This window comes from Urocampus carinirostris, chromosome 1 (assembly GCF_059441175.1).
Source record: "Urocampus carinirostris isolate Australia breed hairy pipefish chromosome 1, RoL_Ucar_1.0, whole genome shotgun sequence".
In the NCBI taxonomy this organism is placed as follows: domain Eukaryota; kingdom Metazoa; phylum Chordata; class Actinopteri; order Syngnathiformes; family Syngnathidae; genus Urocampus; species Urocampus carinirostris.
This window is the reverse complement of record NC_142349.1, coordinates 6,935,706-7,007,794: the sequence shown is the minus strand read 5'-3', so window position 1 is coordinate 7,007,794 and position 72,089 is coordinate 6,935,706. Positions and strand designations below refer to the sequence as shown.

Below are 72,089 nucleotides of genomic sequence, written 5' to 3'. Positions count from 1 at the left end.
GACTCCCACAGTGTAGCTCCGGCTCCCCCCTCCGGGTGGGTGCAGACGAGTCTTCTTTATGGCTGCGTCCTAGGCCCGCCGCTCGCAGATTTTATGGTATCTGCAGCCATTTGGAGCACAGCCACGGGGGGGATCTGCCTGCACCTCCATACCAGCAGGTTTCTGGAGGTCCAGATGGCGTCCTTGATGGCAGCGAGAGTGAGCCAGTCCCTGGCAAAGTCGTTCCGATGCCTCCTCGACTGACTCACCCCGTAAAGCACGTACTGTGCATCAGGGACCTCTCCTGCTGGCAAGTCCGGGAACTTTCCTAGTTGTTCGGCCATTGTCCACAAGACCTTGGCAGCGCTGCACTCACAAAAAAGGTGCCTCACCGACTCCTGGGCGCCACAGCCAGGTCGAGGGCACGTCGAAGTCGCTGACATTCCTCGGTGGTGCATTACAGCTCTGACTGGGAGAACTTCATGAGCCACCATCCATGACAAGTCTCGTAGTCTGTTTGGGAGGGCAGGATGATTGACGTTGCTCCAAACCGTTGTGGATTCGCCAAACGCAAGCCCCCGCACAGGGCTTACTGTAGCTCGCTCTTGCACAATAGCAATAAGGGCCCTGTGGTTTTGTAAAGTGTGACATTCTTGTGTTTCCAAATCAAACTTCTTCAAAAAATCCCGGATAAAGAGATGTGTTGGTGGCAAGTTAAACGAAACTGGAATCAAACGATTGTCTGGTACAAGCTTTAGCTTCCGCAAATATGAGCCCATCCAAAAACGGGTCATTGCTTGACTTTTCGGGTTGTTGGGTGGGCCCACAGCGTTTTGGAAGTGGAGAGAGACATATTTGCTTCCCAGGAAAAGCTGGAGGTCAGGCACTCCTTTCCCCCCTTTTTCCTTTTTCTTTTTCATTGTATCTCTTTTTATCCTTTCCCACTTTGAGCCCCAGACAAAGCGAAAGATGGCTCGGTCCATTTGTAACAGCACGTTTCTTTTAGGCATAAAAATTAAACTGATTGACAAAAGCATTGGGAGGATGATCGCTTTGATGATTAGGACCTTCCCCTCTATTGTCAGTTTTCTTAGTGACCAAAAAACAAGTTTTTGCTTAACTTTCCTTGTCACGTCATCCCAGTTGGTCTCGCCTCCTCCATCCGCATTGAATTTTATCCCTAGGATTTTCTGGTCTGTCTTTAACACTGTCAGCGGGAGTCCTGCCTTTTCTGTCTCTTTCCACATTCCATAAAACTTCACTTGTGATTTTTCTCTATTTAGCCTTGACCCAGACGCCCTCCCAAACAGGTCAGTCAAGTCAAGGGCTCTTTCAACAGATGCGCGGTCAGTACACAAAATATTAAAATCATCCATGTACAAAACACACTTGGTAATTTGTCCCCCACTTCCTGGGATATTGATGCCTTCGACAAATCTATCTTTTCTTAACATTTGTGCCAAAGGTTCAATGCAAAGAACATAGAGAAGGGGAGACATAGGGCAACCTTGACGTACACCGCAGTTGATCTCGATTGCTTCCGATAAATTCCCGTTAATCATGAATTTGCTGTAGATGTCTCGGTATGGCAGTCCTACCCAATTGATGTATTTTTGGGGAAAACCACATTTTTGCAATACCCTGAAGAGGTATTGGTGTGAGACTCGATCAAAGGCTTTTTCAAAGTCTAGGTTTAGGACCGCTAGTCGCATGTTTCTGTCTCTTGCATAACAAATGGTGTCACGGATCAGCATGAGACTGTCGCTGATCTTCCTTCCCACAATGGCACAGGTTTGGTCTGGATCAACCAAGTCTCCCAAGACAACAGACATTCGTGTTGCTAGAAGCTTGCTGAAAATTTTACAGTCCACGTTTAAAAGCGTTATGGGTCCCCAGTTTTTTAAGTCAATTTTGTCTCCTTTTTTGTGCAATAGAGTAACTATCCCGATTCTGAAACTGACTGGCATATGGTCTCGACTGGAAAATTCGTTAAAAACAGTTAACAGATCTGGTGCTAAAATATCCCAAAAAGTCCGGTAAAATTCGAGGTTGAGTCCGTCCTCCCCGGGTGATTTGCCTTTTTTCATAGTCTTTATGCAATCATTCAGTTGGTCTTGGGTAAAGTCCGATGTTAAAAAGGGGTCTTGACGCACTGATCTTGAAATATGATCTAATACATGCCCCATTTCATTCTCATATGTTTCTTTCTTTTCAAATAATTTTTTGTAGTAGTCTTCGACCAATCTGGTTATTTCACTACTTTCCTTTGTTATTTGCCCGTTTTCGTTTTGAAGTTTAAAAATCCCCTCATTTTTGCCCATAATTTTTTTAAAAAAGTAGCGTGTACATTTTTCCCCTTCTTCTATTTCTCTTTCTCTGCTTCTTATTATGATGCCTTTGCTCTTTATTTCCGCCAAAGCGTTTAGTTCTTGTTTGGTCTCTTTGATTTCATCATTAAAGTCCATCCCCTTTTCTGTTAGGATGAAATAGCCTTGGAGTCTTCTTTGTAGTCCCGACATGCGTTTCATCTCTTTGAGTTTCTTGTTTTTCCCTGCATTTTTAAAAAAGGTCTGTGTTCGTTTCTTTGTCATTTCCCACCATTGTGCTCGTGAATCATACGAGTCTTGAAGGGTCTGCCAGTCTTTGTACAGCTCCCTGTATTGTGCGGCTAGAGCCTCATCCTCCAGCAGGGAGCAGTTTAACTTCCACAAACCCTTCCCAACAGTCATACCTGAAGGAAATGAGAAAGAGCAGGACAGTAGCAAGTGATCCGAAAAAAAAACTGGAATTAATCTTGCATCACTCTGTGCTAAACCCCTCGTAAATATGTAGTCTATTCGAGAGGCTCTGGCATTGTCACTACTGAACCAGGTGAAGCCCTCCTCTCCTGGATGTATGGATTTGAAACAGTCCACCAGTTTAAATGTCCGGCACATGTCTTGTAATAAAGTTGATGTTTTATCTACTTTAAACTCCTCATCGTTCCTCTTTCTATCCTTCCTACTTAGGATGCAATTAAAATCTCCTCCCACGATTAGTGGTTGATGGCCTAGCATATGCGACTGGATGTCCTCTAAAAGTTCGTACCTGAGTTGTCTGTCGGCATGGCCGTATATGTTAATGAGGTTAAAATCATTCCCTATATAAGAAAGTCTTGCTAAGATTGCGCGTCCGTCTCTCATCACAGTACTCCCCTTTATGATGAGTTGAGGGTTGTTTATTAAAATGGCTACCCCGTCGTTACGGTTTTCATTCGAGCCACTCCATAATGACGGATATGGCCAAATCTCTTCCCACTGTTTATAATTTTTTAGAAAGGGGATGCAGCATTCCTGTAGTAAAAACACATCTGTTCTGATAGTTTTTAAGAACGATAAAACACTGTGAGCCTTAACCTTTGATCTCACACTTCTCACATTGATAGTAGAGAATGTAATGTTCATAATAGTTGTTAAAGTATTTAAACTAGTTAGACAAAACCGGGGTATCTGAGTCCATTCTTTGGTGATCATCGAGATCATCGAGAGTGTCACCTGTGTCAGACACATCACTTAAGAGTAGTACCTCATTTTGAGACTCACCGGGGAAAACTCTGGGACCCTCTGACTCTCTGTCTGTGGTTCCAGGTCTTCCCCTTTTTTCTGGGTTAGAGGGTGAGCCAGAGGACCTATCAAGGGGTCTCTTACTTCCTTGCCCACTAAGGGTCAGATTTTTTCCCTCCCCGACTTCCTCCGTCTCAACTTCATACAGTTCCCTTGTGGGCTTATTCACCGGGAATCGGCTTTCTTCTAAATCTCTTATCTTTGTTTCTGTTTTTTTCACCACTCCCAATTTTGTCTTACTTTTACTCCTCTTTCCAGTGCCCGTATGGGTTTTTGGAGAGTCATTCGCCTTTTCGATTTGTTTGTCTTCTCCAAATCCCGGCAATGGCGTAGCAAACAAATTTGCTCATTTGAACTCTCTTCCAGGCCCTTCCTGATTAATATGTGTTTTCGGAGTGGCAGTTGCTTTTTCTATTCGTTTGTCATGTCCAAATTCAGGTATTTTATGAGAAATCGAATTAGAATTTCCAGGTTCTTCCTGTTTCAATTTTGATTCTCTGGTCTCTGCTCCAGGGGTTTTGGTAGGTACATCTGTTTTTTCAATTTGTTTGTCTTGTCCAATTTCTTTGTGCATTTCTTGATCAATTTCATTGGGTATTTCCATAACTTTATTCATTTCCTGTTCATCTTCATTGGGTATTTCTATAACTTCATTAATTTCTTGTTCATTTTCATTTTGTATTTCCATGACTTTATTAATTTCATTGTCTTTGTTATCTTTATTCACTTCATTGTCTTTGTGACATTTATTCATTTCATTATCTATGTTGTCTGACATCATTTCATTGTCTTTGTTGTCTTTGTTAACTGCCTTCCTAGCTTTCAATTTGTTAGCAAACGAATTCGGGCAGTTTCTAAAGAGGTGATTCGTTTCTCCACAGAGATTGCATTTTCTGCTATTGCTACATTCCTCAAAGGAATGTCCAATTGTTCTGCACTTTCCACAAAAAATTCGATCACATACCTCAGCCAGATGCCCATGCTCACCACATTTGCAACAGAGTTTCGGTTGCCCTTGATAGTGGATAAAGCCACGGTTTTCCCCCAGGAATATAGTCGACGGAATTTGTTTCAGTCCCTGAAAGCCCTGAGGATCTTGCCGTAGTTGGACTGGTACCCTCCAGGCACCATTCCAATAGCCTTTCTCACACCTCACCTTCATAGCCTGGCCTTTTACTGAGCAGTATCTACTCAACCAATAACAGACGTCATCAGCACTGATCATTTCACTAAACATTCTAACGACGACAATCTTGTTAGCATTATCAGTCAGCTTCTCCACTGTAAATCCTGAAAACTGGGACCTCACTCCCTCAAAGCGATTCCAAAACTCTTGATAAAGAGCTGCCGTTTCAAAACTCACATCAAAGCCTTTGCCAGAAGTCATTTTTATGACAGCATGTACCTCCTCCTTTTTAAACTTCAGAATCTTTTCAACAAACTTGTTAATAAAATCCGTCCTTGACATTCCCTCCGAAATTGCCACAACATCTTTGAGCAAGAATCTCACGCAGTTACGTCTCCGCCCGCCGGTATAATGCCCGGCCATGGCAGGACTCGGCTGCTTTACTTCTAACTATGTTAAAATGGTTAGAATTGTAAAATTAAAAATTAACAATACTCTTAAAACCGACGCCAATGACAGTATAAACGCATAGAACGAGCAGTGCTAACCTGATGCGTCCACCATCAACCTCAAAGCAGTATCTAAAAGAAAAAAGAACACTCATGATTTGACTTATGATACTCTCTCTGGTCGCTAGAGGGATGTGTTTGCACAGTGTGAATTGGTTCAGGTGTAAAACTGGTTTCACTAAACTGTTAAAATAAACCAGTTAACAAATTTAATGCCAAACATGAAAATCTTTGTTACCCATTATTTGCATGGGCTTGCTCTCTCATATCTTTCAGATTTAGATTTCCCCCCTATGCTCCGGTCCGGAGCCTTCGCTCTGAAAATGCTGGTCTACTTGTGGAATGCTCTGCCCCCCTGAGATTTTATCTGCAACCGCAGTGGAACTGTTTAAATCGAGGCTTAAAACACACTTCTATTCTATAACATATGAATAACCTATATTTTATGTTGACAATATCTGTGTATTATTTGTTATCGCAACATCCATTGCAGCCTGGTCATCCTGGAAGGGGGAATACCTCATGTGCGGCCCTACTCAAAGTTTCTTCATTTACCTCATGTTGAGGTTTCGAGTTTTTCCCAGCCCTCATGTAGGTTTTGAATCAGATCTGTGCAGCCCTTTGAGACTCCTTGTGATTAAGGGCTATACAAATAAACAGGACTTGACTTGACTACATTTTGATCCCGCGCTATTTTTACGTGCGAAACACAATCCGTCTCCAGAAATTTTAAACTAAAAAACATGTGCTTGTTCAAACCCAAATGAGACAAAGTTTTACCAAATGGATGAATGACGCATAGAGAATGTTTGAGGTGTTTAAAATTGGAAAAGAAGGTAGTGTAGCGAGCAGAGACGGGAGTCGTAGGCGGAGTGTCAAACAAAGGTGCCAACGAAAGCTGCTTTAATGATATTTAAACTTGCAATAACAAAACAAACACGAGAGTGGCTCGAGCCGGTCGAATTAAGAGTCCCCCTAGGAACTCGCTAACTAAACAATGGTTCCGTGGGTGAATTATGTAAAACCCACTACAGTATATATATTTTTTTTTTTAGAAAACCGATAAGTGTTTTTAAGGGGCGACAAGCGGTAGTCTAATGCGTAAAGCTGAAGTTGTTGGCAAGTATGTAAATGTGTTATGTTTAGAAAAGATCCCTTATCATCTGTTATTATAATACATAGGGTGGGTTACTTATGTTGACTGAATAATAAGGCAAAATACTGAAAAACAAAGCTGAAGATTTGGAGTTGACATTCATAAACGTATCCGGTCTGAGACCAGAAAATCTGGTGCCAGCCCTAGAGCAAAACTGAATATGGCATCCCTGTGCAAGATGAATCTAATGATTCAACAGCTTGTTGGGTCCAAAGCATTGACAGCTGGGAATGAGTGATCAACAGTGTATAAAAATGTCCAATTAATATTATCTTTATGATCATACACCGAGATACAAACTCTGTGTCTCACGTAAATAAGTAATCTTTCAGATGTAATTCAAAGCTGCAATTTTAAAACGACTTTGTCGACAAAATCTTGTCTTGACTGGCACTTGCATCTAGAACCCCCCGAGACCTACGTGTTAGCGACCTCTAGCGACATTTTGGATGTAAAACCTGTTTTTTTTATTAAAAGTCAAGTCATGTTTACTCTATTTGTATAGCCCTTTATTACAAGGAGTCTCAAAGGGCTTCACAGACCACAGATTATTGCGAACTACAGACTATTATGATACCACCCCCTGATCTAAAACCGACATGAGGGCAAGCAAAAACTTAAAAACCTCAACATGAGGAAAACGAAGAAACCACCTCACATGAGGTAACCCCCCTTCCAGGATGACCATTGCAACGGAGGTTGCAATAACAAATAATACAAAGATATTGTCAATGTGAAATATAGGTCATTCATGAGCTATAGAATAGAAGTGTGTTTCAAGCCTAGTTTTAAACAGTTCCAGATCGAATCTCAGTGGGCAGAGCATTCCTAATACGACTTTTTATTTTATTTTACACATCTCATTTTGTCATCCATCCATCCATTGTCATATCGGGCAAGAAACGAGTACAATACATTTTAAGGCAGCAAACTAAATGGAGGGAAATGTGGCTCAGATGACCGGTTCATATTAACAATTGATTAGTTCACACACAAGTTAAACTTAAGAAGCATTGACTTTGCTTTGCTTGCACTCGCCTTAAATACAGCAGATTTCTATTTTGGTGGGATCAAGTATAATAATTATAACAAGATTTAATCATTGTGATTTAGGGCTATTCAAATGAACATGACTTGACTTTTATTAATTATTAACATTATAATCATGTATTATCATTAAATATATATTTCATAAATAATACAGAACTTGTATTGTTAATAGTGTCATTATTATTGTTATAATAATTGTTATTATCCTAAAAGATATAAAAACTAGCATCAGTAGAAGACAACTTACAGTCTATAGTAGGCATTGGTAGGAAATACGTTTACCCCGACACTTATCCTAATTATTCCTGTATTCGGCATTCGGCATTCAAGTAAGTGTAAACCAGATTGCCACGATAATTTACCAGATTTGAAATAGCTAACACAGACATGGCTAATGATGCCCTCAGTACGGTCAGTTATTTTAGATAGATAGATACATAGATACTTTATTCATCAAAATAAAACAATAATAAGTAAAAGGAATATAATACATACATACATACCCAATGTAACATGTTGATATAGAGTATTTAAATAGTGCTACATAAAATACACACTGTAATGAAAATAGGGTAATATGCAATGTGGGGGTGTGGTATAATGTGGGCTTTCACTCCCCCGGGTGGAGTTAAAGAGCCTCATGGCATGAGGAAGAAATTATCTCCTCAGTCTGTCCGTGGAACATGACTGTGACAGCAGTCTGTCGCTGAATCTGCTCTTCTGTTTGGAGATGATGCTGTGTAGTGGATGTGATGAATTGTCCATGATTGACCGCAACTTTTTCAGTGCTCTCAGCTACAGTTGTCAGGCTGTCCAGCTCTGTGCCCACAACAGAGCCCGCTTTCCTCACCAGTTTATTAAGACGAGAGGCATCCTTCTTCTTGGCTCTGCTTCCCCAGCACGCTGCCACATAGAAGAGGGCGCCTGCCACAACAGTTTCATAGAACATTTGTAAGAGCTTCTTGCAGATGTTTAAGGACGCCAGCCTTCTGAGGAAGTACATTCGGCTTTGACCTTTCCTGCATAGAGCTTCTGTGTTGGCAGTCCAGTCCAGTTTATTGTCCAGCTGCACACCCAGGTATTTTTTAGGTCTGGACAAATTCTACACATTCTCCTTTGATAGTTACAGGAACTGGGTGAGTTCTAGTTCTTCTGAAGTCCACCACCATCTCCCTGGTCTTGGTGGTGTTCAGGTGCAGGTGGTTAGCGTCGCTCCATTGGACAAAGTCCTGAATCAATTTCCTGTACTCCTCCTCGTGCCCACTTCTGATACATCCCACGATAACAGTGTCATCAGCAAACTTCTGCACGTGGCAAGACTCAGAGTTGTAATGAAAGTCCAACGTATACAAGGTGAATAGGAACGGAGAGAGCACGGTCCCCTGCGGCAATCCTGTGCTGCTGACCACAGTGTCCGATGTACAGCGCCCCTGTTTCACATACTGGGGTCTGCCTGTAATCCATGCTACAAGGTGTGATCTTAATCCCATCTCTGTCAGTTTACCACTAAGTAGCAGAGGCTGTATGGTGTTGAAGGCACTGGAGAAGTCCAAAAATGTAATCCTCACAGCACTCTTGCCCCTGTCCAGGTGAGAGAAGGATCGGCGTAGCATGTAGACTATAGCATCCTCCACTGCCACCTTTTTCTCCAACGTCCTCCTGTACTGCTCCTTTGCTTCCTGGAGCTGGATTTTGAGCTCCCTCTGTACTCGTTTTAGCTCCTGCTCCTGATCTTCTTTTGTTTCAGAAGGCACGCGATGTCGCTCGTGATCCAGGGCTTGTTGTTGGCATAGCAGCGTGCAGTTCTTACAGGAACAACATTGTCCATACAGAAGTTAATGTAGTCAGTAGTGCAATTTGCCACCTCCTCAATGTACCCACTGCTGGACCCTAGCAGGACATCCCAGTCCGAACATCCAAAGCAGTCTCTCGGAGCCTGCTTTGCCTCAGCAGACCATTTCCTGAATGAGCGTGTGGTTGTTGGTAGCCTCCTCACTTTTGGTGTGTAATGAGGTTCAAGCAGAATGAGGTTGTGGTTTCCTTTCCTGAGGGCAGGCAGTGGCGTAGCACTGTATGCGTCTTTAATGTTTGCATACAGTAAGTCAATAGTCTTATCACCCCTGGTTTTGGAGTCCACATACTGGAAGAAAGAGGGCAGTGTTGTATCTAGAGTCACATGATTGAAGTCCCCAGAGATTAACATGACAGCCTAGGGGTGCTGTGTTTGTAGTTTGGCAACAGCGGAGCGGATGACATCACACTCTACTTCCGCATCAGCGCGCGGTGGGATGTAAACAATAACAGCAATGGCGTGTCCAAACTCTCTGGGCAAGTAATAGGGACGCAGACTTATGCCCAAAAGTTCGTTTAATGGATTTTAACCACAGGCTCCTCCAATACTTTGGAAAAAGCCTGATTCCTTCAGGAATTGCAAACAGATTGCGTTCCTTAAAATTGAGATTCGTGCACATGTTCGCACAACAGCTGGGAATGTTGTTCTTGTTATTTGAAATTTTAAAAATACAACTTACCCTACAAATCTTCTCTTGGTCCATTCAAACTCGTACTGGTACAGACTCAATTTGATGTTGTCCACGTTAGTTTTGTCGATGTTCAAAAAACAAGTGGAATGGTAAAGTGTTGATTTTTTTTGTGACGTTACAGTTTATATCCAAGTACTTATTAACTCATTGAACTGATACATTGCCATTGACGAATGTAGAAGTCCATCCATCCATCCATTATCTGCACATCTTGTCCTCAGTTGGGTGGTGGGGGTGCTGGAGCCCATGCTGGCTATCTTCTGGCAGTGGGCAGGGGACACCCTGAACTGGTTGCCAGCCAGTTGCAGGGTACACAGAGAAAGACACATGCTCATTCTCACCTAGGGACGATTTGAACCGGCCAATTAACCTGGACATGCATGTTTTTGGAATGTGGAAGAAAACGGGAGTCCCTGGGGTGAACATGCAATCTCTGTACAGAAAGGCTTGTAGCTGGAATCAAGCCCATGACCTCAGAACTGTGCCGCGGACGCGCTAACCACTCAGCTGCCGTGCCGCCCCGAATGTAGAAGTCAACGGCGGTTAATGAGTTTGAATTTGTAGCGCGGATGGACCAGGGGCTCATGGGTTTCCTATTAAGTCCTTTTTTGTGTACCTAATGTATGTTTGTATTTGGACTCTATCCACACATACAGTACATCAGCAATACATCACCACTCCCAAAAGGAGCTTATGGACATCGGCTACCGACATTGATGCAACATCATCGACGAATTGGCGCAACCACCGGATGCTCCCTATATTGTTATCAGGTCCGGGCTTACTTTTGTGGCTATGCTATAACTCTCACAAGCTGACCCTGTCGAGCCTGTAGCCTCACCAACGCCAGATCCTTTACCCATGAAACGAATGACCTGAGATACACCTCGTGGAAAACTGCGACATTTTTAACTGTTGTATTTTAATCTTCACTAAGACCTGGTTCGATCTAAGGATCGCCGAATGTAGCATGTAGTGTGCAGCTAGCCGGCATTTCTCTACATTGGTACTTGTACCGAATGGGGAATCCCTCCCATTTTGTTGTACTAATGTATGATGACAATTAAGATAATTCATTCATTCGTTTATACTGTTACGTGGTGAGTGAAGGCCAGAGCAAGATGGCGGCGCATGGATACATGCTTGCGGCTCGTTGTCCAGCTAATCTTCTATTTATTGCCGTTCTCTTGTCTTTTTTGCTTTCACTTTTGGACACATGTGTGGCCAAAAACACTTACAGTAGGGACGAACTTATTCGGTTGGGTGGGCGTCTAAATTTCGACTTTTCGGGCACTTTTTATAACGCCTATGATATACCGAGCGAACTTCAAAGAGACCCGGCATCCTTGTGGACAGCTATTCCTCTTAATAAACGACGGCGGCGGCGCCGTAAAGAAAGGAAACAGAAGCGTGGTTGCCGTGCAGGTAGATGTGTGAAGCGTGTGAAGTCCAAGCAGCAAGATGGACGCGAGGATGGACGCGAGGATGTAACTAATTCCACCATTCATTCCTCGCCGGACAACCGACGCTTTAAACTCAGCGCTCACGAACGGCCACAACGCCGGGAGCTTTTGAAGATCTCGACAAAGACTACAAAGAGTTCAGCTAAGTCAAATGATTCAGCAAAGCTGAAATTTGGTCTGTTAAATATTAGATCGCTTGCTCCAAAAGCTTTACTTGTTGATAACATTATTCGTGATTATAAACTTAACTGTATGGGTCTTTGTGAAACGTGGTTACGCCCGGATGAGCACTTAGCGCTAAATTATGCCTCTCCCCCAGACTACGAGAGTAGTCATATAGCACGCACGCTGAAAAGGGGTGGTGGTGTTGCGCTAATCTCTGAAAAATCGCTCAAATTTAATACACGTACCTCTAATAATTACAAAACGTTTGAGGCTCTTGTGATGCGGTCCCCTCAATTGTCAATTGATGTACTAACTATCTATCGTGCACCTGGGCCATACACAACTTTCTTAGACGAATTTGCTGAACTTTTGTCTGAACTAGTAACCTATGCAGACAAAATTATAATTATGGGAGACTTTAACATTCATATGAACTCCCCACACAGTTCACTTACTATTGCGTTTAGTTCTCTAATTGATGCATTTGGTTTTACTCAACTGGTTGACTTGCCAACCCATAAAAATGGGAACACGCTAGACTTGATTCTGACTCGAGGAGTTTTAACCTCAAACATTATGGTGCTACCGTGTACTACTGTTATCTCTGATCATTATTTAGTGACATTTGAGGTGCTAACTAAATGTAGAGTTAATAAAGCTGAGGGATTTAGCGGACGCAATATAAGCACTGGCACAGTTTCTGAGCTCTTTGAACTCCTTCCTGGAGCAGTTGCGTCCTTTCCTAAATACAATGGCTCGATTGACTCACTCATGAATGAGTTCAATACCACCCTGACTAGTGTGCTGGATTCAATAGCGCCCATAAAACTAAAATCACGTCCTAAAAGACGCACACCTTGGTTTACTGATGAAACTAGAACCCTTAAAAAAGAATGCAGGAAATGGGAGAGAAAATGGCGCGCTACCAAGCTTGAGGTTTTCCATCAAACCTGGTGTGACAGCTTGTTAAAGTATAAAGCGGCCCTTGCCTCTGCAAAATCGGCCTACCTTTCGAAGGTGATTGCGTCTCAAAAGAACAACCCCAAAGCCCTTTTTGACACTGTAGCATCGCTTACAAGGCAACAGCCTATCGCAGACAGTTCGACACACTCTGCTCAGGAGTTAATGGTCTTCTTCACTAAGAAGATTCAATGCATACAGGATGAAATTGCAAAAGATATTGTTAGTACCACACGTATTAAAGGACTGAAATTTACAGATGCACGACAGGGTGGCTGCCCTGGGAAAATGGCCGGTTTTAGTGAACTGTCACTTGATGATCTCAAACAAGTGGTGAATGCGGCCAAACCGACAACTTGCCAGTTCGACCCGCTCCCAGGTTCACTTATTAAAAGTCTTTTTAGCGTCCTTGGGCCTTCAGTTCTAAATATTATAAATACATCACTCTCCTCAGGTGTAGTTCCAGCAGCTTTTAAGTCCGCCGTTATTAAACCCACACTGAAACGACCCAACCTTGATCCAGAAATATTAAGTAATTACAGACCTGTGTCAAACCTACCTTTCCTCTCTAAAGTACTCGAAAGAGTAGTGGCACAGCAGCTGAATGCTTTCATATCGGAGAATAACCTTTTTGAATCCATGCAATCAGGATTCAGGGCTAAACACTCTACTGAGACAGCTCTGATCAAGGTAACAAATGATCTCCTAATGTCAATGGATTCTGGCGCTTCATCACTTTTGCTGCTGCTGGATCTTAGTGCTGCTTTTGACACAGTGCGCCACAATATCCTACTAGAACGGTTGGAAAAATGGATTGGTCTCTCAGGAGCCGTCCTCTCGTGGTTCAAATCCTACCTCTCAGATAGGACGGACTGTGTTAAATATGGTGAAGCGACATCTGAGCCCTTTAATGTTACCTGCGGTGTTCCGCAGGGTTCAGTGCTCGGCCCCCTACTTTTCAACATTTACATGCTTCCATTAGGTGATATTATTCGCAAGTACAATATCAGCTTCCATTGCTACGCAGACGACACTCAACTATATCTTCCGTTGGAGGAATCTTCCACACTAAACTGTGGAAATTTGGAGGCCTGTCTCACTGAGATAAAAGAGTGGATGTCACTCAATTTCTTGCGTCTTAACTCTGAAAAGACCGAAATGTTAGTCATTGGTCCTTCTAAATGCCGGGACTTATTCTCAAAAACTGCTGTGAACATTGACAAATGTCACATCACACAGAGTGACTCAGTTAAAAATTTAGGTGTCATATTTGACCCTGATCTATCCTTTGAGATGCATGTAAAGCAAATTACTAGAACTGCCTTCTTCCATCTTCGCAACATTGCTAAAATCCGTTCAATACTGTCTCAGTCTGATGCGGAAACAATAATTCATGCATTTGTTACCTCCCGTCTCGATTACTGCAATGCACTACTCTCCGGTCTCCCGAAGTCCAGAATCAAGTCTCTTCAGCTAGTACAAAATGCCGCAGCGAGGCTTTTAACCAGGACAAAAAAGTACGATCACATAACACCGATTTTGGCTAACCTGCATTGGCTCCCAGTTAGCCAAAGATGTGACTTCAAAGTTCTCTTAGTATTGTACAAAATCATACATGGACTTGCTCCCTCTTATCTTTCAGATCTGATCTGCCACTATGTCCCGGTCCGAAGCCTACGATCTGAGAGTGCTGGTCTTCTGATGATCCCGAGAGCAAAGAAGTCTTCTGCTGGTTCGAGAGCGTTCTCCATCCGGGCACCGGTGCTGTGGAATGCTCTTCCCCCTGAGATTCGATCTGCAACCTCAGTGGAAATGTTTAAATCTAAACTTAAAACTCACTTCTACTCCATTGCATACGAATAACCTACTCCTCTTGTCGGTTGAAAATAGTTTGTGTAATATAGTGTAACAATCTGTGAAGCCCTTTGAGACTCTTCGTGATTTAGGGCTATACAAATAAAAATGACTTGACTTGACTTTGGAGAAAGTGGCTGCGCATCATAAACCCCAAGCCAAAATATTGTGCCTTCTTGTGACTTAAATGAGCTCCAAAGAAAGCCTGGCCACAACGAGTGCACCCTTATCCGGTGAGTGGCGTGCAGAGATAGGCTCCGAATTAAAACAATGCAACCCCGGGAATGACTGGGCACTCTAAAACGCCTTGCTGATCATAGTGCACCGTTCATTGGCAGAAATGAGTCCCAGATATAGCTTTATTTGAACCCTGTCCCCAACACCAAAAACTTTTCTATAGCATGTATGCCTGGTTTGTACATCGGTGAACGTTTTTTGACATATCTTAGCCAAACTAGAGCTTTAAATGTCATATCTTGAATGTCAACCACAATATTAAAGAGGTGAACTTACATTACACCAAAATAGGTCACTGAGTATGTTGACAATTTCACATGAGTTTTCCAGCTTTGCACGTTTTATTCTTTAATCGTCACATCATTACTTTGATAATCATGTCATTCATTTTAGTTGTTGTAGATGAACATCATATTTATTTACATATTTTAGTGAAGTGTTCACTTGCTGAATTTATTCTTTCATATCAGTGTACTTTTACAGCAATGATCTTGTCATACAACCTTGAAAACTCAGCAATGTGCAGTACTAATTTTGTACACGGAGTTCCCGTTTTTTTGCATTGCAATGTGAGGTCTGAATCTGAGTGTCGGTGCTGCATGTTCCATTTTTGCAAACAATCCTGACTATAAGACAGGGGCAGAAACATTCTCAAATGCCTTTTTTGGAGAACGCGTCTCTATCGATTGGTCCGTAGTGCACTTGTATTTTATCTCTGATTTTGAAACTTTCTAATGAATGTCCTCAACTGCATTGCTTCTGTCCAGCTCTATTTTTTTCAAAGTTCGAATAAATCGAAATGTCCTTTGCCTTCACTCTCCAACCTTTTTCAACCTGAGTGCTACTTTTTATTACTAATTAGTGCAAAGAGCACTCACTTTCATATGTGTTTCTAAAATAACAGCTAATTATATTATTTCTAAGTTGTTAATATGTTATTACCAGGTTAATCATTGGGAGTAGGGTTAAATAGACTCAGTCAATGACTAGAAAAAATCAATATACCAGAAAATCACAATTTTCAGAAGAGGTCCACACACAGCTGCCTTCAGAGGGTAACTTGTTGCCCATGAGCAATACGTTGCAGACCCCAGCTGTACACCCAATTGAGCATGGCCGCCACTACTTGGTTTGTCCGATGTTGTCACGTGATTAGGAACTATCAATTATGTTTCCAATTTTTACTGTACGTCCTATTAGTTCATATTCTGGCCCAGACTACATCCTCAATTTCAGGTGCATGTGCAAGCAATCCTTGTGCAATTCGAGTCAATAAGGAGGTAACCACGGTCAATGACTGTTACCCAGAGGACCGTCTGGCGGCAGAGGTCATTAATTATATCAGACGGACGGATAGAGAGAGAGACAGACAGATAGACAGACAGATGGGCGGACTGTACCGCAAAGTGCGCAGACAGCCGTGAGACGTTCAAAGACAAACAAGAAAAAAAACCTTCTCCACTTCCGTTGATCCAGTCATGTGTGACGCGTCAGCGCAGCACAAAGAGAATTTGTTGTTTATGTGTCAGTATTTTCTTAATGGTGAACATGGCATATAAATGAAGTGGAAATGCGGATGTCCTACTGCGCATCACTGGTAGTGAATAGGGAAATAATAGTGCACCAGTGTCCCGTCTAAGAGAGGACGTCGATCGTCCGGGCTCCGGAGTCTCGCCTCGTTTTTATTATTCTGCATCCAAAATCATCATTTTGCGGTAAGTTATTGTTTTGTTCTTACGGGAAAGATGCGGTTTCACCTAGTGTGGCCTATAGGGGGGTGGGGTGCACATCCGGGATATTATTCCTCCCCCCCCTTTCGGTTATAATATTTTATGAATCATAACTTGTTATGATGTGGGGGGCGCGCGCGGTGTGCAACAGGTGCTCATACAGTAGCGGGAGCGCGCATTTCGCTGCCATACATATTTGTGTGCGCGCGCGAGTGAGTTTATAGCGAACAATACACGCCTGACGCTGCGTCGTCACGGACGGGCGAGCTGGCACAACGGGATCTTGCTGGAGTCGAATTGGCTTTTTGACAAATGGATTCTCAAACACGCATTTATGTCACACTTTAGCGATCGTTTAAGTAGCTTTTTGTAATCTCGCTTGCAGAGACGAGTTCGACGATTGTTGTGAATAAAAATAAAAATCAATTGCGCATCCGTTGAGGAACGTTCTAGCATTAATGAGCTAATTTGTAGGTTATTTTCACTCTTTATTGTGTGTTTTTGCACCTCTTGCATGTGCTAATCTTGTTGGCGGAGGGTGAAAGGGGATCATTGTGCCTTCCCTGGCATCATGTGTTGGAGGACAAGACGATGCTCATTCAGCTGTGCCCTCCGAACGCCATTGTTGCGAATTCCACCTCGCCTTTCTGAACGCCTTGTTTACCAGGTTCCCCCCACACTGGATAATGAATTCAATGAATAGTGTGAATAGCTCGATTGCTTTCCATTTGCCTGCATAAGACATTGTGCTTCAATTATTTACTAGGATTTTACCCTGACAAGCAATCGTCTTCTGCAAATAAATTAACACATATGGGACTAGAATTTAAAATCCAGCTGTTTTTGTGCAACCTTTACATACTTGTCAACCTTAGCAATTGCTCGCCTTATTAAAGATTGCATTTCTCCCTTTAAAGCTATATTAAACGTTACAAACACAACGCAGAACCCTTTTTACTCCCAGCATGACAGACCATGCAAGATAAAGACAAAGCTAATACGTGTAAACAACTTTATTTACCAAGTAAACAACACAAACAAGCATCTGTATTAGTTTTTTCCCCACTTGGAGTCCATCTCCGGGCAGTGGGCAGGGGGACACCCTGAACTATATATATATATATATATATATATATATATATATATATATATATATATATATATATATATATATATATATATATATATATAGTTATATATATAGTTATATATATGTATAATTATATTGAAATGATCAGAAACTTATGAAATACAGAGGAAACATAAATTGACAGTAATGCCTTTTGGAACAAACACACACACTTTGTCGCTATGGGTGCCTATAAGTCAGAAAATAAATTATAACTATAATGAAATAAATGTGAACTAAATAAACCTCTCTGGGTTATTCACAAAAATAAGAAAGTAAATAATAAGAATTTTTTTGAAATGAATTATAAACTAATTATCCTGTGGGTTATTTATAGGAAAAAAAGTCCCTCAAACATAAACTTTCTGTTTTAACAGATTGGGGTTTTTAAGGGTTATTGTTCTATCTTCGTTATTCATTATCCGTTATCGGTCAGTTCATAATACGCTGCAAAGCCTAGGAGCCGGGACACTTACTCTCAGCCAAAAGGCCAAGCTAAGGTCCTCAAAAAGCCTTGCTGCGATCATTGCGAATGCCATTGCATCATTCCCGGTGGTACTAGCACTGGACCACCAATGGTAGAGGTGACTTGGAAAAAGGCTTTTATCTCATTATCACCCTAATTTTACTCTTGGTATCAGATTTAATTGTTAAATTTGCTTTGCGTTTTACATGTTACATTTTATTCTATTCTAAGTATTGTGACTAATTTAATGTCATTGTAACATGTTAAATGCACAACAAAATGAACAATCATCTATGGTACCGTGACTAAAGATGTTGTGATAATGAGATCAAATCCAAGGCCTTTTAATATGACATAATAGTCCAGTACTGTAGTCCAGTGGCAAACTTTGGCGCTCTCTGCCGCTCGTCGGATTCAAAGCCTGTTACAACCAAAAACGTGCACCAAGACTTGGAGTTAAATTTTATGTTGAAAAATAAGTGTGTCAAAATGCTTGCTGATATTGTGCAGGAGGCCAAAACGTGGGCTGCATCTGGCCCGCGGGCATTAGTTTGGGGATCACTGCTTTAATGGGTAGGCATATCCAAATGCTTTCCCTATAATGATATGTGGTATAGGCCACGACTAGTTTAACTACTGGATTTTGATTATTGTTTTGTTTTTGTGTAATGTAAAAGTTAAAAAGAAGAAAAAACCCTGTTTTTTTTATCTTTTATGCTGGCCATTTTAGTATTTTGTGTCGAGAAATTATTACATTTATCAGCTAACAACCAATCAAATATCCCCACAGATGGATAAGAACATGTGGATAATGCTTCTGAACTCATTCTACAAACACAAAATGCCATATTAAGACTTTGCGCTTTTACTAGTAAACTCCTATTGAAAATGCTATTGTTAGGGAGCCATTTGAGTTGACTCCCGCTTTAAAAGTGTTGAGTCTTGACTCGCCATTTGAATGCCAAGTAGCAGATGAACAAATAAGACGTGTGTGTGTGTGTGTGTGTGTGTATTTTTTTGGGGAGGAGGAGGCATAGTGGCCTGACCTCAATAAGCTTCTAGATACACTTGACAAATATATATACAGATAGCAAAGTAAGACCTACAGGTACAGTAACTCACAAAAGTTGTAATATTTTTGGGGGTGTCAATTTTATGTTTCCTTCAACTTGCCCTACTTTTTTACAACTCTTAAGACTGGAAGTAACCATTACATGTTTTAACATAAATTGAGAAGTGGTTACACACACAATTATTTTTTGACCTCTGATTATCCGTGTCTCAAGCCAGAAACGGAGACAGGACCCAATTGCGTTTGTTAAACTCAGTTTTATTGAAATAGAGAGCTAAAGATAAATAAAGAAGGAAAAATACCAGAAAATAATTGTATAAATACTTCAAAGTAAGCATGGACAGCTTCAAATGTATTGTCAGGTTGTGGGGATGTTGTACTTGTAATTTTACCTGACATCTAAGGAATTCTTTCTGGATATTGAAGCAAAGGCGGTGTGTTTCTGACTGACAAGCGAACTGCGCTTTACTACGAAACGTTACCGTCATGAAAGAGTGATAAAAACTATATAAACCATGAAGAAATGCCTATATTATATGATGTCATTTTCGCTTCCTGCCCAAAAATATAGTTACCATTACTATATATGTCCCCAAATTGTAGCTTCAGTGGTAACATAAGCACAACGTGCTACTCATTACTTCTTGCATGCAAAGTGCTTTTTGCATCTGTGTTGACTCTTGATGTGACCATGTGTTTTCACATCTGTCCCATGGTAAGTAAAAGTGAGTCATTCGTCTGTTGTTGTTGTTCTCAATGCATGTCCCATCATTTTTATGGGGCTTTCTGTTTGTCTTATAACCATACAGATGTTTGTTGTAAGGTAATATGACACAACATTCTAAAATATGTAAACAAGCCTACTTACTACAGACCAATATATGCCCCATTTTAACTCGAAGGACAAAGTAAAGAAAGACGTCTGTGTCTTTTCACGTTTATTTTCTATGTTAACTATGTTAACAGTTTTATATCTTTTAATTACTCTTAAATCTTTTCTGTTTTGATAGGTGACATCGGAAGTGATAAATATTCCACCCAATTGTCCCTTGTACTTGTCAACTTTTCTCAGAAGAACTTTCAGCTGAATCACATTACCCCCTCGCTTTTCACTGACTTCCAGACAGATGCACACAAATGTTTAGAGGATTCAAACAATTCAATCTCGCCGAATCAATCCCAATACCTGCTCTTCTTCCTTACACTTAACAAGCAATATTTAGACCCGCCTTTCAAGTCTACACCCGACTTAGACTTTTGGTTTGTAAGTCGCCTGCAAGTGGCCCACTAGGTCTATCGGGCGAATTAATGGCGTCACCCAAATTGGGCCTGTCAGCGACGACTACCTCATCATCTTCACCTTCCTCTGCATCCATGTGTCCTCCACATCCTGGTAGCCCCAGCCGTGTGCCTGAGGGTCCCCCAAGTCCTGTCACTCCGACACCCAGCCCAGGAGTTGCGTCTGCCTCAGTCGCTCCCACCCGAGCCCAGTTGAGCCTGGCTCTGATATTAGAGGAGCTGCGGGTGCTTCAGCAACGGCAGATTAACCAAATGCAAATAACAGAGGAGATCTGCAGACATGTATTACGCCTGGGTGGGGCATCTTATTCGATTGATGCACCATCTCAGCACTTTCTCCAACCCTTACCTCAACTCTTTCTGGAAAACAAAAGAGCTAGTAGCCCGAATAACCATACCCCAGCAACCCAGACTTCTACAACTGTTGCCCCTCTCCTGGCTTGTTTTTCAACATTACTTCCCTCTCAGGTGGCCAACAAACCTTCAAAAACAAATAATGCCTTGTCACAAATCTTGCAAACGTGCAAGCCCCACATGGAAAGCACAGGTGCCAATCCAGGAGTGAATAGCTGTGTGAAAGTGACAACTCAATCTTCAGACCCCTCCACATCTTCAACTCCTGCCACTTATCCACTTGCTCTATCTTTGGCTTTACCCAACCACTATTTCAATGAGAAATCTTCTCATGATATCTCAATGAGTGAGCACTTTGGAAAGTCTTACCTCAATGCGGCCCTTTCTTCGGCATCCCCAAATTTCCAGTATGCTTTGCAACCTCACTCTGGGGAGGTAAACCCAACTACCTCTTCCTCTAGCTCTTCTAGCCGGCTCCAGCATGCTTGCCGTTTTTGTGGCAAGAGCTTTAGTGGGGATTCAGCCCTGCAGATACATCTGCGCTCACATACTGGGGAGCGACCATATCAGTGTCCAGTGTGCCTCAGTCGCTTCACAACCAGGGGCAATCTCAAAGTTCATTTCTTACGTCATAGAGAGCAAAACCCAGAGCTCTCTCTTTCACTCCTTCCACCATCTCTGTTCGGGGTGGCTTTGCGAGCCACTGGCCCAAGTGATATGAGCCAGACTAATAGCAGTGGTTGCAGCACAATTGCTTTGAAAATGTCAGAAAAGAAGACAAAAAGCAGGCCTGAGGATGGGGTTTATGGAAATGAAATGGAGGTGAGTGGTACCAATAGTGTCTTCCCTGTTGGGCCATCAGGGGGTTCCACCCCTTGTACGCTCCCCTTGCCCCCAAGTGTGGATCTTGCTTTGATTTCACATTCCCTGCTCCAACTTAATAGGGCTGCAGCTGTGGCAGCTGCAGTCTCCATTGCTTCTGGCTCATCTTACTCATCCCCTTCAACTTGCTCAGCCCCCCCGTCTTCACTTGCTACCTCCTTACTTTCAAATGCAGCGTTATCTTCACCATCTACCATCACAGGTTTTATAAAAGGTTCAAAGCATTCAAGTAATGCTGATGAAAACACCCCACCTCAAGTTCCTATACTTTCTCCGGAAGATTTCTCCCAGCTAGCCCACCTTCCCAAACTTCTTTTCCCTTCTGGTTCCTCAAGCTCTACCTCAAGCACTACACACTCAACCTTGCACCCATCTTTAGGGGTGCTTTGCAACCCATTAGCCTCAAATCCTGCCTCCCATCAAGCAGCTGCATCTAGCTTTCCAAACATCACTTTCCCTTTTCCTCCATTTCAAAAACCAGCTACCCTATCATCATCCATAGCTGTTTCTACACCTACATCTGAAACCTCCAAGTTGCAAAGACTAGTGGAGAAACTGGAAGAGTCCCCTACACGGTTAACTCCATGGACTTCGTCTTCTCTTTCAACCTCCAATATGGAAGCGCAGTCAAGCAATACCATGGCCTCTCCTCTTTCAAGCAATTTCACAAACACCAGCACTTCTACCACATATATAATGGCAGCACCACCCTCGTCTACTGCTGTCTCCACATCTGTTTCAAACTTCACTCGACAGATGGTTGCTGCACTTGGTATGAGCGTCAATAATGCAAGTGCTATAGCAGAAGGGTTCTTACCAGCCCTTGGCATCACAGGTGCAGCTAATAATTTGGCAAACAATCAGTGTGGAGTGTGTCTTCGAGTTCTTAGCTGCCCTAGAGCTTTGCGCTTACACCAAGCCACGCACCTTGGGGAACGCCCTTTCCCTTGCAAGTTGTGTGGTCGATCTTTCTCAACCAAAGGCAGCCTACGGTCACATCTAGCAACCCATCATGCTCGGCCCCAGAACACTCGTGTACACAACTCTTGCCCGCTTTGCCAACGTAAATTCACCAATGCACTTGTACTTCAACACCACATTCGTATGCATCTTGGTGGCCAATTGCCTCCAGTGGGCACCGATGACTCTATCTGTGAGATAACAGCAAAATCTAATTCTAAATATTTGTCACAGTCTGAGTCCAAACCCAGCGAACAAAGCAATGGTTGTAGTGAAAAATCTCAACCTGGCAATTTATTGAGCCCTTCCTCAAGTTCAACATTTCAAAATGCAGAAACTGGCTCATATCCTATTTCTAAACCTGCAAACTACATTGCACCTTCTTCTAGCAAATCTGGCTCCTCAAGCCCAGACATCAACCTCCCTTCCGGTCTTAGTTCCGATTCCTACATGAATACGCCGACACAAATTCCACCAGCAATCACTGAAGAGCATCCTTTCCTCTGTGCAAGCGCTACTCTGTCATTTACCAAGCAAAATAAGTTTGATGAGTTTTCCACAGTCAACAATGATGACCAAAGTGAACAACCCACTAGAGACATGTTCTCTAAATCTGCTTCACCCGAAGTTATGGCAATGCATGGTGAAGAAACATCCTCATTTTCTGATGCAGCCAATATTCCAGAATCAAATCCTCAGGATCTACAAAGTGCACTCGCAAATCCGACCCCTATGTCTCAGAGCTGCCCAAGTACAATTTCTTCATCCACACAAAATCAAGATGTTAATGCGCCTCTTGACACTCAATCCCCAGACCCACCTTTAGTCACCTCTGGAGTCCAATCACCTGAACCTATGGAAGAAGACAGGAATCAGTTTTGTACTCTTACAACACCAAGACGAGCAAAGGTGCCAGAGGAATACCCCCAAAGTTTGTCAGAATCAGAAACTTCAGACAATAGACAAGGAAGGAGGGCTTCATCTTTTGCAAAGGAAACAGGTCAGAACTTTGATTCGGACCCATTCGAACAAAACAACCAAGTAGACAGTGTTAATAGGATTGGATCGTCTACAAATGAAGCACTGGAGATTCCTGTTCCCCTTAGCCTTGCTCCAACCCTCCCATCTCCCATTGCTCGCCCTGAGAAGAAGACTTATTGCTGTGCTGAATGTGGAAAAGCGTACGCTAGTCGCAGTGGACTCAAGGTAAGGAAATATAGTTTAACATTGAAACTGTATGATCATTTAATGATAATAAAAGATCGCCAGTTCCTGTTTGCTTTACTATTTTTTTTTTTAGATTGAATCAGATTTATTTTTCCCGTTCATTTGTGATGACCTATGCTTCTTAAAGAAACTGACATTTGAGCTTTTGCTGCTAAAATACATAAATATGACGTGTTGTGACAATTTAAAAGTTGAAAAAATGAATCCATTAATACATTTGAAAATGAATTAACACATATTTTGTATTTTTTTTAATTTAATTAGCACATTTCAAATATTTTTAAAGAGACACTGTGCTATATTTGACCACTACATGTCACAGTATTGTGTAGTGCAGGGGTGTCAAACTCATTTTAACTCGGGGGCCACAAGATAGAACAAACATTCTGTCGGGGGCCAGACTAGTAGATTAAAGAGAACAAAAAGAGAGATAAAGAAATAAGAGAAAGAGGGAGGGAAAAAGAGAGAGGGCGGGACAAAGAAAGAAAAAGAGAGAGGGAGAGAGCGTGAGAAACAAAAGACATAAAAAGTCGTGAGAGAGGGGGGAAAGAAAGGGAGAGGAAGAAAGAAATCCAAAGAGAAATGGAAAGACAGAAGGAGAGAAAAGAGAAAAGAAAGCGCGAAGGGTAGGAAGAGAGAAAGAGAAAAAGGGAAAAAAGGAAGTTAGAGCAAAAGAAGTTAAAAAGACACAGAGAGAGAAAGAGACAAAGAGCAACAAAGGAAGAGAAAAAGAGAGACACAGAGAGTGAAAGAGACAGAGACAGAGAGTGGGAGAAAAGGGGTGGAAATGAGAGAGAGCGAGAGAGAGAGAGAGAAAGAGAAAAAGAAATACAAGTACAGTGTCTTTGTTCAAGGCACCTGGCTTTGGCAACATCAAGTTGACATATTTCAACATGCAGCTCGTTTTTCTCTTGCGCCTCTTTGATTGTTGTCTCGCGGGCCGGATTCAATCCCTTAGCGGGCCTGATCTGGCCCGCGGGCCACCCGTTTGACACCTGTGGTGTAGTGCAACCAAAAAACGAGCGCCATAAAACACAAGGAAGATTACCAAGTGACTAAATTGCAACAATTGCTTACCATTTTTTGCCAAGCCATTCACAAGGTTTTTGTTTTTTAGGGGTGCCCTTAGCATCAAGTTGGCGGACAATCACGTCAGCTCTCTCTATGTAATGTAAAATGAACACAAATTTCTTAACCTACGAGTGTTAAAAAAGCACATTTGTATGATGGTTCACGTATTTCTCCTTATTTTCAAATAAATATTGTTCTTTTATGAATTAAGTTATAGATTTTACAGGAGGCGCTAAACAATACACTGTGTCACTTTAACTAAAAAATTTCTACGTGCAGTGTGCTCCAAGATTCAACTAACAAAAAAAGTGTTAAAAAGTTAAAGAAACACTCGTTTACATCATTTTATAGGTAATATCATTTTGTAACATACACCTATGGTCACTGCTGCATGAGTCATCACGATTTGTACGTCTGCTGTATTATTAATCGATTATGTTTTAATATATTCTGAACAGGGCCATATGAAGCATCACGGTGTAGTAACCAAAGCGAGCAGACCCTCAGCCCGCGGTAGTCGCTCGTGTGCTGACCAACCACAGTCATCCTTAACAATTGCAGCCTCCTCAATTCCAGCCTCAACAAGTGCAGCAGGTTTCTGGAACCAGTACCAAGCCTTCCTCAACAATAGTCCCAACTCAACTGACGATTCTGCTACTGTTAGCCAGGAAGTTAACGAGTCGGCAAAATCCCCTTTGCAGTCGGAGATAGGAAAAGTTGCCGCTAATGAGGTTGGAGATGAATTCCTTCTAGGGTCTTAATTTGACTCTATTCTAATGGTGGAATATTGCTTACCTACTGCATTTTATGTATCCTGTCAGTTTGATAGTCACAGTAATGTTTGTATTTAAAAGTTGTGAGTCAATGGGACATAGCGTATACCACACAAATGCAATTATTCGAGTAAATCTGTTGTCAGTAATTGCTTTGACAAAAATGGTGTTGCCTAACCAAGCGTATCAATGTTGTGTGTCATTTGGTTTTGTTTTACACTAGACAGTGAAAGGTATTATCAACCTCAGGTATGGCATTCAAATCTGACCTATTACCACGAGGATCAAGGAAATACATGAAACTGAATAAATCTAAAAAAAGGCTGCCTTCACAAAGCATCAAACCGCAATAACAAGGAGAAACAACTATCAATGCATCTCTGTGTGGAATTTTATGTAATTTTGTCCACTATGTCCATTTCATATACAGTACAATAATGCATTGTGAAGTAACCAGAAGCACAGCTGCAGTATTTGTGAATCTACTGAGTAAATGAACAATATGAATGTTGTTTGGTGCAAAAGTAACCTGTGGCACAAGTTACTAATGTAAAGTTTGTATGTTGTAAACTGTAAGTTCATTGTCTCTATTAAACGTGAGATGGGAACAAAAGGAAAACTAACCTTTTTTGTGTTAATCATTCTACATTTGAGACAGCATGGCGCTTGGGTGGTTAGCACGCAGCCACCTATAGAGGTCCAGGGTTCAATTCCAGCTACCGCAGCCTCCCTGTGCGGAGTTTTTATGTTCTCCCTGTGCCTGCCTGGGCTTCCTTCCACATTTCAAAACATGCATGTGAGGTTAATTGGCCGGTCCAAATAGTACCTAGGTGTGAATGAGCGAGTGAGTTCTCTGCCCTGTTTGTGTGCCCTGCGACCGGCTGGCAACTAGTTCAGGGTGTTGCTTCCCCACTGCCCGAAGACAGCTGGGATGGGCTCCAGCACAACCGTCAAGCGAGGTGTGGATAAGTAGTGAGGATAAGCGGCGTGGAAAATGGATGTATGGAATGTTGGATTTTACATTTTGGTATGGATATTGATTCAATTTAATCCATCAGAAGTTGAATACACTGAGCACAGGCCTAAACGGAAACGTTCATTTGTTTGGGGTTGGCATCAACATACAAAAACTGTTGAATTGTATCAAGGTGCTCATGCAGAATTAGTATAATTCCGGTAACTTTTTAATCTCATCTCATCAGCTGCACCGCTTATCCTCAGTAGGGTCGCGGGGGTGCTGGAGCCCATCCCAGCAATCATCGGGCAGTGGGCAGGGGACACCCTGAACTGGTTGCACACAGGGACAGACAATTCGCTCGCTCATTCACACTTAGGGACAATTTGGACCGGCCGATCCACCTGAAATGCATGTCTTTGAAAAGCGGGAGGAAACCGGAGTGCCCGGAGGAAACCCACGCAAGCACAGGGAGAACATACAAACTCTGCACAGTAAGTCCCTTAGCTGGATTTGAACCCACACAGGAGGTTCCCAAGACCTTAGAACTGTGCCGCACATGCGCTAACCATTGCGCCGCCGTGCTGCCCTAACTTTTTAATATGAAAATAAATAATTTTTTCTGGGGCGTTTTTTTTTTCTCGTCTTCACAGTTCTGTAAACACTAGTCAAGTTATTATGTGTATAATTTTGTGCAATATTATGTATCATTGTGTAATTTGTGCCATGATTATAATATAAGAACTGTTCAGTACAGTACTTGCTGTGAAGAGTGGACTTCGGTACAATATGACCACTAGATGTCACAGTTTCCTTTAAGTAAACTTCAAAGTGCATCTGTGGTTATATCTAAACGATATTGTAAATAGTATATACCCTGCAGAAAACGTAAGCATATCTTGATAGTATTTGATTTAAAAATGAAGCAGAAAACAAATTTGTTTGTGATTTTTCAAATTTGGGTAAAGCACAAAAACAATAGCAACATACAATTTACATAAACACATTTGAATTTCCCTTCGGGGATGAAAAAAAGTATCTATCTATCTATCTATTTCTTTTTGCCTTCAGTCATCGGTGCAGTCATCTGTACCAGGGGTCAGTTGAAATAGTTGAAAAAGCCATTTCAGCTTAAAACAACTAAAATGTCAAGAGCCGCAAAAAAAGGAAAAAACGAACCTTATATAACGATTTTTGAAAAACAAAATAAAAATTGATTAATACATAAAAATCACTATTTTATCATTTTTTTCCTTAACATTTTTACAGCTTTGAAAAGCGGTAAGAATGTGTGATTTTAATTATCATAAAAACCTGCATTTAGTTAAAATACTTGTATCTCGAGAAATTTGTATCTTACCTAACATAAGGTTTACTGAGAGGGAAATGACATCATCGTCCGCCATATTGCTACGGCACAGGTCTCCAACGTGGTGCCCCCTAAAGACGGTTCTAGGTCAGTGTGATTTTCAAGGAAATTGATTTTTCACGTGTGGTTGAGTCAATTTAACTCTACCTCTAATGATCAACCTGGTAATGGCACTGTAAAATCCTGTAACGACATGCTATGTTGTTATTTCAGAGATACATATACAACTCGGAGCCCTTTGCGGTAAACACAGTGGTAACAAAAAGTAGCTTTCAGCTTAAAAAGGGTTGTGGACCCTGGGTACACGAAAAGACAAAACCTGGCAAAGATAATCGAAGACAAATCATGCTTTATGGTCACTTTGAGTCTCCATAGTTAATACTCTTCCTTGCGCTTCTTAGCACTCATTTTAAATTGAACGACAGACTACACCTACATCCAGTGGTCAAATAATGCACACTGTTCCTTTATTTTTTTCATATTTAAGGCAGGGGCCCTCAAACTATGATCACGAGCCCCGCAATTATGCCCCAGGATTGCGAGGTTGAGACCCCTGGAGTAAACTATCTATCTTTCTACCTTGGTCATATCCCTCAAGAGGGGTGACCGACAGCAAGACACACACATACAATAACAAAGAAATTTAAAGGGAAATAAATAACCCAATTGCCCAAACACCCAAACAAGTTAGGCACCTCGGCACCCAAGTTGGTCATGCTTTCGTCCCCTCCAGATGAAACGGGACACCAGAAAGCGGCCATGTCACTTGGGTCAGGGTGACACAACACACTCTTTTGTTCAACAGCAGGGCCCGACAGCTTTCACTGGTTTACCCCTGCTGCATCATACGGGTGCCCAGCCCATCCTTAAGAACGCGTCCACAATCCCACTATCCTTTCACAACACCTCTCCACTCCTTTCTATCACCAACAAGAGCTCTAGCTTCCATTATATTTAGACCCCTTTCCAGCAGTGCACTCATAACACAATCCATCGCAGGACAAAGAATAGGAACCTTCCCGTGGTGTCCTGCGAAGGGCTCTCTCCCGGGGGAGCCTTACGAATCCAACTCAATCCACTCAGACTCGCTCTCTCTTTCTTTCTTGGTCCTCTCTCCTTCTTTGTCTCTCCTTTTCCCTTTACACTCTTGTCTCTCATTTTCTCTATCCCTCTCTTTCCTACTCTTACCCCGCCTCTCTCACTCTCTTTTCCCCCTTTTTGCGTTTTACTCTGTCTGTCTTTCTCTCTTTCTATCTGTCCATCTATTTCTCTCTCTTCTACTCTCCTCTCTCTGTTCTTCTTAGCGCAGGCGACTTCGAGAGCAACCCTGGCCCCCAGTCCAAGTGCCAGTGGTGCTTTCAAACCATTCGCTGCGACCAGACCCCAATCACCTGTACTGCCTGCCCACGGGGCTTCCATAAATCATGCACCGGCCTGTCCGAACGTACTAAGGACTTCAGAGGCTTCGTATGCTTGGTTTGCTTGGGTCACACCCAGTCAGGCCTGGCGGCACAGGACAGTTGCAGCCCCCTCTCCTTCGGAGAACTACGGAGCCTCCCACGAGCGAGTCTAGCGCTACTGAGGATTACCTTAGGCGCCTTGAGTAACTCAACAACAACAACAACAACACCATCCATCCACGTCAATCGCGGCCTTCCTTTTGGTCTCCACGATTGACGTGGATGGATGGTGTTATGAGTGCACTTTGTTGAACAAAAGAGTGTGTTTTGTCACCCTGACCCGGAGTAAACACTTTTGGTAAATAATTTTAATTACAAGATTCAAACTTTGATAATATCTGTCATTTTCAGGAACAACTGTTTTGGGGGGGATACATTCACAAATGTTTGTAAAGTGAAGTTCAAAACCAAATGTGCTCGATGTGTTGTTAACATTTGCTGACATTTAGCATTAGGATTAGCATTAACATTACGTTTAAGCAACATGGGTTTAGGTCCGGACATTCTACCATGACTAACTTGATAGCTCATTTGAATAATATTACCAGTATGTTTTTTGTTCACAATATGGCTGGTCATGTTGTTTACTTAGACTTTTGCAAGGCTTTTGATAAAGTGTCTCATAACAAGCTTTTACAAAAACTGAAATGCTATGGTATTAGTGGAAAACTGCTTGAATGGATAACTGCATATGTGTCAAATCGTAAACAATGCGTAAAAATTGATGATGTTCTTTCGGCGTGGTCAGAAGTTTGTAGTGGGGTACCGCAGGGCTCAGTACTAGGACCATTATTATTCCTGTTTTTTGTGAATGACCTACCTGAGGCCATTCAAAGTAGTGACATCTCAATTTTTGCCGATGATGCTAAACTGTCGGCTTTCTTACCAAAAACCAAGGTTGCAGGAACAATTGATTGTCTCCAAAATGACATTAAATCAGTTTTTCATTGGTCCGAACAGTGGCAACTGCAACTGTCATCTTATAAATGCTTAGCACAGTCGTTTTTTCATGGTTCTGTTCCGCTGTATAACATTAATGATCATGATTTGCATGTTGTTACTGAACATAAGGATTTGGGTGTCACTCTTACTTCAAACCTAAAGTTTATCACGCATATCGCCAAAATTACCACCAAAGCCAATAACATAGCATCAAACATTTACAGACACTTTTACAACAAGAACCCAGCATTTTTAGTTCGAATGGTTTGCGTTTATGTTAGACCCGGGTTAGAATATAATAGCGTTGTGTGGAACCCTTACTTACTCAAGGACATTAACCTACTGGAAGGAGTTCAACGTCGGTATACGAAGCGGATACCTGGGATGCACAACTTGTCATATCCGGAAAGACTACAAAGACTGAACTTGGACTTTTTGGAGCACCGCAGAATTCGATTTGATTTAATTTTTGTGTTCAAAGTACTGCATGGAATGATCGATGTGCCTTTTGATCAATTTTTTGAGTTCTGTCGTGTTGATGGTTTACGTGGTCACAGATATAAGTTACAAGTGCCTAGACCTACCAGCAACTTGCATGGAAACTTTATTTCTTTCAGGATACCAAAAATTTTGAATTTTTTGCCTGACCGGGGTATTAGTGCAAATACGGTGCAAACCTTTAAGCAAAGGTTGGCAGAAATAGATTTGTCAAATTTTCTTAGGGGAGGGGGCGTAAGGTCAAGTCATTTTTCAAATCATTTTTATTTGGATAGCCCTTAATCACAAATAGTCTCAAAGGGCTTCACTAGTTATTACGTATAAGAAGTTTAGGCTATTCATATGCTATAGAGTAGAAGTGAGTTTTAAGCTTAGACTTAAACATGTCCACTGCGGCAGCAGATCGGATCTCAGGGGGAAGAGCATTCCACAACACCGGTGCCCGGATGGAGAACGCCCTCGAACCAGCGGAACACTTCTTGGCTCTTGGGATCACCAGGAGACCGGCGCTCTCAGAACGAAGGCTTCGGGCCGGGACATAGGGGGAAATCAGATCTGAAAGATATGAGGGGGAAAGTCCACGTATGATTTTGTATAGTAATAGGAGAACCTTAAAATCGCAACTTAGGCTAACAGGGAGCCAATGCAGGTTAGCCAAAATTGGGGTGATGTGACCCTACTTTTTTGTCCTAGTTAAAAGCCTCGCTGCAGCATTTTGTACCAGCTGAAGACTCTTGAGTCTGGTCATCGGAAGACCGGAAAGTAGTGCATTACAGTAATCGAGACGGGAGGTAACAAACGCGTGAATTATGATTTCCGCATCCGACTGAGAAAGTATAGGACTAATTTTAGCAATGTTACGAAGATGGACGAAAGCGGTTCTAGTAATTTTCTTCACATGTGTTTGAAAGGACAGATCGGGGTCAAATATGACACCTACATTTTTAAGTGAGTCGCTCTGTGTGATGTGGCAATTGTCGATGTTCACAGCAGTTTTAGAGAATAAGTCACGGGACTTAGATGGACCAATAACTAACATTTCAGTCTTTTCAGAGTTAAGACACAGAAAATTGAGTGACATCCACTCTTTTATCTCGGTGAGGCAGGCCTCCAAATTTCCACAGTTTAGTGTGGCAGATTCCTCCATCGGGAGATAGAGTTGAGTGTCATCTGCGTAGCAATGGAAACTGATATTATACTTGCGAATAATATCACCTAGTGGAAGCATATAAATGCTGAAGAGAAGGGGGCCAAACACTGAACCCTGCGGAACACCACAGGGCACTAAAGGGCTCAGATGTCAATTCGCCATATTTAACGCAGTGTGTCCTATCTCAGAGGTAGGATCTGAACCATAAGAGAACGTTTACTGAGAGACCAATCCATTTTTCCAACCGTTCTAGCAAGATATTATGGTTCACTGTGTCAAATGCAGCACTAAGGTCCAGCAGCAGCAAAAGTGATGATGCGCCAGAGTCCAGGTGACCATATTTGGCCATGCTCACTCTCAGCATTAGTTTTTTTGTGTCATGTTTTGATTAATGTATCCAACAATACCTTCAATAAACATTGGCGTCCCTGTTTTCGTTAATCCCATCCTACTTCTCGAGACGGGCTACCAATGCCTAGGGCGCATACGCAGGCACAGCGCCGATATCATTGCCTAAGAAAGCGGCGCGCACATCCTGTACGACATTCGTTTTTATTTAGTCTTATTTGACTCTTTCACTGCTTCAAATTATTGAAGTATTATTTGTTGACTACGCTAATCACGCAGTTTATTTATGCATGCGAACTAGAGGTAAGATTTATGGCCCGAGCCCGAACCCGAACCCGAACCCGAGGCAATTTCGGGCCGGGTCGGGCCCTGAAATGTCAGTCATACGGTCGGGTCGGGTCGGGTTCGGTCCTGCTTTTTTTTTTTTTTTTTTTTTTTTTTTAATTAATTAATAATGTGTTAAATGTTCATTAAAATATATACTTAAACTATGTATGGATACTAGACCAAGGAATACTTGTTATAAAATAAATAATTTGGATAAAACGGAGAAGGAGCTGTAATCGCTATTTTTCCGACTCCTATGGAAATTCCTCCCCCCTCCGATTTTAGATGAAAAAAACAACAATTTGTTTACACCGCGGGATCCAATGCAACCAGGGTTTCATTCACAATAAAAAAGACATTACATACGGATATTATAGTAAATCAAATAAATATTATTTGTGTACAATTAGTTGTGATTGCGGAAATCATAGCGTACAGTGACGTTGGTGACTTTTCCATCCGCGTTAAAAAACGCATTTTGTAAAATACGATCGCGCTTTATTGTTTAAATAAACGCGATCTCCCAATGATTATAATTAGCTCGCTTTATTTTGTTTTAAAGCGTATTATATAGAATACGATCGCTTTTGTCGGAAGCGTACATTGACGTTGGTGAGATTTTCATCCGCGTTAAAAAACGCAATTTGTAGAATACGATCGCGCTTTATTGTTTAAATAAACGCGTTATATAGACTAGGATCTCCCAATGATTATAATTAGCTCGCTTTATTGTTTTAATAAGCGTTTTATATAGAATACGATCAGGGGAGGGGGCTAATTTGCATAGGAGTCGGAAAAGGGGACAACATGTCAACACCCCCTCAATGAAAGTGCTGCGCTAAAATCTTAAAGGCGTACTACTACTGCTGCTGTGGATTATGGCCCAATGATCAAGTCGTCAAAATGACGGACGCCTTTAAATGTTTTCGCTACCTCAAAAAAAAAACCCGTCAATGACAGATTGCAGTGCAGACACAGAAATATAAAAGATGTAAATGTTTATACAGTTTTATTTAACTTAGGCCTAGATGTTGTAACAAAAGGCAGAGTTTAATTTGTTATCATAAATCACCCCTCCTTATAAATAAAATATGTAATTTCGGGCCCCCTCGGGCCGGGCCAGCAAATCCAGTTAATTAGTCGGGCCGGGTCCGGGTCGGGTTTAATACCCCTCGGGCCTGCGTCGGGCTCGGGTGCTTTTTTTGGGCCCGATCTTACCTCTAATGCGAACCCTCGTTTTATATCATCAGTAAAAGTTCTGTTAGCAATAATTCGGAGTTATAGTCTTCCAGTATTTACTTAATTTTAAATAAAACAAAATAACTTCTGTATTGTCATGTCAGACCACGGTATGATGACTCGAGAAAGTAGAACGTTTCGGCAGAAACCCCGGTTATATTCTGTGAGGGGCGGGCATTTTGTTAACATGCTTTAGGGGGCGTTACCAACTAGCACCACGTCTACAGGGAGAATCCAGGAAAAGGGGATTGGGCTAAAAAGAAGGGACACAAGACAGGCTTTTCTGCACACAAACGCGGACTTTTCCTCCTATAGTCCCCCGAAGCATTTGCATATAAAAACGAAAATAATGCACCACGGTGCTAACTAAATTTAAGTCTTTGGAGAAATTGCAGGCACTGGTAGCCATACGGAAAATTTGTGCTTCGTTTTTGTTTAATTTTCTTCTGGAAGAATGTTTTGACAAAGTGAAGACTGCGTCAAATACAAAGACTAATTTGCTCCTTTGAAATTGTTTAAAAAGAGTAGCGAGATGGCACGGTGGAGGCTGAAGTTGCTTGTCCGACTGCTGCTGCTGGCAGTGCTATTGGACGCGAGCACGCAAGCGGGGACCGACAAAAAAATCAACCCTGAGGTGAGTTGGGAGAGGAATGAGGTGAGAAGAATTTAAAAAAGAGAGTCCCTCGGATAAGGGGGATAAATGCATTTGACGTTTATAAGAAATGTTACCATATACCTGTAAACATTAGCCAATTGTTTCCCATATATAAGATTGTTATTCGCCTTATTGAGCTAATATACAAAACAAACAAAAAAACAAAGATAATTTGTGTGAAAAAGTTTGTTTACCAAGTAAAGAACACAGACAGTTATCTTAGCATTTTCATAGAAATAGTACTCAACATACTACTACAGAAATACTACACCAATCCTAAAAAATGTACTGCAGAAATACTACCGGTACTAGTATCCAACAAAATTACTGAAGAAATACTACAAGAATACTGCAGAAATACTATAAAAAATACTAATGCAGAAATACTACAAGAATGCTGCAGAATTAATATAAAAATACTAATGCAGAAATACAACAAGAATCCATGCTGTTTTCGTGAGGTGTTTTCAGTTCTTGTGTGATCGTATTTATTATCTAAGTTTTACAACTTTTTTTTCAAAATGCCACCAAAATTTACAACCTCTCAGCAATCAATATTCAAATTTTTGCAATCACTGTAGGCTGACAGGCTTATCTGAGTAGAAATCAGTTTCAGACTACAAATGATCTTTCGAATTACTGTATATTGGATTTGGGCTCCTGGTCTGAATGCAGCTTAAAAGGGGGAAACAAAAAAAAACTTTTTTTTCCCTTCAAATAAAAACGGAAATAGTTCATTGGAGCATTACAAGCAATTCAAACTGCAATCATGGTCAAATAAAAAGTAAATTCTTAGCAGTCACCAAAATCATCTTTGTAAAAAAAAATTGATGGTGCGGGAAAATAATGATTCTGATTGTGGGTTGTAAAAAGTGAGGTATTTTAACGTATGACAAATCATCAACAGAAAAGGATGAAAACAAGAAAAGTTATTTGTTGTTGGCACGGGAAGGGAAGATGGGAAGGGCTTTGTTTAAGCAGGGTTAGAGGAAGCTGCCCATAATGATGATCGTGTTCTTCAAAACGCGGAGGAGTGCTGAGACTGCAAAACCAAGCAAGCATGAGAAGGCAAACGGGGAGAAATATGAGTTTGTATTGTGGTCGGGGGAGAGTCAAAGGCAATTTTTGTGGGCATGGGAGGGGGTTTTGAGAGCTGTGGGTTGGTTAATATTTAGGGGGATGGGGAAAGGTAATTGTTGACATCTGTCTTAAGTTACTGCTCAGCAGACTGGGAGATGTTTTTCAGCCTCTCCAAGAAAAGTCAGCTGTGGAAAAACACAGCTCGCAGATGAGAGCAGTTTTCCAGCTAATTTTTTGTCTTTCTTTGTGCATAAAATCAATTTGATTTGCTTGATTGCTTTGATCAAGTTCTTGTGCCAAACTTCTTCCTCATTGTTATTGCAGCTGTCCTTGTGGAAGAATGTTACTTTAGTACCGCTGACCTACATTCAAGTGCTAAACGAAGGGGACGATGTATTATTCAAATGTAAACGCAGGAGCTGCATTCCCCCACCAAATTTAAAATCCAGATTCGAAACTAGACACCTTCTGACAATTTGTAGTTTGCAATATTCACAGTTTGACAATCGAAACACCCGCAAAATGTCTCAATAGTTAGAGGATATGTTTTACTCTTAGTCTCTTTTCAAATAATTCTATGAATCTGTCTTCAATTTAGCTGGGTTATGCTAATATTAAAAGAATAGTTCACCAATATAGCGATTTGACTATTTTTCTTTTATTTGTTACAAGGTATTGTTGCTTTATACGAAACATCAGTAGGAAACACTTATTAGGTGGAGATTGATGTTTCTATGTGAACTCTAAATACCGTAACGTTAACTTTAGAAACAAATTTCTCACTAGTGAGGCACACTTAATAGAGCTACTTTTTATAAAGTGTGAATAAACTCTCTCTTAGAGCAGGGTTGTCAAACTAATTTGAGCTGGGGGCCAAATGCTAGGTAAAAAAAACTCATGGGGCCCAGACTAGTGGGTTTAAGGGAGAGAAATAAAGAGAGAGCGGGAAAGGGATACAAAGGGAGAGACAACAAGGTAAACAAAGTAAGAGAGAGAAGGTAAGACACACAGGGAAAAAGAGTGAGAGAAATAAAGACGACACAATAGGGGGGAAGAAGAAGAGACAGAAAAATAAAGAGATAACTAAAAATAAATCTAAAGCAAGAAATAGAGAAAGATCAGAAGAATGTGAGAAAAGGACAAAGAGAGAAAGAGTGAGGAAAACAGTGCACATGAGAAAGAAAGATAAAGAAAGGGAGTGAAGAAGACAGAAAAAACGTAAAATCAAATCAGGAAAGAGTGGAAAATGAGAGACAGAGAGAGACTACTACTACAGTTGCCTGGAGATATTTAACAGCTCATTTTTCTCTCTTCTCTTTGTGTCGAGCCTGATTAAAACCCTTGGCAGGCCTGATTCGGTCTCCGGGCCACCTGTTTGACACCAATGCCTTAGAACAGGGGTGTCAAACTCATTTTAACTCGGGGGCCACACGATAGAACAAACATTCTGTTGGGGGCCGGGCTTGTAGATTAAAGAGAAAGAAAAAGAGATATAAAGAAATAAGAGAAAGAGGGAGGGAAAAGGAGAGAAGGTGGGAGAAAGAGTGTCGTTTCGTGGGCCGGATTCAATCCCTTAGCGGGCCTGATCTGGCCCGCGGGCCGCCTGTTTGACACCTGTGCCTTAGAAGATCAAGTAGAAAAATATTTTCTGATCATTATATCCTTGAATGTGCTTTATACTGTGTACCAGGTAAAATATAACTATAACCATTGTCAATTGCAGCAGTGTGATGTCATGGCATACAAGGCCTTCTCTACTGGCCTAAGAATATCATAATCATACTTTTTCCTTGATAACTTACTTAATAATTCAGAATTGTCAGCCTTCTGTCATTGCTTGCCCCTGGTTGTGCTGATTACAGATGTGTGCTTTCACATTTAGGCATTCAAGCAATCACATTTCAGCCATTATTTGTTGCCAGGCTCAGTAATCTGCCAGGAGGCCTTTAAAGAACAATTCTTAATGCGCTTGTAGCATAACATGGGTGTCAATAACACCGTTGGTTTAGCTAACGTGATTTCGATTTGAGGGCACCACGGCCTTATAGCAGCCGTAAGGAAAAATCAGCTAGGTGTGGGTAATGCACCAAGGTCTAAAATCTATTTTTCTACTAAATCATAATACCATTTATATTTTTTCTCTTTACAGTGAATTTTAAACTCATTCAAACTTTGAACTTTTTTACATTAAGCAACTTTAATGTCAAGAATCACTGAAAAACACACAATATGTATTGAAAAATATTGACTTTTCAGTGCCACAACAAATAAACTATGAAATAGAAGAAAACAACTTCCATTTGTTATGTAAAACACATTCTCCTTCAAAAACACAGGAGAAGTACAAAAAAAGATTAAATACATAACAAATTTAAAGTCAAAATTCCAGAATCACTGAAAAAAATGCATATTGACCGATCACAAGAGAAAAAAGCGACTCGAAAATACATCTGCTTTTGGTAACTGGGGAGTGGGCTCTCGTATACAAAAAATATGACTTGACTTGTCATTCACATTCATGAGCCAGCTCATACAGCTGGTTTGTTGGCGAAAGACTCATCCCTCAAGGCCTAGGTGTGAAATAAACGGCCCACCACTGGTTAATTTTACACACAAGTCAATGTAATAATTTTTTCTAATGTGTGTTGAAATAAAATTAGATTGTAAAATGTAACAACTGAACAAGTATTCGACCAAGATGTAGGCTGCTTTGACTGCAGTTGTAATCCAATTATATGAACCAACATTTTACTGACTTATTCTATTACGCAGACTGAGTCTGGAAAATGTGAAATTTAACTTATTCAATTTGCTGCAGGTGCTTATGTCAAACTAATTTTAAGGTTCAACTCATGTGTGTTTTTGGCCAGGCATTTTTCAGCAAAAACTTCAGCACAGTGTAGTGATTAATTACCTGGTTTTTATGGCCTTTTAAATGATCTATAATTTTTCACTGTATTCTCGTATTCTGCCACCTTAGATGTATTTAAAGAAATCCAGTCCCCTGTTGCTTGGTTGGACTTATTTACTGATCATATTTCTGTGACAACTTCAGTCGGTGGTCACCAATTTTGTGGTTAAACACGCACAGGTGCTGAAGACGCATGGTGAAGTCATTTCCTCTTATTTGACGAATCCACTCTGAGGAAAGATGTGGGCATTCGGTTTTTGCTTGGCCATTCAAACACCTTGGTGTGTTAACAAGCTTGTATGACATAGGCACTAATACAAGCGTGGATTTGTTCCTCTCCACATAAAACTTTTTTTTTTGTCAAAGAAATGACTCTCATATGAGATCATTTGATGGATGTTAGATGGATGTAAACTGGGGGAATACCCCGCGAAGACAGTAAGGGGGCTGTTGCAAACCACAAAAGAAGCCGTTGTGCACAATTGAGTCACACAAGTTTTCATGAAAGATAGAAATGTATAAAGTTAATCAATGTAATTAAAGCATCTGTTGCTAACCCTACCTCAAAATAGGACTTAGTACACTTCATGTTTTTGGTAGTACAATTTTTCATGGTTGGTATTAAGCAGTGGTGGGCCAACAGGGCCTTCAAGGCCTGCCCTGCTGGCTTAATAAATACCATGTGATGTTAATTATATTTTTCCATCAATACTTAATAAATAATTCGTAATTGTAAGTAAGCTTCTTTTCCTTACTTTTCAATGGAAGTGCTGCTGCCAGATGTCTCATCTCATTAGCTGCACCGCTTATCCTCAGTAGTGTCGCAGGGGTGCTAGAGCCCATCCCAGCAATCATCGGGGAGTGGGCAGGGGACACCCTGAACTGGTTGCCAAGGACAGACAACTCGCTCGCTCATTCACATCTAGGGACAATTTGGACCGGCCAATCCACATGAAATGCATGTCTTTGGAATGTGGAAGGAAACCGGAGTGCCCGGAGGAAACCCACGCAAGCACGGGGAGAACATACAAACTCCGCACCGGAAGTCCGGCAGCTGGATTTGAACCCACACAGGAGGTTTCAGAGACCTTAGAACTGTGCCACACACGCGCTAACCACTGCGCCGCCGTGCTGCCCGCTCCCAGATGTGTGCTTTCATATTTAGGCATTTAACCAATCACATTTAAGCCAATAGTTGTTGCTTGGCTCAGAAAACTACTCCGAGGCCTACACAAAAATATGTTAAAGGCCGTGTTCTGTAACATCAGTCTTCAAGTAAGCTGTTGGTTTAGCTAATCAGGGTTGGTGTCTAAGCGCCTGCTAGCATGCTTTGAGAAACGCCACAGGTTTCACATACTATGGTTGGCTGGGGGGGTGGTAGTTCACCAAAGTGATCACGCCAACAGCCAACCCTAACTCCAAACTTGAAGAAACCGTTCTGCTCAAGGAATTATATTATTGTATTGATTTAATAGTGAAAGATTGTATAACTCCGAAGTGAGCAGATCCAGTTTGTTCACGAAGGACACGTCACTAATTCAGACTGGAGCTGAAGGCCTAAGTGTAAAATGCACTGCCTGCCACTGATATTAAGATGCCTTGACGAAAAGCAAATGTGATGTCACGTTGGTGTTATATTTGGTTACATTTTAAGGTCTCAACATAAAAGGAAGTCTCTTTAAAACAGAGTTAAACACAATTACCAAAATGAAAACCTTGAGGAAACTATACTTATACAATACATGTGAGGATATATTAATAAACAAAATCCAGGCCTCACACATGTAATGTGTATACTATATGTGTGGGACCTACAGTCTACACTGAAAGAAAGGAAGGAAGGATGACCATTTTTTTGTGTTCTGCTTTGTTGTGGACAAAGACTCGCCCCCTTAGGAAGGATGGGTGGCCCAAAGGCAGAATCCCTTAGGAGGGATTGATGTTGTGGCAGGAAATGAGGTAATCGCTGTAGGGGTAACCTCAACAAGAGGAAATGTTACCATGAAATGACGTTTTGAAATGACACGGCCATGATACCATATTGTCCTTGGCAAAGGCAATTTTTTGCTGATGGCAGTTGCAAGCGTTCTATTACCAAGTAAGCCATTAATGTGACTGAAGTTGCTGTGTAATTCATTTCTGAATTCTAGTACATGTGGATGACCGACTTTGCTGTTGGTCAGGTTTTATTTTTTTTCCTTTGGCATTGACCTGGATGGAACAATTGACTTCCTTTTCGTACTGACGCTCTATTCCTCTTGCTAACTCTCGTCCTATGCAAAATGGAGACACGCTCCCCTTTCATTTTAACTCATAGGGGCGCTTATTATTATTATAGATTGAAAAACAAAACTCTGACTGTAAAATAGAATACATTTCTTAAGGGTTACTTTAAAAAAGCATCATTTTCACATATTTTACTTCCAAATCGTTATTAATGTTGACAGCCACTATCTACACAAATACTCACTGTTTCCGCTTCATTTGACTTCTTATGTTACTCAGTTTATTAGTGGTGTAAAAATAGCGTTGTTCAAAAGTGAATAAGACTTTGTCATGTCACATGAAGAAGGCCGTTTAAGGAAGCGTGAAGAATGCCTTAAACCTCAAACTAGCAGAACAGCAGACTTTTGAGAGGATTATAAAAAACAGTGACAACTTCTCAAATACTGTTCGAATTGGACTTTAAAAAGCCATGTGTCAATAGTCCCCATGATGCCAATACCAACAATTTATGATTCCTATTGAGAATTATGAATTAATTAATTAAATAAGTAATTAAGGGGAAGGCCGCGATTAACGTGGATGGATGGTGTTATGAGTGCACTGCAGGAAAGAGGTCTAAATATAATGAAAGCTAGAGCTCTTGTTCGTGATAGAAAGGAGTGGAGAGGATTGTGGACGCGTTCTCAAGGATGGGCTGGGCACCCGTATGATGCGGCAGGGGTAAACCAGTGAAAGCTGTCGGGCCCTGCTGTTGAACAAAAGAGTGTGTTGTGTCACCCTGACCCGAGTGACATGGCCGCTTTCTGGTGTCCCATTTCATCTGGAGGGACGAAAGCATGACCAACTTAGGTGCCGAGGTGCCTAACTTGTTTGGGTGTTTGGGCAATTGAGTTGGCCATGGTCCAAAAATGTTTGTGTGTGTTTTTTTGCCATTTTTTCCCTTTTATTTTCTTGTTATTGTATGTGTTTGTCTTGCTGTCGGTCACCCCTCTTGAGGGATATGACCAAGGTAGATAGATAGATAGATAGATAGATAGATAGATAGATAGATTGAGAATTAATGTTTTTGTCACAAAATCAGGACCTGGTGTCATCCCACTCTTATGCAGTTTGCCTACCATGTTCCCTTTACATAACTACTTCTCTGGTAACACTAAATATGTTTTTTTTCTGGGGAGCATTGGGGAGTTTTTTCTTTTGTTTATTTTCTGTTTGTGATTTGTGTTGGAATTATATACTGTATTTGCAAGGGTGTGTTTTCATGGAAAACATGAAACTGTCTGGTTAACCCCAAACATTGCCTCATGCCTCACTTTGGCAAACCGACTGAAAGGAACAGGCAAAGAAATCATAGTTTTACTTTTGCATCTCTGATAGAACAGATAAAAATGCGGTACTCAGTTAATCTTTTGATTTTTTTTTTCCCCCCTTCTCCATACAGTAGAAAAATACACAAAAAAGAAAGTATTGCGATATGTTTCTCATGAAGTGTTAGCACACAGAAAAAACATTTTAATTGCTTCCCAATTAAGACAAAATCGTTAGTACTCTGATTAACCCCATTGTTACATCAACACACAATCAATACTCTACCGCATACGATCATTAAAACTACATTTCTAACTTAGGGACTATTAAAATACAGCTCACCATTCTCATTTACACAACCCTTCAAAAATTCGAGTCGCTTAGAAATGCCCTTATTGTTGAAAGAAAAGCACTGTTTTTTTTCAATTAAGTTAACATGGCACTAATCGGAATTACACCTCATACACTGTTAACTCGGTAATGTTTTGAATGTAATATCTACATAGGTGTATATTTTCCATTTTCAGCAACTAGCACTCCAGTGTTCTAATGGTACGTAGTGTTTGCTAATTGCATTAGAAGGCTAACGGGTTATTATAGAACCCTTGTACAACTATGTTAGCACAACTGAAAACGGTTTAGCTTGTTTGAGAAGCTCTAAAACTAGGCATCTTTTAACCTTGTCAAGTATCAGGAGCATCACATTTATGGGTGTGAAACTTTCTGAAAGGCCATAAAAAGGGAACTTTCATTTGAAACCCGACAGTCTATTCTGAAATGAAGGCTTTTCCATGCAAGAAAATGCCAAGAAACTGAGGCTCTCCTAAAATAGTATGTACTAATACCTTCAGAGTTCAGCACAAACGGGTTCATACCAGAGTTGAGAGAGAAGTGGGAGCAAAGTACATTATTCTCTAGTTTGAGGAATAGACACTTTATAGGTCCTCAACTAGCAGCTTCTTTAGACCGTGCCCACAAAAAACAGTGTCAACATCTTCAGTGAAGAGGTGACCCTGAGATGCTGGCCTTAAAAAGGAAGGGATTATCATTGGAAAAAGAACAAACATTGATGACTCGTTTGATAAATAAATGTGACTTTTTTATGGAAAACACAAAATTGTCTTGGTGACCCCAAACTTAAGAACGATAGTGCGGCAGTAGCTCAGGAGGTAGAGCGCTCGTCTTGGGATCAAGGGATCCCAGTTCGAATTCCGGCTTGTCCGTGTTACATGTCGAAGTGTCCTTGGGTAAGACACTGAACCCCTAATACCCCCAATAAGCAGGTTAGCGTCGACAATGGCTGCAATACAAGGCCACTATTGGGAAATGTGGAGCACATTGTAAAGCGCTTTGGGAAGTCATTGACTTGAAAAGCGCTATATAAATGCAGATCATTTCATAGTGTATATTACTACACATAACACTCTTCCTTTTCCACTTGGGTGCAATGTGATTTGAGACAGTGAGTCTTTATATGTGTCCACTGGTGCCCAGTGTTTGAGTCACAACCAGAAAGGGCTCATTCAAGGTAAAGTAGTATAAACACTAAAACCTCTACGGCTCACTGAGACAGACGAAGAGTGAGAAATTGGACCTTCTTCATGCCAAACATGGTCAAGTTGGATAGGAATCTGTTCCCTCTATACGAGTGGGAAAGGTGAGATGGCACAACATTCATTTGGACAGGTAACTTAAAATTAGTTTTACCTGGTTATATCAGTATCAGAAATTATTTTCCCCCCATTTTATTAACACTCCACTTATTGAAACATAAATATTTTGTTTGTCGCCGTCACGAATGGCAGCCACTCCAGCAGCTCCCGTGTTATTTTCGATTGTTCTCAGTTATTTTCGATTGTTCTCAGCTTAGGGATGCTGCTGGAAAAGTGAATTTCCCTTCGGGGATGAATAAAGTATCTATCTATCTATCTATCTATCTATCTAGTGGCTGTAAACCTTTGAGGGCTGAGCAGATATTTAAGGAGGTTAGCACTCCTTTGTAGACAAATGGTGTATACTGTATGGTTCAAGAGGAGAAGCTCTTCAACAAACATGACATCCCTTCGATATTTATATGAAGTATGAGCAGCAGATGGGGATGATTGATAGGCACTGGGTGTGGTCTGAACTCTGGGTTTTCCACGAAGGGAGAACGGGTGGAGTGATGAGGTTAAGACAGAGACTTTGAGGGTTGGATCCAACTTTGGTTGCAGAATTCCCTGCCTAATTAAGGTCTGACGCTGCAGCCATCTGCTGAGCTTTGCCCGCAGCCCGCGTCTCACCCTTGGACGCTCCCTGTGCCCTTTACTGCGGTGGACTCTTCACTTGTATGTGGGTCTCCCGATTCAAAGGGCTGGGATTCAGTTCTTGCTAAAGCCTGGAAGGATTCTCTTTTTGCTTGCGACGGTTTTCATCCTCCCATGTTCTCTAACTAAAAGTAAAAATACATTTAAAGTTCATATCAGAGTAATCGCAAAAATGTTTCAAATGTATCAACCTTAAAGGTGAGGTGCTTCATCTGAGGTATTCTTAAAAAAGTTGCAAGTAAAATATTTTTTCTATCAAGGATTTGTTAAGAATGCACAATTTAATTCAAAGGGCCCTAATGCTTTATTTTCCACTGCACATATCTACCGTACTTTTAGCAGAGCTGTCGGGGGAACACATTATGTAGGAGGAATGAGGGAGGTGGAGTGCTGGAGACTGCTGAATGCTCGTCCCTAAAATTTTCCCCTATTTGTTAGTGTAGCATTAAAATGATACCAACAAAGTTGCACTGTCTCAGTTGCAAATTTCCTAGAAAATCACTATGAACCATCACTGGTGAGATTGGTTCTGAATCTGTCTGCTGGCACCATGTTAGTGCGCCAGGGTGTAGAGAATGACAGTAAGAATTTAGTAGCACTGAATAATATTTAGCTAAAAATTTCTAAAGTGAAAACCATTTATGACTGGTGTAGCCTGCGACCCTTCTGAGGATAAGCGGTGAGGATAACAGATGGATGATCTATCTATCCACCCTGATCATATCCCTCGAGAGGGGTGACTGACTGCAATACAAATACATACACAAAAACAAAGAAAAGAAAAAAAGGAGAATTAGCAGAAAACACAAAAAAATTGACCATGGCCAACCCAAATACCCAAACAAGTTAAGCACCTCGGCACCCAAGTTGGTTATGCTTTCTTCCCTCCAGATGAAACGGGACACATGAAAGCGGCCATGTCACTCGGGTCAGGGTGACACAACACACTCTTCTGTTCAACAGCAGGGCCCGACAGCTTTCACTGGTTTACCCTTGCCGCATTTTACAGGTGGCCGGCCCATCCCTGAAAACGCGTCCAAACATCCCACTATCCTTTCCTAACACCTATCTACTCATTCTTATCACCAACAAAAACTCTAGCTTCCACTACATTTAGACCACTTTCCTCCAGTGCACTCATAACGCCATCCATCCACGTCAATTGCGGCCTTCCTCTTTGTCTCCTTCCATATACTTCTGCTCTGTTGATCCTCTTCAACATTCGCTCCTCATCCATCCTCTCCATGTGTCCAAACCAACCGAGTACTCTCATATCTACGCGCTGGCTCAGTTCCCGATTTATTTGTAAATGGAAATAATCTGGCGAAAAGAACAGATTAGAAGAAGCAACGTCCAAAGAAGCAGAAATGTTAAAGGCAGATTCCTTTTTATCTGTCGGCATTATCATGTGTTTCGGATTCAATGGATTGTCCTTGACATAAAAAAGCCATTTTCGGGGACATTCAAATTGACGACTCCCAGGGGACATACTGGGGTGTTACCCAGGCTTTATAGTTTTTGGGTATCTTGTTTCAGACTCGTCGTGATATATCTCTGAAGAGTATATTTTGAATTGGTCATCATACCTTGAATCCCAATAGTTTATGCTTTCCAATGATGTGTGGCATGGCATATTCTATTGACTAGTGACATCGTCAGACACATATTTGTTTTTCTAAAGTCCGGAGGCTAGCCGGCGAAACTTTAAGGGATTAAGGTACCGTGTATTATTAAAACTCTGTGTCCGTCCGAGTCTTTCTTTGTAAATATCTCATGTTTCAATGTGGGCACATGCGGCCTCTGTATGTACGAATGTTTTTTCCTTTAAAAATGTACTGGGTGCAGCTTATAAACAGGTGCGTCTTCTAGTCCAAATGTTACGGTACTCACAAAAAAACAAAACAAGCACAGAAAATGCTCTTTAAAAAACCCCAAATCAAATCACCTTTTATAGTCCGGAAAATACCCTATGTACAATACATGAATATATAGGTGGGATCAGTTTGGGCCCATCCCAATATGAAACCATGAGTGACTTTTTAGTACAAAATATCAATTTGGGTTAATGGTTGAAGTCACAATAGCCTCTTTGTTTGTTTTTTCCTTTGGGTTATTGAGGCAAAGAAACTGTGCGGGAGCCGAGCTTAGCGGCTGGCGTCTTACCAAGTATCAGAGCAGCTTCGCGGTCAAATGGTTTTTCCAGAGAAAAGTAAGGTGAAGTTCAGCCTGTGAATCAGGCAGAACCCAATGACCACCTCAGCACTGACTCCAACTCAAAAGAGCAGGGAAGTGTTGTAAAAAGTCATGTCAGTGTTTTAATCCAAAGAGGGAATTTCCTTAGGCGGTTTCCGTCTTGCAGGGGTTTTGTCGAAATTTGAGCTCAGTATGTGTCTGATCAGCATTTTGGATCTGTTTTTGCTCTCAGTGTGTTATAAGCTTGACTGTTGATGGGCGAATTGCATTCAGGATAGAAGGAGGCGTTAGATGATGCTGTTGCCGTCATTGCAGCAGAAAACAAAACGGATGATTTTGCGCAATCGTTTTATTTCACAACAGTTAAACTTAATACATCCACATGAGGTTTGTGTTATTCCCAAAAATACATTCTGTTCTTTTACTTTGGTCCAGGTTTTAAAAACTAATAAAGATGTGTTGTGTCGGAGTATGTACTTGTTTCTGTATTTTTAAAAATCCCATGACAGTTGTTTTTGTATGGTTTTGTACCACCTATGCTATTAGGCAGAGTGAAGAAAAGCTACTGGACTAGAACTAGGTTTGATGAATGGTATGATTTAAAAGATGAAACACCAGAGTGAAGATTAACTGTAACAATCGCCAGCAACAAAAAAGAAAAATGGACAAGACAATAGACAACATTTAACATGAATTATCATAAACTAATACTCTTATTTGGTTTAAGGTCTTAGATGAGAAAGCCTAAATTTGGTTATTTTTAGTTTAGCAACACTGTTTTATTTCAAATTCTGTTTGATAACTGGTCATACACTCTAATCTCAGTTGATAACCCTATTATTAGTCGCAAAATGTGTTTTTGTGCACACTGATTTTAAAATTGGCCTAAATCCATCTTCAGGTCAGAATTTAAAGTCAGATTTTAAAACAATATTTTCAATGACAATTCAAATTAATGATGATGCTCTAAGCACACTTTAATTTTCAAAGTTCAGCACTCCACTGTCAAGATCAAAGGAATAATCCTATTCCTACCGTGACCTTGATGTAGAGCTCTATGATATATCATATGAGAGCCATAGCTATTAAATTTACACAGAAACTAGTCAGGTTACTATTTAAAAATAATCAACAGGGATATTTTGATATCAAACATTAAAAGGAGATTTTAAATTCCATATAAATGTTATTATCCGTTATTATGAGTAATGTTTTCTTAGTGCATCGAAGCAACCTTTTAAAACTACAAAGAGAAACTGAAACAAACTCACCAACACTTGTTTAAGTTGGGTTTTCTTTCCCTTGTGAATCACACCATCACCGGGTGGAGTCAAAAGGAAGGTTTGGTTTGAAAAGGAGAGATTTGGTTTTCCAGTCAATGTCTTGCTAACAATTGCGACAATAATGGCAATTGTTTGCTTGCAGAGAGCAATAATGAAAGATAAGCTAACGACACTCGCTGTATCTATGATGCCTTTTTTTCCAAACTTTTCTTAAACAAGGGATAACAAATTTGTTCGCTAGTTCAATAATTTCATTTTGTTTAATAATTTAGTTGTATAAATCAATATTTACTACAATGTTTTTCCAAAAATATTTTGAATTATCCCTTTACATATTAATTTATTTTTATGCATTTTTTTCTATTTTTGCAGTCTTGGCTGCAACAATATGGTTACCTTCCGCCAGGGGACATGCGTACCCACACCCAGCGTTCCCCTCATTCCGTCTCCTCAGCCATCGCCACCATGCAGAGGTTTTATGGCCTCACTGTCACCGGCTCTTTCGACACCAACACCATCGAGTGAGTATCCTGAGATGGTTCCACCTTCCACCAAGTTTTTCAGCGAGCGTGAAATACATCAAAAGTGAATATGTTGTCTAACGCGGTGCGCCACAGGGCAATGCAGCGACCCCGTTGCGGTGTGCCGGACAAATTCGGTGCCGAGCTGAAGACCAACCTCAGAAGAAAGCGTTATGCCATCCAGGGTCTGAAGTGGACCAAGAACCAAATCACTTTTTCGTAAGTGAATTTTCAACACTTTTAAAAATTATTATTATATTAGGAAAAATTTTACGAGTCTTATTATCGTCAAAAGTTTTGGAGCGAAACGAACAAATTTCAAGAAGCAACGTCTAATGTAGCAGAAATATTTTCAGCCGGATTTTATTTATCTGTCGACATTATCGTGTGTTATGGAGCAAATATTTTACACTGTTGAATTCAAGTGATTGCGACCCTACTGAAGATAAGCGGGGCAGATAATGGATGGATGGATGAATTTATCGATTGTCATTGATGTAACAAAGCCACTTTTGCACACATGCAAATAATTTGAAGACAGCCAGGGGATGTGATGGTTTTCGGGTATCTTGTTTCTGATTGTGATGTTTCTGTGATCAGCATATTTTGAAATGACCATAATATCTTGAATCCTAAGAGTTTAATTATTTTAATGATATGTGGCATGACATATTTTAGTGACTGGTGACCAATGTTAGGTAAGTTACTTTAAAAATGTAATCTGTTACAGTTACAAATTTCTTTGTTTAAAATGTAATTGTAGTGTAAGGTTTAAATGACCCATGTTCATCTGGCTGCGAGATCTCAAAGCACAAGCGTCTCAAAACGCCCATGTCAGGTGACTATGCCACGTGAAACACGTTCCATCAGCTGTCAAAGTGTGAATAGGGTTGTCACCACACTACTTACGTAATAAATTACCAATTTATTACAAAATAGTGTGTAAAGTAGCACTAATGTAAAAATGTGAATGAAGAACTCTTTTCCAAAACGCTATAAATCAATTTTGATTGTTTTGATAAAAATGACAATTATTTACCCAGACCAAAATATTTTGTATTTAATTTATACAGTTAAAAATCATTTTTGGTTCTGTCTGAACACTATCGGCAATAATTGACAAATCAAAATACAAAAGCGTTAAACGGTGAGTGTAGGCTCATTTAAGACCTCCTGAGTACACCTACTACTACAGATTCAATTTCATATTGAAGATGAACAAATTAAAATGACAAGTATATTAACGGCCTGACAATACTATTGTTTTACCCAGTGAATATGCTGGAACGACGTGAATATTAGCAATCTTACCCGAAGGTGTTTTTTCAAGTTCGAGGTGGAGTCCTTCGACGCTGACAGGATGTGAACACTGGGCAGGCACCATTTGCACTGCACAATGGTGTTCTTCCTCTTTTCTTCCTTGAAAATGAATTTATACTTCTGCTTCCACCTTGTAAATACATTTTTCTTTATGCTTGTTCTCCTGCTAGCACTGCCAGCAGAGAAGCAATCGTTGCCACTGTTGTAATTACGTAAAAGCGCGGATGACAAATAATAATACCGGTAATAATAAGAATGAAATAATGACAAAAAGCCAAAAAACATATAAGCCACAGCAATATAAACTAATAAATTAATAAAAACAGTAATTAAATTAACAAAAGGGACCAAACACGGCGCAACCTCGCACAAATTGTAATCCAGTTACATGCTCATGGAATGTAACTCATCTGAATACTTTGTTTTTGCTTGTACTATAACAGATTACAGTTACTTTTATTTTGTATCCCATGTAATCCGTTACTCCCTAACCCTGCCAGTTACATCGTACAGATGCGCATTTGTTTATCAACAGTCTGACGGCCCGCCGGCGGAACGTTAAGAGTTTGAATATTGAATGACTAACTTTTATGTATGAATCACCTTTTCTTTTAATTTGAAAAAAAAGTTTTTATTGTTTTGCAGCTTTATACGTTTTTTTTTTTTTGTTTTCTTTTGTTTTTTGGTCCGTTTCAAAATATTGGGTTGCCAACCCCTTTTCTATCCTTTTGCCAACTTTTAAAGACAATATTTTTCCATCCCCAGAATACAGAACTACACACCAAAAGTTGGCGAGTACGAGACCCACGAGGCCATCAGAAGGGCCTTCAAAGTGTGGGAGGGCGTTACCCCACTGCGATTCCGGGAGATCCCCTATCATTACATCAGAGACAAAGTGGAAGAGTTTGCCGACATCATGATCTTCTTTGCGGAGGGTTTCCATGGCGACAGCAGCCCTTTTGACGGCGAGGGTGGCTTCCTGGCGCATGCTTATTTCCCTGGTAATGGTATTGGGGGCGACACCCACTTCGATGCGGCTGAGCCTTGGACCATCGGAAACAGAGATCTGCAGGGTAAGGTGCCACATGGTATGAGTGGCTTTTCATGACCGGTGAGCAAAGCAAGGATGGTGATGTTTTTGTTCGGGATCTAAGTATGTATACAGTATCTCTTTGTCCGTTTGTTTGTGTGTCTGTCCATCCAAGAAAAGGTGAAGATATGTAAGTTACCCTAGATGTGAAAACAGCCCAAAAAGCTGACCTGGTATTTTTGGAATTGTTGACTCAGCGGCTTTCCCAGAACATAGCAAGTTAAGCCAGGATCACAATCTATCACAATCAATTAAGTAGATTACTCTCAAAGTGAAAATGCCCACCAAAACTGACTCAGCAGTTTTCCAGGCCAACATTCCCCTCTTCCAGCGCCAGAACAACATTCAATTTCATCACATTAGACCAGTGATTTTCAACCACTGTGCCGCGGCACACTAGTGATTTGAGAGATTGTCAGGTGTGCCGTGAGAAATTATCCAATGTCACTTTTTAAAATTTAAAATTCTTTAAAACATTTATGAATCATTTTCTGCAAATATAATGTCATTGTCAATTGTCTGTGCTGTAAAAACAGGGGGTTTTATAAACTATATTGTATATACTGTTCAGTGTCATTTTACAACAGATTTGGTTAGTGGTGTGCCGCGGAATTTTTCCAATGTAAAAAAAACGTGCCCCGGCTCAATAAAGGTTGAAAAACACATTTGACATTAGAGGGGTTTACCTGTATGTAATAAAATGCCTCGAAAAGCTGACTCTGCACCTTTGGTTTTGCTGACACAGACATTCCATTCTCTAAGGCCAGAAGAACATTGAATATCAAAATCATCTTTTTCAGGCAGTCTGGTCGGTCACCTCAGATGTGAAAAATCTTAAAAAGCTAACTTGGCATTTTTGGTTTTGCTGACTTTCCCAGCTTTCCCAGAAAGACATTTCACTCTCTCAGGGCAGAACAAGTTTTGCCAGGATCACAATATTTTACAAGAACTCTGCTAGGTCACTCTAGAGGTGAATGACCCTGCCAAAAGGGGAAATGCCACTTTTGTCTGATGTAAGCTTTTGCCATCGTTTAAAAGCCAACACCAGGTAAAGTTAGGTCAGGGGTCTCGAATTTACGGTTCGCGGGTCACTTGCAGAAATCAGGATGATGGTTTAAGGCCCCAGCCTTAATATGCATTTTTGAAGTGAGTGCAGCCCATTTTATTTAAATTTTTATGTACCTATTTTTATCAACATTGTACACCGGGGTTGCAAAGAAAATGTCAGTGGCATTTTTATGTTAATGACAATACAGATAATCTTCAATCTGGAATCGTTTTACCGATTGGTTGATTTATTGTCTTATTAATCCTTTTATTTTTAGATCTTATTTTGTGTATAAAATGTACCCAATTACTTCTGAATTATTGGTGTATTTATTTATTAGAAACATGTTTTATTTTCTTGCTAATTCTTATACTGTTTACTTTATTTTACTTAACTTATTTTGTGTAAGAACAAAAAAGATGCAGTGATCCCTCGCTATAACGCAGTTTACTTTTTACGATTTTGTCAATTCACGGTTTTGCATTGTGTATTGTGTTCTCTATTATGATTGGCGAAACGACCCTGAAGATAGTAAGTGGTGGTCATAAATTAATAAACTTTAACAGTATACAGTATTTTTATTTGTTAAACAAGTCTTTGGGACTGTTAAAATGTATTAATCTTTGATTGCAATGAATTTTATTACTTAACCTTTGAGTTGTTCTCATTTCTAGGACGATCTTTGTACTTTTTTAACATGGAAATGTGAATAAAAACACATTTCACGTTCCTGTCATAAAAAAAGTCATACCATATGAAGTTAAATAAAATATCATTTAGGTGATTTGTGATGGGTCAATTGTATCATAAATGTTAAAAAATATAGATTTATCATAACAAATTTTGTCCATCATTTTGGAACCTATCCCCTCCGACAAAGGACTGATTATTGTATTTGAGAACAGTGGAATGTTTTCATCAGAGATTTTCTTTTGGGAAACCATCTCAGCCAGACCCTAGCTCCTGCGGCCCCCCAAAAACCGAGTCTGGGACCACTGCTTTAAGTCCTTGCTGGCATGTGCATCTTGCAATAGTGGACATGTTTCATCTTGCATGTGTACGAGGGCGATCATTCCCGAAGTGCTTTGGAGATGAGGAAGTGTTTTTTAAGGTTGCCTTGAGTCAGGCTTTGCGTGACTGGTAAATGTTAGCATATCATGCCAACTATTTGTGTGCATGTTTGTCATCACATGAGTCGCTCGGGATGGGATATTGTTTTGGCTATTTGTTTGATGTATGGAAAAAGAGTTCCTGTATTGTGTATTAGGGGTAAGACCTGGATAAAAAATTCCAGCCTGACCTGACCCAGGCTCGCGGGTATTAAAGCCCCTCCCAGCCCGAGCCGATCATTTAACTTGATCTACAGGATTGAGCCTCAAGCAAACCCATATTATATTGTATTTTTCAAATCATGTATTGATTTTTTTATCAAGATATTTAATAAAGGTCATGCAACAATATTCCGAGAAAGCCCTAGTGAATTTTCAGGGTTCCTGCGGCTCCTTAAAGTGTTAAAAGGCATTCAATTTATTTTCCTAAAAAAAGGCCTTAATTGGCACTAAAATTTCTTAAATCCAACTTTCGAAAATCCTAAAAATTTGAACTCATTAATTAGATTTGTTTGTTTGAACTAAAAAAGATTTAGTGAAAAAAAAAAACTTTCATGCATCATGATAAAAACCTCTTCATGGATGTTGCAGAAGAGTTCCATGGAATTAGTTTTGATCTGCCAGTTTTAACTGGAAATCCATTATGTGCTTTAAACATCCTTTCTATTTATTGTTTTTAATGTCGAAATTTTTGAAAAGTGATATGTTTTTAAAACGGATTTGATAAACTTTTGTTTAAAATTACCTCTAATTCGTATGGTGTTTTTTTTGTTTTGTTTCAATTTTTTTGCTGGACTTAAAAAGGCATGAAAATTCTGAAAAGGTCTTGAATTTAACTTGCCTTAAGCTGTAGGAACCCTGATTTTGAGTTTTTTGATGCATATTTTTAAATGTGCTTAAAAAGGAGTACATAATACATTACTTTGCTTTACTTTACTATTTCTAAACTAATTTATTTAAATGGTTCACTCATAGAAAAATAAACAAATATAACATGTACTTGTAGATAGATATCTGCATGTGTATTTATTCATAAATGCAATTGAGAATAATCAGACAGGTCTACATTATCTTATTTCCTCATGTAGTGTTGATGTATTCGCATATCTTAAAAAATTAAAATCAATAATTTTTGTTCCCGAATACTGTTGTCATTACTAGAGAGGTACCTGGAGTGTTCTTACTTTTCAGTAGCAATTTCTTAAGGTAATTCAAAATGATTAAAAACGAAAAGGGATGTAGTAATTGTGTACTTGTGGCTTGTTCAGTCCTTGAGATTTTTTGTGATAAACAGCTATTCAAATAAATGTGACTTGCAATGAAATCTGGATGCACCATCATTTTGTCTGTCTCCTTGATAGTTTTGTCCTTGTTTTTCCAAATTATTGACGTCGTATAATGTTTCGGTGCCCGCAGGCAATGATATTTTCCTGGTAGCCGTTCACGAGTTGGGCCACGCCCTCGGTTTGGAGCATTCCAGTGACCCCTCGGCTATCATGGCTCCCTTTTACCAATGGATGGACACTGATAACTTCCAACTCCCTGAAGACGATCTCAGGGGCATACAACAACTTTACGGTGGGTAACAGGCTGTTTGAGGAGCTGTTTGAATTCCAACACCTTTTTTATTCTATTAAATGTATTAAAAAGGTTAAATGTCATCTGTGTTTGCACTTATCCAATCAATTTTTTCATTGCAGGTTCTGGATCAGGAGTCCCGCAGCCCCCATTTGTCACGCCTCGAATTCCAACAGATACAACCCCCGACTACACACCCGAGAAACCTCGTTTCGGCCCAAACATTTGCGATGGACACTTTGACACCATAGCCATCCTCAGAGGAGAAATGTTCGTGTTTAAGGTAAAGCACATCGTGTTTGGGCACAATTTAACAGGAGCCAGGGCAGTTGGGAAATTAGGTTTTGTCCCTTAACACCCAGGATAAATGGTTCTGGCGAGTGCGCAACAACCATGTGATGGAAGGATACCCCATGCCGATTGGTCACTTCTGGCGGGGCCTGCCTACTCTCATCGACGCTGCTTTTGAAAGGGAGGACGGAACATTTGCTTTTTTTAAAGGTTATTCTCATTTAAGTATTTGACCCCTCAAAAAGGTCTATAATTTTTTTTAAAAGGAAATAATCTTTCTACTTCCTCTGTGATTAGGTGACAGATACTGGGTGTTCAGTGAATCTGTCCTGGATACCGGTTACCCCAGGAAACTAAAGGAAATGGGGACTGGCCTCCCGAAAGATCGAATCGACGCCGCACTTTACTACACCCCCACTGGACAGACCTTCTTCTACAGAGGCGACAAGTCAGTCCTAAGAATTTGCTCATCTGTGGAAAATGAAACACCGTGTGGTCTTAGTTTCTCACTGACTCAGATCACAAAACATAAACTGAAAGGCCCGTTTCCCCTTTCATTTGTTCAGGTATTACCGTTATAATGAAGCATCACGGAGTGTTGACGCTGGTTATCCAAGACCCATTAACGTGTGGCAAGGAGTGCCCGACAACATCAAGTCAGCTTTCATGAGCAAAGATCAAGGTGAGTAATCTCAACCTAAATGTCAATAAGAATTTAATCAAGGCCCCACGTAATAAGCAACGTTGTACCATTAGTAAAAATAGTGTGAAGATGAGGTAAAATCGAATGCCATTCCCTGCATCATCTGTAACTCTCCCGATCTAGTGGTTAAGAATCAAAGTTTTCATTACTGCCGCAATCTGGATTTGAATCCTATTAAGATAATTCTCCTCACAGCATTTGTGACCCACATTGTTTATTTTGAGCTTAGTAAATCGAAACAAAATGTTATACCGATTTTTCATTAAAAACTAGGGGTGCGCTTTCTACTCAAATAAATACGGTAATAATAACCCCCTTGTGTTTGTTTTCCGGTAACATACCCCATGTTAGCGGGTCAGTGGCAACCTGTGTCTTGAATCAGCTGTAAAATACACTAAAAACAAAATTGATTGTTATTTTTTTTCCTCATTTCTTGGTGACCATGTTCCTTATCCATGAAAATATTGTATCTTTTATTTTTGTTGTGGGTCTCTAGGCCATATTTCTGCCAGCATACCCCTCAATTTAAATTTTGAAAAATGTTAAAATACACCTCAATGAAAGGTTATTTTGTTACCTATTACTTGGGGTAATACAACAATCATTTCTTTCTCATTTTGATATTATTAACTAATAATGACGTCTATCGTGTTAGGGTCGCTTTTGACGCAGATATTTACTTAGAACAAGGCTAAAATTCCTTCTTTCAGCTGTAGAACTTTAATCCAAAATGAAAAGCACAACAGGTCATAACAGAAAATACAAATTTGCAAGACCAAACAAACATCAGCCAAGAAAAGCCATGATCGATTTACTCGTTCCAAAACCAATAAATAACAAAATTAGTTTAAAAGTCTCTGTGGATGTCAGTATGTGTTAATGTGCATGTGTTGTGAAAAAACTTACACTTTTGCAGATATTATTTGCAGTTGATGAAATATATGTCTAGTCCACTCGTGATTTGTTTTGGCTGTAGCTAACGTTTCATTGGATGGTAAATGAACCAAAGTGCTTTAATAAGTATTCCACACTTACCCATTCACACGCTCACACAGCGATAGCGTCGTCAGCCATATAAGGCACTTACCTGCTTATCATGGACATTAGGGTTTCTGTGTCTTGCGCAAGGACACTTCGACATTTAACTCAGAGGAGCGGGCAATCGAACCTACAACCTCTTGTCCCTAAGACGAACACTACTTTTAGAATATAATAGAAGAGAATAGGATAGACTTGTCTTTATTGTAATTTATATCAACATTCAGAAACATTGTATGCAACAAGATTAGACAAGGCACTCCAATGTATTAAGTCTTAAGGATAAAAAGGCAAAAATATTTACAAGGTAGTGTTTAGAGACTGGTCTAAGTTATACGTATCCTTTTAACCTTTAATAATAGTACGATGAAAGAACAGTGCATTGTAACAATAGTGTAATGAAAAGTAGTGCAATAACATTTAGCAGCAACAAAAAGATTCAAAATAAGTCGCTAGATATAAACTTTCAGTTTTCCGTACTGTTTTAGGCTGTTGTTGGCCTTGGGGAAGAAATTGTCTATGGGCTCTTGGTCTTTGTTTCAAGGGAGCTCTAATGGAAGGCAACAAGTCAAAGAAAGCGGGTGGCCAGGGTGGGAAGAGTCTTTTATCAAGTTGATGGCCCTGAGTCAAAACTGAGCCTTACAATCCAAATGTAACAACTTTAATTAGAGCATTTTATAATGTATTGAAAAAAATGTGTACCTGATGTTGTTAAAATAGACATCCCTGAAAAAGTCAAGAAGCTTTGATGCAAAAAACAAATGTATCTGTTTTTTTGTATGGAGAGTGTAATACAAGAGGGGGGTAATAAACACATACATGCACAAAATAGTAAGCCTTTCTCCCTGTTTTCTCTTCCTCAGCATACACTTACTTTTATAAAGCCAACAAATACTGGAAGTTCAACAATCAGATGATGCGCGTTGAGCCCGGCTACCCGAAATCAGCTCTGCGCGACTGGATGGGTTGCCCCAACGAAGACCCCAAAACAGACGGGGGACGAGGCGGTCACGACAAAGACAAGGAAAGAGACCACAACGATGATGACAAGGACAGAAGTCGAGACAGGGAGACCAACAAAGACAGAGAAAGAGAGACGGAGACAAAAGTGGAGCGGGAAGAGGAAGTGGAGGATACGGAAGTGATCATTATCGAGGTGGACGAAGAGGGGAGAGCGGGAAGTGGCGGGGGTGCAGCAGCTGTAGTGGTCCCATTGTTCCTTTTGGTGTGCGTGATTGCAACGTTGGCGGCTTTAGTCTTCCTTCGTCGTTACGGCACCCCACGCCGGCTCCTCTACTGCCAACGTTCCTTACTGGACAAGGTGTAGTTGCCAGAAAGGAGAGAAACAAATGGAAGTTGGTGTTCTACAGATCTAAAGCAGAACGCTTGACTTTCCAAACCACTGCGAGGTCCTTTTCGCTTAGCCGCACTCTCGGACCTTCCATTTGGTTCTCTGTCCTTTGTGGAGACCGACGCCAGCTCTTAGCTGTTTGTTTGTTTTAGCCTTTTTCAATGTCTTGTCGAGTTGGCGTCATCGGTCAACGTTTTCCCAATGGAGCATGTTCCTCGCAAACTGTCTTTGAAATGCACCCCCGCGCACAAGCATTATACCAGGGGTCGGGAAACCCCCCATGTATTTTGAGGCAAAATTCAACAAAACCGCCAAACCGGCTCTCCAGACCAAAGCTAATTCTTCAGCCCATTTTATTTTACTGTGTGACGTTTGATTTGATTTATATAACATTGACAATTTGTCTCCCTCCGTCAGTTACTTAAGATAGTCAAAGCTCATTTTTTCTGTTAATGGTTTCATAAAAGATGTAAGCAGTTCATTTGTAAAAATGTCACAAATTATTGAAAACGAGAATGACACAAATGCATTTATCTTCGACGCAGAGGGGGATAGGGGAGAGAGAAGGGAGTGTGCTATGTGTGTTGAGACTCGCCCAACCCTACCCCTCACCCAATCAAATTGCTCTAGGTCCCAGGCTGGCAATTTCAGGTGTTTACAGTTTGTTCTGTGGGTTTTTGTTATAAAGTGTTTCAACAGTGAACATATATTGTTTAATTAGTTTCCACATACCGGATTCCAGGAAGACCTAGAGCCAAAACAGGATTTATTGGTCTAACTACATCACTGTAAACTGTAGCTGGGACTCTGCCCTATATAGTCTGGCTCATAGTAGGTGTTTAATGCATCACTTTGGGTTTGCAAACAATTGGAATGATATCCAAAACACTAGCATTGCTCTTTTTGTTTTTGATCTCCGAGCAGATGTACTCATAATAGAGCCATACCTGGCTCGCGAGCCATACGTTCCCGACCCCGGCACTATAAAACACACACACACGATTTCTTTTGCACAAACACACGCCACTAAAGCACATTTTCTTTCAACCACAAAGTCATTGTGTTTTTTAACCTTCCAATAAAAGAGAACCGAGCCAGTGTGAACCATAAAAGGGAAAGATGCATGAGCAAAATCTGCGTGGTTGCCCTTTTTATATAAATGCTGATGTTGTCATTATTATTATGACTATTACTATTATTGTTGTTGTCTGTGTCATGAATGTGTTTTTGTACATTGTCATTAAAAAGTCCTGCTGGACAGTGACGTACAGTTTTGAAAGTGGCCTTAATTTTATATGTGGGAAACGTAAACTGCGGGCGTCAGGTTTTTATTTGTTCTGGAAACTTGATTGTTTTTATTTTATCGTCAATTGATAATAAATCCAAAAATCTGAAAAAATGACTTCCATTTTTCATTGTACTTGTTTACCATTTTCCAGCGAGGCGCTAACTTGACTCCTCTGGATTTTCTGGAAACTCACAGCAATGATGATGATACTAGTGATGATGATAATAATGAGAATGAGCTCCTAACGAGATTTGGTTTGTGTTCTCTACATTTTGGATATTTTCTACAAAATAAAGACCGCTTAAAATGATTTATGTGGTGTGAGTTTCACTTGGCGTTTAATGAACATCTGTTGGCAGCTTTCCCACAATGCAATTGAAAAACACCAGCAGATGAGGTCTTGATTTTAAAAAACCATATAGGCAGTAAAACTCCTCAATATAAACTTACAGCTTTATTGTCAAATATGCTGTATGCACAACATACAGCACAAATGAAATTACTTCCTCTGCCTGCGTGCAAACATGCCATTAAAAAGACGCAATGAAAATTACAAATAAGGGCGAGGTGAGAAAAAAATGGTATGCACATTAAGCTGCCCAAGTGGCTCCTAGAGATTTTTCAGAAATGGTAAAAATGGGATATATATATTGTAAGAAGGTTTTCTTTAGAATAGGTGTCAAATAAGATTATATGTTTGAATCACATTTTCTTATATTTTGAAAATAGTTTAAATAAGATTCAAGTATATATATCCAGACATATTTGGTTTTTGGTCGGTTATGGCTCTTTCCAAATTTTTTATGGTTAGTTGCTAGTCCACCCCCAAAATCTGTGAAATTTACATAAGCGGGCCGGTCATTTCACAACTAGGGCTTCATACTATTCTGAATGAAATGGAAATGTAATGGTGTTTCCTTTGTGAACCAACCGGCTATACATACCGGCTCTTGGAAGTGACATTTCCCATTTAATTTGTGAGGACTCGAGTGGCAGAGCGATGATTTGATGGCCCACCACTGGAATGTTATAATATCGCTTAAGGGTAGGTAAAATAAAACATGGTTGATTTAAAAATGAGGCAAAACCATATAATTGACTATAATTGACTTTGTTATGATTAATATCAACGTTGCATGCGTCAAGATTAGAAATGGCACTCAAGGATAAACATGTAATAAAGACTTTAAGAGAAAAATAAGATAAAAATGCAATGGAAGAATCGTGAGACAGAGTGAGACAAAAAGGAACAAAACCGTTTTAAAAAAAACAGGCTACATCACAAAATATAATTTCTTAAATACTATTCTTAAATTACTACCTCTCTTTGTAAGAATGACTCCAACCGAATTACAGAGAAAAACAGGTTACAAATTAAGCATCCTAAACCATATTGTGATTAGTGGATTATTTCTTACAGTGAATTTGTAGCTATTTTCTAGTATTTTTTAGTTAATAGCATTTGAGATTTTAAATAAAATATTCAAGTTGTTTTATCATTATTTTGGAGACCGGACCAGTTTTTTTAGAAAAAGTTCTAACCTGTGCTTTGAAACACAATCACTTTATTTTTTCCCTCCATCCGGTCTCCAACTGTGGTCCTGGACCTCCAGCTTTCCTGCTCCCCAGTCACTCCGCTCACTCTACATTGGCGGGCCTCGGAAAATATCAGGTCTTGGAATTGGGTTGGAAAACGCAGGAGGCGTCCAACTCCTAAGTAGAAACAGGAATAAAGACGATGGACCCGTTGCGCAGCAGGAAAACGTATCTCTGATGATTCTGCGTATGTTTTCCGATCTCCAAAGAATCTGAATAAAAGTACTGAATCGAAATTTAATTTGTCTTGGTCTGATAAATGTGGTTATGGATGTAGAATAAGATGTCTTTCACCAAGGAGGAATCAATAAAAGTACAAACAAATACGTTTGAACAATGTTTTATGTTTGTACAAAATGACCAACAAATAAAAACAATATACACCAGTAAGTTATTATAATACAGAACAGCTTAAAGGGACAGTATATAATATTAAGTAACCAATGTTAATTTTTTATAAATATTCATATTAATATTATTTATATTTATTTTACATAGTGGAATCCGTACCTAGTAGTCGCCACCATGTTTGTATGTCATCTTGCTGCTACTGCTTACTTTTTGGTTTGAACAAATTTATTGACACTAAAAACAGAAAACAATCATGACAATCTCAACAGCAATTAAGCACATTCACAATATTATATTCCAATATTACGTTTTTAACAGCAAACACAAAGTGAGGTTTGAACAAACCGTCTCGAAAATCAAACATATTCACAATTTCATTATATAACATCTTTGTTAGTGTCAATAGATCCGTCCAGGCCAAAGTCGATTGTCCTCGGTCTGAACAAATCCACTGACACCAACAGCAGCAAAACACAGCCATCAAGCATATTCACATTTTTTTTATATTTGACAATATGACGTGACGATATGACGTTTTAACATTTTTTCCTGACATTTTCAACATCAATGAAACAATTTCAGAGTTATTTTCTTTTAACAGTAGTTAACCAGCGTGTAAAAGGCAATACTATTGTGCAAGGGCATAGCTCTGCCATCCCACCCTCCCAAGCAGCATTCTTCCAGTACTGCTTACTGGTTTTCGTTCGCAAAAGACAATGCTATGTATGGGATGGTAATGCACCAAAGTGATGGATGCCAACTGCTGTTACACCTAAGAAAATCAGGGTGCCATCTAGTGGGCAAATATTACACACCTTATTTTTCACAAAACTGTTTTTAAAAATTTGGCCTTCAAGTTATTAAAAAACATTGAGAATTGGCTTGCCACCGTGACAGAAATATAGTTAAAACCATTAAATTGTTATATTTGATACAGTGTTAAAGGTGGGGTGCGTCATTTTATGTCCCTTTAAAAAGTTGAAAGTAGAATATTTTCTCTATTAAGTATGTGTTAACGATGCCCAACTGAGTTCAAAGATGCTGAGTTTAAAGAGACCCTATGCTCTATTTTCCACTGTGCCTATCTGCTTTAATCTTACTTTTAGCAAAGCTGTTCAGGGCGGACCACATTAGGTAAGAAGAAAGGGGATGGGGGAGAATGTTAGAGAGTGACGTCACACTTGTCCCCGGGGTTCCTTTATGTTTCTAAACTGAAAACTTCGTAAGTAGAGACACATTTTGAATATAACTGCGCTAATCTGTTCCAAGCCCTGCAAAAGTACAGTATTTTTTTTTATAAATCATGAGAGAGCATTAGAACATAAAACAAATACATGTTAAAATTAGATAACCACCTAATAAACATAAAACGAGAGGCGCATAACGTGGAAAAAAAAAAGAATACAGAAAAAAACACAAATATTCATATACGTGACTGCCGTGCGTTTCTTGAAAAAGTGATCCATTTATGTCTACTTTTGCTGGCTTTTGACAATCCGTCAGAAATGTTCGAGGCAGACATAACGATAGTAAAAACATTTTTGGGGTGAATCCTTTCCACAAGTTGTGAGACTTCACGGAAGTTTACTAAAATGTCTTTGATTTGGGCTGATTGAACCACGGCTGCGTCCTCCTCCCTGCTATCTCGGCAGGACCCCTCCCCCTTGTGGTCACTGAACTATGATGAACTGTGACGTGACACAAAGAGCATGCTGGGAGCATTCATTTTGTTTATGTTCGGTCAACCCTGGGAGAGACTAATAACAGCACGTACTGTACTGTATTTTTGATATCGTATACTGAAACGCCTTTGTAACTAGAGGCAATATTTTGCCCTTCAGGTACTTTGTAACCTGAAAACTTTGTATGTAGAGACCATAGTAAGTAGAGGTAGCACTGTACTCGCACGCGCATCATGAACGAGCTGACAGAGGCTGCAATGATGACACAAAACAGGAGATGGCGAAAGCAAGTAAAGAGGTTCGATTTCCATACAGCTCAACTTCTTTCTCATTTTAATTGACTATTTTTGTCCAGGTCACTGAATTTTCACATTATATTATGAATATAATGAATTAAATGAGTGTGTAATGTGTTACTGTGTTGAGGCACTGCAGATGCAGAGTGAGGCACGCAAATATCTTGCTTCACGGCAGAGGGCGATAATGAGACCAAGGAGCCCATAACAATAGAATTCGTCCCAGTTTTAGCAAGTAAGCCAACTGGCCTTTTTTTCTCGTTGCATTAACTTTTTCCAAATTTCTTTTGATGCTGTTTTTCAAAAGAAGCAGGGAATAGACTTTATTCATATGTTGACGTAAGATACATTTCTTTATGCATGCTACAGTTTTTATATTGCCTTTTTCCTCTGCCAATCAAATGATGAATGAGATGTAGGTTCATTTCTCTGTAAAATGAAGCGTGCCTCACCAGACACCAGCCTCACAGCACGTCACCGAAATGCAGTAACAATCACGGGTTCAAGTAATTCCCCTAAATTGTGTGTGTGTGTCGGGGCGCCCGGTTGTCTCTATTTTGCTGAAATGTTTTGAAGAGTGTTGGGGCGAACGAGGGCAAGTCACGAGGCTCGAGGAGGAGCATTGTGTGTGTCGGGTTAAGTCATATTTGGAGAGCAGGAATCAAATTCCGTGAGTTACATCTGGAATTCCAACTGCATCCCGAGAAGATCACGTGCACAACCTGGACCAGGCAATGTGGTGGTGGCGCAAACGTTATGATCGGGTTGTCAACAATTTCCTTTTATTTTCTTGGTGTTTATCCACAACCAGGTTACAAAGAATTCAAAATCCACAACTTCACAATGCAACTGACATTAAAACAGAATGAAAAAATGGGCTGACGGTGGGAAAAAACAGTTGATCTTGGTCCCGTACTTTCAAACTGTCTTGACACTTTTCACATTAGTACAGGGGTGTGAAACATGCAGCCCGTGGGCCAAATCAGGTCGCCAACAGATTGAATTCGGCCTGTGAGACTACGGTGAGGGAAGCACAAGAGAAAAATGAGCTGCGGTTTTAAATGTGTCCACCTGATGTGTTGTGCAAAGCCAGGTGCCACAGCCCAAAAAACTGTAGCTTTACTTATTTATTCTTTTTCTTTCTTTCTTTCTTTCTTTCTTTCTTTCCTTCCTTCCTTCCTTCCTTCCTTCCTTCCTTCCTTCCTTCCTTCCTTCCTTCCTTCCTTCCTTCCTTCCTTCCTTCCTTCCTTCCTTCCTTCCTTCCTTCCTTCCTTCCTTCCTTCCTTCCTTCCTTCCTTCCCTCCCTCCCTCCCTCCCTCCTTCCTTCCTTCCTTCCTTCCTTCCTTCCTTCCTTCCTTCCTTCCTTCCTTCCTTCCTTCCTTCCTTCCTCAAGCCAGAAACAGAGACAGGACTCAGTAGCGTTCGTTTACTCAGTTTTATTGATAAAGAGAGAGAGCAGTGCTTGCATCGACGATCCGATGATCGACGGACACGGGTGGCAGGAACGCGGAAGTGGCACTTCCGTGTCGAGCGAGGATGATTGTAGGCAGCAGGGATACTGGTTGGTAGCCGGGATGGGAGAGCAACAAAACGGGTCCAGAAAAAGGTCTGCAACAGGCATCAGGCAGGAGAAAACAAGGCAGGAAAATGTCAGAAGGTATGGCGCTTGCCTAGCTGGGAGTATAGGTTCGCAAACGGTCTGACAGCTTCCTTTTGGAAGCCGAGGGTTTAAAAAGACGATTTGAACCAATCAGCGCTCAGGGCTGTTGGCGCCAATTGGTCAGTCACAGGTGCCCCAGTTCAGGGTGTCCCCTGCCCACTGCCCGATGATTGCTGGGATGGGCTCCAGCACCCCCGCAACCCTACTGAGGATAAGCGGTGTAGCTAATGAGATGAGATGAAGGGCCATCGACTGTTAAACGATCACCAATATTTTTTTTCTATTTCCTTAGCACTATCTTAGGGCCCGGTCACACAGCCGTTTGCGTCTGTATCGCGGGTAAAATTTTGCGTTTTTTTTTTTTTTTTTTTGCCCGTGGTTGCCCGCGATGGAAAATGCGCAAAATTGGCCAACCCGCTGTTCATCGGTGGTATGCCCGCAAAACAGACGCCGGCGACTGTTCCGCTTCCTCATCGCGTTATTTCCGCGTCATTTTCTCGTGTGGACCACGGGTATAAAAGCTCCCGAGCCGGTGTTGTGCCCAAATCCGACTCCTACGCAACCCCCCCACTTCGCGTGAACGCGCATTCTGTTGCGATCGCTTTTGTTGGAAGCGTGCATTGACGTTGGTGACTTTTTCATCCGCGTTAACAAACGCATTTTGTAGAATACGATCGCACTTTATTGTTTAGATAAACGCGCTATATAGACTAGGATCTCCCAATTGTTATAATTAGCTCGCTTTATTGTTTTAATAAGCGTTTTATATGGAATACGATCGCTTTTGTTGGAAGCGCAGCAGAATGCGCGTTCACGCGAGGGGGGGAGGATTTTATATACGGTGTGCATTACCGTTCGATTACGTTCACAACAAAAACAAAGACAGAATGGTTTAAGTTGTATTACATTCCCAACAAATGCAAGACGAAGTGGTTTTGGTTATATGTTCGCCATTACATTCCCTAAAAGTGATATAAAAGTGAGATAAAATGAGGTAAAAGTGGTTGTAGTATTTCTCGGCATAACACCGGGCTGTAGAAATCATAACCGCTCAAGACACAGTCCCGTGAAGATCAAGATTTCAAGCTATGGCACCGAAGAAGCCAATATGTTATTATTGTAATAGTTTTTCATTTTGATTTTATTATCTTGTTATGAAATGAAAATAAATGTCAAGAAATAAAAATGGATTAAGACGAAGTCACTACGGTGACGGGGATCCATGTCCACCCCTTGACGTCTCAAGCACAACTGACGTGTGCTCGGCAAATCGCGCTGTATATACGCGGAGAAAGGCGTTTGACCGTCACACGCGTAACACGCTAATTTCACGTAATAACACCGCGATACAGGCGCAGAACATGCTATTACCATGCTCCACCCACGATTACCCGCTGAAATTTCCCGTCCTACCCATGTGTAACCACGCCCTGGCCGCGGCCAGAGCACGTCGTTTTGCGTCATTTCCGCGTCATTACCTCGTGTGCTGCCCGCGGTTAACACGTGCTCAAAGTTTTGAGCAGTTCAAAACTTTTTCGCGCGGCCAACATCGTGTGAATTTCCGACCGCGAGTAAAGCACTGCTGTATCTCGTCTATATGGCGGTTTCAAGGCGTCCAACAGCGCCCAACAGGGTCTGCTTCACGGCCAGAAATTTCTGGCCGTGATTCAGCCTCGATACCCCTATGAAAGGCTGTGTACCCGAGCTCTAAAGTATTAAGCAGCTCAAAACTTTCTCGCGCTGCCAACCGCGCGTGAACTTCCGACCGCGTGTCAAAGCGTACAATAGCGTCCGCCTCACAGGCAGAAATTTCTGGCCGTGATTCAGCCGCAAACGGCTGTGTGACCGGGCCCTTACCAAGGCTTAGGTCCGCGGGCCACTGAGAACAGGACCCACCAGTTGAGAACCACTGATACTGTAAATAGAATTGACTCATTTAGCACCTTCATAACCAATAAATATGTTTTCAGAAGCATTGTCCCTGAGTGCCAAAACTTTAAAATATATATATTTTTTTGTTATATACATATATACATCTCATATCATCTCATCTCATCGGCTGCACCGCTTATCCTCAGTAGGGTCGCGGAGGTGCTGGAGCCCATCCCAGCAATCATCGGGCAGTGGGCAGAGGACACCCTGAACTGGTTGCCAGCCAATTGCAGGGCACACAGGGACAGACAACTCACTCGCTCATTCACACCTAGGGAAAATTTGGAACGGCCAATCCACCTGAAATGTGGGAGGAAACCGGAGTGCCCGGAGGAAACCCACATAAGCACGGGGAGAACATACAAACTCTGCACAGGTAGGCTGGTAGCTGGATTTGAACCCACACAGGAGGTTCCCAAGACCTTAGAACTGTGCCGCACACGCGCTAACCACTGTGCCGCCCTATATATATATATATATATATATATATATATATATATATATATATATATATATATATATATTATACAGTATGACAAATGCAAAAAAACTAAAAGTGCGAAAGTGAAAGTTCTGCTTGAAATATTTAATTTCACAAATAGCTGTTTTTCTCAGAATTTTTCTCGGAAACGAGTATTTTTAAGCTATGTTTGACTGTTTTTTACCAAACAATGGTAAAAGCTATGAATGTAAGAAGGGGAATTCAAGCTCTCATTTTAATATCGCCTGTCTGTAACAGCTACTTAACTCAATTTTCTGTATGTTTTTAAAACATTTGGCTGACACATTTGAAAGAAACGTCTGGCATTCATTATTTCCTATCCCTCTATTCTTTTTCTTTTCCCTCCTTTAGTATCGTTTATTGCTCGTATGGATTGTGTCGCGGCGTACAAACAACAAATCCAGCATTGGCGTGGGATGTGTCGATCCCTGCTGATTCTGCAAAGAGAAGGCAGGAATCAGCACAAATCCCTGCAGTTTTTTCCCTCCTCTGTGTAACCGGAGATTTTCTGTCAAGTGAAAAAGTGGGTCGCTTTTCCAAAATGTTGCTACTCTTCCCTTCTTGAACGTCACAGGGTACTTTGGTGTCACAACGCAAATCTCATTAATATATCTCTGGAAAACCTTTTCTTCATTGCGGGACACTTCCTCTTAGAGTTTAATGTATTTGGCCTGCTGGCTGATGAGTGGAAATTTCCCATTGGAGGAGGCTGGATTTTGGTTCGTTGTACCGCATAAAAAAGCCAGCCCATAAATCAAAGTAGAAACAGCAGAAGGAAAAGAGCCTGACTAACGTCGCTATTCCAAGGAGAAAGATTGTCGAGCTCGGCCTGTCAACAAAGGCGGCGGGTGAGGTCGTCCGTAAGGATGCCGGCCGCTCGCCTCGTGGGCGACACGTGTTTTTCATTTGCGTGTGTTTAGGGTTGGCCACATCCTGCCACAAAAAAGAACACAGACTTTGCTATCATCGTCTTTTTCTTTATTTGGGTTCAGAATTCCATCGGAACCGAATTTACAAAATGCAAATACGTGCCATCTGGTATTGAGTGTCACCAGAAGGGAAACTACAATCTGAATGAGTCACATCCAACTCCCAGAACCACGTTAATTAACTTCATCTTTTACAGGCAGTCAGGTAGGTTACCCCTGAAAATGCTAACCCAGGTTTTGCTTACTCACCAGCTTTCCCAGAAAGACATTCTACTCTCTCAGGCCATAATAAGGTTGGCCAGGATCAAAATCTCTTACGAGCAATCAGGTAGGTCCTTCTAGAGGTGACCCTACCAAAAAAGGAAATGCTAACCCAGTATTTTCGGTTTTGCTTACACATTAGCTTTCCCAGAAAGACATTCTACTCTCTCAGGCCATAATAAGTTTGGCCAGGATCAAAATCTCTTACGAGCAATCAGGTAGGTCCTTATAGAGGTGACGTTACCAAAAAGGGAAATGCTAACCCAAGGTGGTTTTGTGGCTCAAAGCGGGTAATGCTCTAATGGTTCACAGCCATTCTAGGTACTACTTCTATCATAGGGCCAGGCTGCGAAAATAAAGTCGGACATTAAACTGGTTTGTGGTACAGAAAAAGTTGAGTACCACTGTGATATAGGTATGTAAAGCACTTTAAATGCACCCTCTGATTTGATTATGAGCTTAGTTCGACCGCAAATATTTCAAGAATGTTAGGCAAAACACCTGGCGCCACTTGCGATCGTCATTTTGCTTTTGGCATTAGGTGTACGGACCACTTTTTGGAGGAAAACATCATCAGCATTCCTACACCCAACCTCTCAGACTTAAATAACACGTCCATCATCAGACTGGCCAACACAATAGTCTAGGATATTAGCTACCCACTACACCAATACTTCATCCTGCTACCATCAGATGGCAGCTACAGGACAATGAGATTCAGGAGGGCCCGCATTTGGAAAAGCCTGATCCCCTCTGCCACCACCCCTCTAAACAACAGGCCCAGCGGACCCATCCAACCAGTCTATCCTCATTACCCCACTGTCATGTATGTTTTTTGTTTGTCTGTATATATATATATATATATATATATATATATATATATATATATATACATATTTATATTATATTTTTTTGTAAGGTTACGTAACGCCTATTTTTTTCCCCCTGGTACAGTTGGTGGAAGTGAATTTTCCTAAGGGGACCAAAAATTTAAATCTATATCAAAAACTGAGCAGCGTTGAGTATCAGTTCCTTTTTGGTATCATTTGAGTCATTATCCAGTCACTGGAGTTCCCTTTAAGCCTAGGGAACGATGACAAATTAATTAAATTTGGTCCGATACCGTGGCAACCTCCCATGACAAAAACAAAAATAGACGACTTCTCACTTCTGAGTTGCAATCTGGTACTATGCTCCACAGTATGTTTCCTCATGGGGTTGTCCTGACACCGTTGACATGTAAAAAAAAAGCCGGGTCTTTTTAAAGTTTTATTTTACAGAAGTTGGTTTAAAGAGGGGCAGCACGGCAGCGCAGTGGTTAGCGCGTGTGCGGCACAGTTCTAAGGTCTTGGGAACCTCCTGTGTGGGTTCAAATCCAGCTACCGGACTTCCTGTGCGGGGTTTCCTCTGAGCACTCCTCCCACATTCCAAAGACATGCATTTCAGGTGGATTGGCCGGTCCAAATTGTCCCTAGGTGTGAATGAGCTAGCGAATTGTCTGTCCCTGTGTGCCCTGCGATTGGCTTCTCCCCTGCCCACTGTCCGATGATTGCTGAGCTCCAGCACCCCTGCGACCCTACTGAGGATAAGCGGTGTGGCCAATGATGATGATGATGATTTAAAGAGTTTAACAATTTGCGATCTGCCAAATCAGATTTGAAAAATTCAGTTACTAAAGTAAAATATTTTTTTTTGTAAAATATCGTTTCAAAATTTTGAATTAGTTTTTATTGGATATATATTTTTAACAAAGATTATTTAAAAATGTTAAAATAAAGTAAGATGCACATATGATATAATATTTTGTATGACCTTATATTCTTCTGCAAAACATACACTCAAATATTTTAAAAATATGTAAAAAATAAGTAAAAAAGATTGTAACATTTTAGAATAATAATACAGATAATACTCAAATTGAACCGAATTAGTGATTACAGCAGATTTGTTTTAGAACAGTCACGAGTTGATAAAACAAGCAATGCACCTTTAAGTGTTGAGAGGATATTTTTAGCAGTAGCGGGCCTGCAAAGGCCTTCTCTGCTGGCCTATAAAATATCAGAATCATGTGATGGTAATTATATTTTGTCAATCAGCGCTTATTGAATAATTCCAAATTGTCTGCCATCTTCCTTTCATTGCTTCTCCCTTGTTGTGTTGCTTTCATATTTAAGCATTTAACCAATCACATTTCAGCCATCGATCGTTGATAGGCTCAAAAATCTACCGGCAGGCCTTCACAAAAAATCCTGAAGGTTGTGTATCGTAATATCAGTGTTTATTGGAACTGTCGGTTTAGGCAATGAAATTCTAAGTTGGTGGAAATAGGCCTTCCGGAAGGCAATGTCAGCAGTTTGACAAGCTATGAATCGCTGGGGAGTGGCAATCCACCAAAGCGATTGCACCAACAGCTGTTAAACTTGAGGAGAACAAGGAAATATATTATGGTGATGTATCAAGACGGACTTTTAGGGAAAAGCTCGACATATTTAAGAAAGATCGGACAACTGCGAAGCGAGCAAGGCCTTCGCAAGAGGGAAAAGGTTTTGTCTGCCACGTTCAGCCGAGAAGTAAGATATTGAGCCCAAACCCCACCTGAGCCCCAAATGTCAATCATTACGTTAGGGTAGTGCTTGGCTTCTCTCTTGCTGACATTTTTTTAATCATCGTTCTTCTTTGTCTCTATTTATCTTAGATTTCGTTACAAAAAACAAGCTTTACTTATTGTGCGGCGCGGGGCGCTTTGCATCTGAAACACCACAACCCCGCCCTCTTCTTCAGCGGATCGGGCCCAGGGAGCCGTCAGACCAAAAGAACCAGGGGCGCGGGGGTGCCCGGGTGCCGCCGTAATCACATTCGCTCCATCAGAGTCCTCACAAATAAAATGTGAAATTTCCCTTCCGAGAGCCGGCTCGTAGAACAGGTTCGTTCGACACATAGCTAATTCAGAATGAAGATGAAGGCCTGGGTGTGAAATGCACGACCGGCACTGAGTTTGAGAGTCGGTGTGTTCAGACACCGCATTGGTGTTTCCAGGAGCCACAAAAAATTCCAGTAGTTGTTTGCAAGTATTTAGAAAGTCATGCTGAGTATTGTGTGCGGCTGACATATTTCATGGTTTACCATCGCACATTTTTTTCAACAGTGCGCTCTGACCGGCGCCCCGAGATGAATTTTAACAGTCGAGGTTTGGATTTCGGTGTGGCAAAGAAGGAGCGATTGTGTGGGTGAGAAAAAGAGGCAGGTGCAAGGAAGTTGAACCATCAACCTTTGACTTTTTCCTCCCCCAAAAGCATCACTCTCATGGGGCTTTTTCTTAACTTCAATGCTGAATCAGGCTCTCCTTCCTGGTTACGCTCCAAGGCCAAACCAGTCTCACCCTGACTCGGTACATGGACACCAGTGCTGGACTTGTTACTGAAATAATTAGTTAGTTACACTTACTAGTTCCTCTAGCCATGTTATTTGCTATCTTAGGAGCTTACAACTAACACACCTATGACTCTCCATATCCATTTTGCCTTTTGTCTTCAAACCACTCGAATAAGAGGTGATATCAGGCCTAGAAAAATCCAGCCCAAACGTACCCAGGCCTGCGGTTATTAAAGCCCGATCAAGCCCAAGCCTGACCAGTTAACCTGATTCGAGGGACAGAGGCTTGAGGCAAACCCTGGATTTCATATTAT

The 72,089-nt window shown here is 40.8% G+C and overlaps 2 protein-coding genes across 2 annotated transcripts; both read left to right on the top strand.

Moving 5' to 3' along the window:
- The first annotated feature begins 16,030 nt into the window (after positions 1–16,030).
- Positions 16,031–26,214, top strand: sall2 (spalt-like transcription factor 2). Its single transcript, XM_088351335.1, has 3 exons — positions 16,031–16,359; positions 20,052–23,742; positions 25,293–26,214. The coding sequence occupies exons 2-3, from the start codon at positions 20,350–20,352 to the stop codon at positions 25,593–25,595; spliced, it is 3,696 nt and encodes a 1,231-aa protein (XP_088207461.1). The 5' UTR covers positions 16,031–16,359; positions 20,052–20,349; the 3' UTR covers positions 25,596–26,214.
- A 7,924-nt stretch (positions 26,215–34,138) lies between these two features.
- On the top strand, positions 34,139–59,308 carry mmp14b (matrix metallopeptidase 14b (membrane-inserted)). The gene is made up of 10 exons (XM_088351229.1): positions 34,139–34,529; positions 48,230–48,378; positions 48,475–48,597; positions 50,464–50,771; positions 54,362–54,523; positions 54,646–54,806; positions 54,886–55,024; positions 55,112–55,262; positions 55,381–55,496; positions 57,419–59,308. Exons 1-10 carry the CDS (start codon positions 34,428–34,430, stop codon positions 57,880–57,882), a joined length of 1,875 nt encoding a protein of 624 aa, XP_088207355.1. The 5' UTR covers positions 34,139–34,427; the 3' UTR covers positions 57,883–59,308.
- The last annotated feature ends 12,781 nt before the right edge of the window (positions 59,309–72,089 follow it).

Coding starts and splice junctions, on each gene's coding strand:
- sall2 (XM_088351335.1), top strand. CDS start 20,350: ATGGCGTCACCCAAATTGGGCCTGTCAGCGACGACTACCTCATCATCT. Junction 23,743..25,292: donor CTAGTCGCAGTGGACTCAAG/GTAAGGAAATAT, acceptor TATTCTGAACAG/GGCCATATGAAGCATCACGG.
- mmp14b (XM_088351229.1), top strand. CDS start 34,428: ATGGCACGGTGGAGGCTGAAGTTGCTTGTCCGACTGCTGCTGCTGGCA. Junction 54,524..54,645: donor GGGCATACAACAACTTTACG/GTGGGTAACAGG, acceptor TTTTCATTGCAG/GTTCTGGATCAGGAGTCCCG. Junction 54,807..54,885: donor GAGAAATGTTCGTGTTTAAG/GTAAAGCACATC, acceptor CTTAACACCCAG/GATAAATGGTTCTGGCGAGT.